A 71,822-nucleotide genomic window follows, 5' to 3' on the forward strand; every position below is an offset into this window, starting at 1 on the left:
TGTGCAGCTGCAGCTGCCAACTTTTCAGCTTAATATATCAGCTGCTTCAAAATTCATATACATTTGTTGCTGGTTGCAACTCAGGGTGTTGTAATTACTTATCATTGGCTCACTCTTTAGGATCTTGCATCATATCAAATTATCACTTCTAGTTTGGAAAGGGGTTTATAAGATAATATACAACTGAAGTGTGGTCTTGTTTTAAATACGACAAAAGAAAAGAAAATTCATTTTCATCTTTGGAAGTAAAAGTTGCTTCTGTATTTACGTTGTCCATCCAAGTGTATAACATTTTCGAAGGTTTATCTTGGGCCTGGAGTTACATTCCACATACATGGTCTGGAACACCATTACTTTTGCCTTACACATTGTTTTCTGGGTTCTATTTTAGTTGTAGATTCTTTTTTGAACTCAATATGAGTAAGGGATGGTGCTGCAAAGTGGCCCACCTGTTGCAGTGGGCCACGACCCACTGCAACAGGTGGGTCTTCTCCGTTCCCAATTGATTTTTGCCCGAATATTAGGTGGTCGTGGCCCTCTCTTAGGTAGCGGTACCACCTGTTGTTCTGTCAAATCTACTGTGTGGGATCACGACCAATTGTAGGCCCCAGACGACCTCACGGTTCTGTAGCCCATAACTGTTTCTGTTTTCAAACCCGTCATTGATCTGGTGGAGGAAACGGTAACCGGGACAACCTACCAAAAGATGTTGCAGTGGGCGAACTACCTACCTTGAACTGGAAGTATCCAACTTGTAACCTAGCCAGCATTGCAGTTTGATGTTGAGGTCGGATTTCAAAACACTGGGCTCCAGACTGTTGGCTACTTGGATTTGGATCTGAGATTATTGTCCGAGTTATGAGTCTATATCATCTATGAGCTATACTGTCGCAGGGCTTGTTGAATGATCACGTTTTAAATTTTAAGAATTACTTATGAGTTGGCTCCATGTAAGAGGTCAAACCATGTCAATGTTCAATTTGAAGGATGATTTAAAAAATGATCTATCGTTAAGCTTAACTGGATAGGAAAGGGAAGCAAGAGCTAAACCGGGTCAGTGGGTCACCGACTAAGGTTCGAGGGTAAAATGAAATTGGTTGCCTGATTAGTTTCTTGGTCAAATGATTCGATCGTGATTCGAAAAACTATGATTCATACATTGAAAACTAACTAGAGAAGAAAACATATATAAAATCTTTCAGATCTGTTTCAATGATTTTAATCTATGTTTGGTTTTGACACAAAGTAAAAGAGAATAGAAAGTTGAGGGAAGTTCTCAAGGAATTTTGAACCAAACACAGCTTAAGTGTTGTCCATCCGTATTTGGCATTCCTGAATGATCATGGGGTATGGGGTATGCCATCTCTCTAGATCTCACAGGTTATATAAGCTCAATAAAAGTCGTTGATCAACAAGAAAGGTTCAGTTTCACAAGGCTTGAAGATGAATACATCCCTCTTCAGTCAAATAAGTTCTGAATATTGTTCCTAAGATGTATACCTTCATGGATTTAGTGGCTTTGCAAGATGTCAAGAATAAATTCCAAACAGGGATGCCAATGGTCTGGGTCAACCCAATAGACATCACCTCAACCTTTCCAAATTCCAACCCCATTAAATAATATTATATATATAGGATCGGTTCTGGTTTTGTGTTTGGGTTACATTTGTAATTGGGTCAAGACTGGGTTTACCTGCTTCGAATCGGTCAGGACACCAGCCGATTATGTAATCCATATATGTACACGACATAGATACCCCCAAGCAAAGTTCTAAATATTGATATGCCAGATATGCTGGTAGAGGTGTATCGGTACTTTTTTTATTTTTTTTCAAAATTGGTTCAGAGGGTCGGTTTAAGGCTCCTCCACTTCCTGAACCGGTCAAAACCCCGATACATCCTCTGTAGGGACGTATTAGAGTGCTCCCAGTGCGATACGTGTCGATACTTTGAATCTTACTCCCAAGGTTTTATACATGTTTCTTGTGGCCTATTTGCACTAAATTCTTGGTTCTAATGGTGTAAAATTGGTTTGTCCATGTTGAAGCATTCAATTACATCAAGCTCAAGTTATTGCTCAGGTCCATTCAAATTTTAACAAATAAACAACCCAATCAAGCCAAGTTGCACCCGTAGTGGGTGGGATTTTAGATCCATTTGTTTTCTTGTTGGGTTTGGTTTATCTGAGCCAGTCCATTGACAGCTCTAATTTCATCTAGTCTCTTCTATTGTCCTCCCAAATTTTTTTTCGTGGGGCGTTTTTGTGCTCATGGATGTTAGTTCCTTGCTTCTAAGGGATCTTAGACATTGGCGTAACACTGCAAACAAAATTCTGTGGGGAACCATACCATAGAAATTTTCTTTTCCTAACTTAGAACCTTTGTGCAACATTGGCATTACAAGGTTGCCACTATCAAATGGACCCTAAGAAGATTATGTTTGGTTTGATATAAATAGAAGAGAAATAGAAAGTTGAGAGAAACTTCTCTATGGAATTTCAGTAAAAGTGTTTAGTACACCCATCCTCCCCAATCAATTGGCCCCATCTTTGTGAAAAGTAAAGCAAAAATGATAAGTAACTTGGAAGGGAACAATGGAATAAGGATATTATAGACAGGAATATTCATATGCCTTTCCCATATAGTATTACGAGTTTGGAAGTTGGCTTTTAAATCCAAACAGGATTTCCTGCCCACTATTCTACTCACATTCTACCCGCCTTGAATTGCAACCATACATCACCATCTTGTACTTTGAGATATGCAGCTTTAGTGCACTGTGGGCACAGGGTATAGGTAGAGAAAGTAAGTAGGAAATTTAGGATTCTTTAGGCTCTATTTGGTTTGTGGGATGGGGATGAGAAAAATGAAATATTTCAAAAATATTCTTTGTTCTCTCATTTGTTTTGAGGGAAACAGAGGGATGGGATGAGAAAAATGTGGGATGTCAGATCCAAAAATTGTGGATTTGGGGTTGCACCAAAACCATACAACCCCGGTGGAAAATTTTGAGAAACACTGTTACCATCAATGATGAATAGAGGAGGCAATCGGCGATGGCGAAAAGAGGGAGAGAGCCAGTGCCTTCCCCATTACCATTGGCAATCTCCTACAGTCCCTTCCCCATTCGAACCCAAAAGCAGGAGCTGGTTCAGTGAGATTTCACCAACGACTTTGGTGCTCTGGTGTACTTCTTCCCTCGCCGCTAATAGAGACGTTCGATAGAGGACTAACTAACAAAAAAGAGAATGGAGGGAGGAGAGGAATATGCGAGTAAGATTTAGAAGTGGAGAGAGATGGGGGTTCAGTCTACTGGTACCTGTTAGTCTGAAGGTAGGAGATGATGAATAGTCATTCCCCTTCCTCCTTTTCTTCTTCTTCCAAATAGGAAAATTAGGTTTTATTTTAGTCTAAATGGTCTGCTGCTACCTGTTAGTCTGAATTAATGTCTCTGGCGGTAAGAGATGATGAACAATGTTTTTCCCATTATTTTCCCATATATAAAAACAAACAATGGAAGTGTAAATTTGTACACTTTCCCATCCCATCCCACCCAAATCTTTTCACAAACCAAACGGAGCCTTAAATCATCTACTCCTGGCAACAAAATCAATGGCTTTATTTGCTTCCCCAAAGACATGGATTGTTTTGGCTGGTTTCTGTCAATCCATGTATGTTTTGTATAATATAGCTTGTGTTTTGGTACTATTGTCGTTTCTACCTTAATTTGAATTGATCAACACAAATTGGTGATAAATCTATATTGTCACATCACATATGAGAGTCATTTCAGCTTGAAGGATTAGACTTCACTTTTCTTGGCCAATTATATGAAAAAAAAAAGAATTATAAAAAAAGGAAATATCAAATAGTATGCATATATCGAAATGGGATTCAATCACTGCAAGGCCCATTCGAACAACCATCACAGCCTTGCATTGGAAATATCTCCCCATGAAATACGGTATAAAAGTACGGAGATGTTCCCGATGCAAAGCTGTAAAGGCTGTTTGAACGGGCCTTGCAGTGACTGAAGCCGATTTTGCATATATCAGCTATAAACAGCCTTAAACAAGGGTTATTTGTCAAGTTGTTTGATCAACCCAAAATATTTCATTTCAGCTAAAAACAGCAAATGGTACAAAAGCACAACCATAATGAGGAGGAAAGGTTGGCTGTTTGGAAAGAAAACGGTGTGGGCTGTTTGGAAGTTTCTGCACATGACATGTTACCCCACTCAGTTGCTTACTTGACTTTTTGGTTAAAAGAATTATAGATTGCAGATAAATCTTTTACCCCTCACCCATCAAAGCTCTCAAACAGTTCAGTCTGCTTTTTCCAAACAGCCAAGCTTTTCTCCACGGTGAGTAGGCCTATTCATGAGTCGGGCTCAGACATAACTTTTGCTAAAATTTTAGTGAATTCAACCCAAAGCTTTAATCCGACGCAATATAAAATCAGGCCCGAAACCTGGCCCGTGCCCAGGTCTAATGGTGAGTGGTTTGTTCACGATGGGATTCTCTATTTTATCGCTCAATTTTACTTGGTACTCTTCCTACATGCTACCATGGAATGTTACTTGTCCCCAAACATTTATTTTGAATGGAGACAGATGAGTAGAAGTGGACCCTTAATCAGCCATATTTTATCTCCTACCCATATACTACAGCCGTACATTGGAAATATATCTCAATGAATGATAATAAACAAATATGGGAGATACACAGCAGACGTGGGTAGATGTGGGTAGGAGACCCGAACTGCCATTGACAATGGACTACACAACAGAGTAACCCTCCTAAGGCTCCCAACTAGAGACTTTACCAATAGGATAGCTGGCACATTGGAGTTTGATGTAATTGAAACTTTGAAATTTAACTCGGGTAACCTGGCTTCAACTTGCAGTCTTCTCTTCCCCTTGTGGCTGCTAATGCAATCCAGCAATCCTCTCTCTGCTTCTTACCTAACCTTCAAATCATACGTAGACGCTGCCATCAGATTCCACAATTATCAGAACTAAAAAATAAAAATAAAATAGAGAAAATAGTGAGGCGAGTATGGACGGGCCTCTTAGACGTAATATTTTAAAAACCAACTTGGAACTGGAACGGCCACCGGGTTCGGGTTTTGTGTCAATGGTTTGATGGTTCGGTTTGAATAGATCGCCTATTCTAATACAGAATAAAAAATGGTCAAAACCATTGTTTTAAGTCAAGTGAGTCAATGTCCTATCGCTTAGGTCAGTGGGTCATTGATCAAGTCAATGGTTTTTGGCCAAGGAATAAGTTAAGGGTAAAATGGAACCGGTTGTTTAGACAATTTTCAAGTTGAACAGTCTAATCATCCAAGTCAATGACTGTTCGAAAACCATGTTTAGATGCAACTACCTATTTGAGGGGGGCAAATCCACTACTGAAGTTAAAATCTGAACCAGATGCAAGGTTTGCACTCTATGTAGGGATGCCAATTTTCCCATCCCTAATGGGTAACCTCCCCAACTTGATGGGGATTGCTTTGGCGGAGCAGGGATAGTGACGGGAATTAATAGGGATCATCGACTGGGGTTCAGGGGTCGGGGATGGGCAATGAGGGCCCCACCCCGCCCAACCTTGATTATATATATATTTTATATTATTTTTATATATCAAAATGTATTTTAAAATATTTGTTTATTTTAAATAAAATTATTTTTCAAAAAATACTATTAATTAAAAAATGTTGGAAATCTGGGCCCCAAAGAGGAACCTATCCCTATCAGGGATTGGAGATGGATGACAACTTTTATCCCCGAAGGGGATCAAGGTTGGGGACAGAGAATATGATCCCTGCCCCAAACCCACCCCATTGCCATTCCTAACACTATGTCACATATGCACTCATTAACGGTAAAAAAAAAGAAAAAGAAAAAGAATTGCATCCCAGGATTTTAATTTACTCTTCCCTAAAAGTCAAGGTCACATGCACTCTCTTTTACATGAATTGAGGACCACATCATTTTACTTCCTACTTTACTCACAATCTAACTCTGACATGCAATTTTCATGTTTTTCTTCAGATTCTCCTACAAAAACTGTTGTTTCTTTTCTAGCAGTTGAATCATGAAGGGAAGTTAGATTATTTAGATCAAAGTCGAAATGGTTTTCCTTTGTTTTGATCTTAATAGTCTTGAGAGGTGTTTGATTTTGTTTTTGAAAACAAAAACAATTGTCACAATAACAAAATTATATTGTCTTTGTTAATTTTACTGATGTGGTAGTTTTTGTCCAAAAAAAAAAAAACCAACCGTATTGCTGAGCAAACCCTTAGTTTAGAGATTCATTCAAAAACCTATCTCAAATTTCAACAACCAAATGAAATGGATGACAAAACAATATAGATTTCTGTTGGTGAGCCTAAAGTTGTCTTATTTTATGCCAAAATTCATTACGGGGGTGTTTGGTATTGTAGATATTTTATAGATAAATTAGTTTTAGAACACATGAAACTCATTAAACATTCTTTTAGGGGTGTGTGGTGTGCTTTAAAACCATTTGTAGACAGTTCAGATTCACAACATTTTTGTATAATTTTATGGTAAAATACTAAAATCTTGTGATTTTGTCCTCATCATAATATATTAAGATAGTGTTTGGTTCAGCTGCTATTTATTTGAAGAATGACACCGGTTCATTGTCACATAGACATTTATTTTAAAATACTGTTTGGTAAAACATTTATTAGATAAATGTTTGTCTCAATTTGTTTGTGAGCCAATTATGGGGGAAATTTACTTTTTAATGTTTTACTCCAAAACCTATGAATTTATTTACTATTCAGCTTATATGGTGTCTAGTGGCATTTAATGACGTCTAACTGTCAAACAACACCCAAAAAAGAGATGGCTCAGTCAGAGTAAGCTCATGCTCACACTGTGCAAAACAACCTCTTGCATCCTTGAATCAGAAATATTTTCCAATGAAATAAAACACATAAATTTCCAATGCAAGACTGTAAAAACTGTTCAAATGGGCATTGCGCTGACCGAAGCCGAACTCAAAAAAAAAAAAAAAAAAGCATTTCAAGTATCTAATCTTCTCTGTATCGCAGCCGGGGCTCAATAACTTTAAAGCACAACCAAACTACCAAACGCCCATTACATGCATACTTCCCGAATTAGTTAGTTAAAGTTGAACGTGAAAACAAAGTTCTTTTTGCGACTTCAAAGCCTAGAAAGTGTGTGGCACTAAAACTAAAAAGGCGTTTAGTGACTCTGTATGAGGTGGACATGAATGAATTTACAATCTAGACTATAATTAATTCAAAAAAGGCTACAAGGCGTTGGGCTGATCAATCTAATGGGTCTTAATAGACCCAGCCAGCCTGCCTGCGTCTGGGTTCGTCATTGTCGATTTACTTCCACTAAATGAGTTTGGATCAAACTTTGCCAACCATTTCTTGTGGTTGTGGGCCTTGTGGCCGGGTTCAACCGTGGGCCTTAATGGATTTATGCTATAATGGGCATGCCTGGACCAAAAAGCTTAGAAGAGATTTAGCCATTTACTTAATGATGAGTAATGATTCACCCAGAAATGCACAGGAATGAGGCAGCAATCCACTAAAAAAAGAGAGAGAGAGAGAAATAAAACAGGATAGGAGGAATCATGGGGTTATAACAAACATGTTGCTAGTTTTAGTTGGTTGACAAGCCTTAATCGTAGAAAGAAAGATGGAAGGAAAGAAGTGAAGTCAATTCACCTCACCATTCACAGGCTTACTTGTTGCCATTTACCCATCACCTTCACATTCATCCTCTTCTTTCTTTATATATAGAAATACCAAATACCAAAAATGTGGATTCCACACCAATCTCATTATGGGTGGGAATGGGTAGGTCCATTTCATTCAGTAATACAAGAACCCTAGCCCATTTACTGCAACCCATTTTTACTGGGCCACCCTGAATGCTTATAATTGATGAATTTGCAAATAAACCCAACAATCAAACAAACAAGTTGGATGTGGCCCACCAAATCATCAATCCAATGCTGGTTCCATTCCCGACTCCATGGGTTAAGAAGGTCCAGTGGAAAATGGTGGAGGGTTAGCCCATGTTGCAATTTCTTTCTACAAATAAGAAGAGTTAAATTTATAAATTATTATTCTCTATCTCTCCACTAGTAATGCTTGGAGGGAAGGGGGAGCAGTTAATTAAATTCCACTGGGTGGAAGCTTGACGATGAAGGTGTGCGCATATTAAGAGAATCTGCTTTTAGGGAGTGGCAGTGGAAGTGGGTGTAGGTTAAGACTTAAGAGAGAGAGAGAGAGTTGGCAATTGATTTGATGCGACGTGATCAATGTCCAGGATGAAGCATCTACTGCGCAAACTCCACATCGGAGGGAGCGTCAACGAGCATCACAGGTTAGGCGGAAGCCGTGCTAACAATAGTCCTTCTCCGCCATCGTTGCCTTCTTCTGCTTCTGCATCTCATTCGTCGTCGACGGGTTCGACATTTGCGAGGAATAGAGTTGGCGATGCAGCCGACAGGACGACCGGTGCTGTTTCTGCTGCTGCGTCTGCGGAGAGTTCTGTTGATTTCAATTTCTTCGAAGAGGAGTTTCAGGTGCAGCTCGCTTTGGCAATTAGTGCATCGGATCCCGATGCGCGCGAGGACCCAGAATCGGCTCAGATCAAGGCCGCCAAGAGGATTAGTCTGGGCTGTTCTTCTGTGGCTGCTGATGAAACCCTTGTTGAGCTTCTCTCGCTCCAGTATTGGGTACGTATCTCTCTCTCGGTTTGTGGTTTTAGTGATGTGAAGTGATTATGCAGAGGAATTAGGGGTCAATTAACTGGAGTTATGTCTTCTGGATCTCATTGATTCGCTTATTGGAGCTTCTGTCTTGCATATTTAGTTGGCTTTAGTGTGTCTATGTTCGAATTGAAATTGCAGCTTGAGCATTTCTTTCCCATTGTATAAGTGGTTGATTTGGGTACAAACCAGAAGAGTTGAAATTCGGAAACTGTGTAAAAAGAATGTTTATTTGGAGTGATTTTGGTTTGTTCTGGCGGATAATTTCTTTGTGTTTTCCGATCGTATGCATTGCCTATGTTTCATTATTGGGGAAAAACAGCCTGAATTTGAAGCTTGATTATTTAAGGTTCACCTTTTCTGTTATGAAATCATCTCTTCATTATGCACTTGGGCGATTTGGTCCTTTAGTCAAATATGGTAATGGGGCAAGTGTTGTATTATATATTCACCTTTCTATAACCAAGTAATGACCAAATGAACAGGAGCAATTTTGCAGAAGACTTACGTCACTCCCCCATTGTCTAGTATTAGCTTTTGTACAAAAATCATTTATTCCATCTTTCCATTCTATTCTATCTATTCCACATTCTTTGCTAATGCAATAAATACCAAATTCACATTGTTATAGGCATTTCTCTTTTCTCTTTAGGGTTTTCTGTTCTTTCAGACCAATACCCTCTATCTCTATGGCCTTTTGTTGCATATGAACAAGTTTGTCACTTCTTGGATCTCCTCTTCTTGTTCTAAAACGTTCCTCGCAAAACTTAAAAGGGAAAACACAATTTATTTACATAAGATTATAAAAAAAAATTGTTTTATATAAATGATGGATATGCACATGAAATAAGCTGACCTATCCATCTCATCCAAACCTAGAACCTTTTTTTCTCTCTCCATCTTCCTTACCTGTCTCCTACTGTATTTTCTCTCTTTCTTTATTGCCCACTTTCTCTTTTGAAGGGTGAAGATATTGTCAACTTCTATATGGGTAAACAATGTGGAAATTGCATTTTTGTTTTCTTTGCAGAACTACAATGTTGTAAATTATGATGATAAAGTGATGGATGGGTTTTATGATGTCTATGGCATCTCCGCAAATTCAAATTTACAAGGGAAAATGCCATTGCTGGTTGATCTTCAAGCAACAGCCGTTTCAGATAGCACTGATTATGAAGTGATTCTGGTAAACCGTTCTATTGATCCCATACTGCAACAGCTCGAGAGAAGAGCAGATTCTATAGCTTTGGAATGCCAAGCTGCAAAGCTTGGTCAAATTTTAAGCGGTCTGGTCCAGAAGATTGCTGATCTTGTTGCTAATACCATGGGTGGTCCAGTTGGTGATGCTGATGTAATGTTAAGAAGGTGGACAGCTAGAAGTAATGAGCTACGCAATTTGCTAAAAACAATCGTTCTTCCCCTTGGCTGCCTTGATGTTGGACTTTCACGTCACAGGGCTTTGCTTTTTAAGGTTAGACTCAACTTGCTTTTCTCACACACACATATGCACACCAAAATATTTTGGGTGTAATGCTGTAATCATGTTATTTACCTTCATTGAATTATTTTTTCTTGCATTGACTGCTTAGTAAATGGTAAGAGGCAATGAGTGTATTAAACCGATACCTTTTATCTCAAAGCTTGTACGGGCCATGTTCATCTATTCTAGCATTGTTGATGTAGTCATGCTGTAGATCATATCATACTTATGCTATTATCTTGGATGATTTTGGTAGAAACATTATAATGAGCTTTCTATACATTCTATAATTTGTGAAACAAATGGCCTTTTAAAGTTAATATTCAAAAGAAGCAAAATGTGAGCTGGACCGTTTTTCCGTTTCTCTTGATCGCATGAATGCCCAATCTGTTTCCTTGTGTATAGGCAAAGCTGTTTAGGATATTTCTGTTAAATGCGGTTCCTTTTGTGTCTGGTTGGTGAGTTGCCATTATGTGACAATGCAAATAAGCTGGCAGAAGAAGCTTGAGTTGAAAAAATGTTGTTCAGAAGTAGTCAATGTGTCCAAGGAATCCCCATATTTCACATTAAATACACAACCTGGTCCAGCCATTTATCCACCCAGTTGCTAGACCAAATTTTATCAGTGATTTAGTCTAATTTACCTAGTCCTAACCTAAATTGGGTTGGGCCAGTTTGACTGATGTGATGCTGCATCATGCCTTTTGGGGGTCAGATTTTTATTTTCTTTTTCAATCAAGGAAGCCAAGAAAAAGAAAAATACAGCAAAACTGATACATGCCACCCACCCCAGAACTCTATTATTCAATTTTTTATAAGTAAAAGTAAAAATTTTATTAAAGGGAAAAAGAAGTTACAGCAGGAGGTGACAAGTCATCACCCGAATACAAAGACCAAAATTCAGATTAGAGAACATACTCCACAATGCTAGAGGAAGCTTGCAGGACAACCAGAAGTTAAGATAGATATTGTAAGACTGAGACTTCCAGTTTCCACTCAATGCTATTTCTACCCACTTGGAAGTTAAAATAATGCCCACCTTTTCTTAGTTAGAAGGGAATTTTATTGAAAACGATAAAGTGTGATACCCAAAGAACACTCCATGACAGGTCATACTTTCCCAGAACTGGAAATTGGATTGTGACTGGTGGATTTCAAAGTTGAAGAGGCTCCGGAATGCTTAAGTTCAAAAGATATGAATATATGAATATGGGTATGTTTATGCAAATGAGAAATCATGCATGTAATATTATATATGTTACTTGTATATCTTTTGGTGAACCAACTTTAGTAGGAAGGAATTTATGGTTTCCAGATTTTATCAGTTGTAATTCATTCATTTGGTTCAAAGTTGTCTAAGGCAGTTTTGACCAGAATAAGCCCCCAACTTAGACAGTTTGGGCACCAAGGGCAGGATACTAGGCCAGAGAAACCAGCGGTTATGAAAAAGACAAAAAAGCAGCCACAACCAAACTAGTTACATAGAGAAAAGGATCAAAGCTTTTTAGATCTTATTTCTCTGCTCTTTGCATGGGAATCAAATGAGGAATGGGTTATCTTTGTCATCTGTTGCAAGTAGATGTTCAACCTAGATGCCAATACCTAGTTTCTTTGATGAACTAAAAGTACTTCCATATTTCCATAAACCACGCAACAAATTTTTGATACTAAAGTAAAACTTTGTATTAAAAAGAAAAAAAATAAGAACAAAAACTGTGCAAGCTTTGTGGCCCAAGCAGAATCTACCAGAAACTGCAAGATGTAACTACAAACGAACACCAAGAGACTACCTGCTTATTACAGTCAAAGCTAATCCCAAATTCCCACATACAATCCCACAACTGACCTGTAGACCCTGAACAAATCTATTTCTTACCTCTGCCTCTAGTGCTTCTATTAGATCCTCTTAGGGATTTAGGTGTAAATTCCATTTCCTTTCAACATATCAACCTCTCTCTCTCTCTGCTTCTCCCTCTACTGATGCCCAGTTCCTTCCAGGTTTTCTTGTCAATCTTGTGAATTGCATGACCAGTGCTGTCTACTTTTTTTTTTTTTTGATAAATAACAACCAGTGCTGTCTACTCCTTCACTTGCTAACCTTTTTAGCCATACAATGCCAATAGGAAAGTCAACCTCTGCTTAAATAGCCTATCCAAGTTTAGGGGGTTACAGAGACATGACCTTAAAGAAGGGCAAGGACCTGACAGAACACCAAAATATACTAGTAAGAAAGGTGGATTATTTTGTAGGTTCCATATGATTCATTGGTCCCACTTCATCAGATGCATGAAAAAGTTTCTATGTGATGCAGCTGTATTAGATCCATCCAGCCCCTTTAGCTGTCAACATTTGTAAAATATTCTCTTTTGGAAATTTGGGAGAAAAAAAAAACTCTGCCTTGAAGCTGTCCATAGAATAATCTTAATTGGTTGCCAAGTTTAACTATCCTCCCTAATTATCAAAAAAAAAAAGTTTAGCTGTCCTCCCTAATTATCAAAAAAAAAAAAGTTTAGCTATCCTCCTCCTTTGTACATTTTACAAATTTTCACCTTGGGGAATCAATCCCCAATACAATGATTTCTCTTTGCTCGCTGTTTGATTAAACTCTCAGCCACGGTGTTGGCCGATGTTGAAGTCTATCTGTAAGTTGTTTCCCGCTCCATAGTCAGCCCAAGTTTCACTTTCATTGAACAAGGAAAGAAAGAAGGTTTTAGTGTCACTCAAAGTGTAGATCTTTGTCAGGATGGACAGCAATTTGGAGAATATAATATTAGATCAGTGAAGTGGACAATTTCCATCTAGTGAACTCTTCATTCCTTTTTGTTCCAAGATCAGCCAGCTCCATAGCAGTTAGCATAGCAAAGTGGTTGTGACAAGAATTGAGCATTGTCAGGGAAATTCATCAGTTTAATAAGGATATTTATGTTTTCTAGAGGGGATCCAGTAGGTTTTAGAAGATGTTGTTATGATGGTTTCTCTAATTTTTCTTATTTACCTTGCATCAATGCAATATACTTATTATTTCTTATAAAACAATGCAATCAGGCAGAGCACAAATTTGCATGGTTGGAATGATGAACTTCTTTTAGTTTTCTTTATTGTCTTTTGGTTTAAATCCAGTCAAATAAACGGATTTATTCATTTATCCATCAGTAAAGAAGCATGTTGTTGTCATCTGAGAATAACTAAATTATGGAAAAAAAGAACAAATGATGACTTTAATTGAACTGCCTCTTCTTTTCTTAGTGCTCATACATGAGAGATCATTCAAATTAATAGATGATGAAATGAAAGAAAGCTCTTAAGAAGAAGTAGATAATTGTTTCCTCTGTGGAATTCCTTGTGGTTTTTGTTATGTTTTTGGTTGGTCACGTTTGGTGTTCTGTTTTATTTTTTTTAGTTGGTAAAAGGGTCTATTTATTATTTGGTCTTTTTTTTTTTTTATCTTGCATAAGTTGAAGTTTGTATGGGGAATTTATAGGTGTTTTTCTTCTCTCTCGGTTGACTTCTGGTAACCTTTCCTGTAGTCTTCTTTTTTAATAAGTTTTGTTTTAGTGCCAAAAAAATCACTCAAATTAATAAGATTGCTGATTATTTTACATATTTATGATCCTTTTGGTGACTTTTTCAACAAAAGCATTGAATGGCTCCATACTTCTCGTGATAGGTACTAGCTGATCGGATCAATCTTCCATGTAGGCTAGTGAAAGGGAGCTACTATACGGGTACTGATGAGGGAGCTGTGAACTTGATTAAAATTGATTATGAAAGGTGATGTCTCTTTCTGTCACTAACTGGCACTTCAAACCATTCATGATAATCATCTGCCTTATCTTACCAATGTGGGATTAGTGGTGATGTCTCATCATCAACTAATGGTACCAACTAGTCATAATTATTTCTACCTTACCTCACCAATGTTGGGCCAGAAGCATGAATCCTGTTCTTCATTGTTGCATCAATATAATGTTTCTTAGGACTAATTTTTAGGAACTATTTTTGTGGTGGTAGTATTAGTGGGTTAGAAGCTGTAATGTATTCTGTTTGCTGTTTCAACTTCCTCTACTAGGGGTTGACTTCTTTACTTTAAAAGTTCTTTAATGAAGTTAGCATTTCCAATAAAAAATGGTAGTATAAGTGGGGAGATAAAAAGTTCAACAACCGTTACAACCACCTGTTATGGTGATAAAAAGTTCCTCTAGCCTATTATCAATACAAGATTACAAACTTGCCCGAAAAGATTGCTGTCTCCCCACCCCTTGTTTTGCTAGTGTATTGGCCATACTATTTGCATCTCTTTGAACCCATTGGACTCTCACTTCCATATTTCTAGTTAACCATCTGAGCTTCTTCATTTCATTTCTATAAGCCCAAAGAGCTGCACCTACCTTTTTGCAACTATCTAATCACTGTCCTTGAATCACCTTCAGTAGTTGACCTGTTTCAGCACATCACCCTTGCCCTCTGTACTCCTTCCAAGACCACTATTACTTCAGTCCTTGAGAATCGCCTACACTAATCAGTGCTGAAAACAGAGGTAGAAATGTAGAATATTGCCTTCCTTATTTCTGAAAACCCCTCCAATGCCTAAAGGCCCTGAATTTCCCAAACTATTCCCATAAAAAATTGAGCTTTATAAACCCTCTCTTTGATCTTGTCCATTCTCTGCATGTCAAAGCCTTTCTCATTGAGTTCCCTGCCACTTCTTTCCATTTTCTTATGATATCATCTGTTGAGTAGGATGAAAAGCTCTCCAAAGTTATTTTGGTGAGGATGGTCAAGTAGAATATGCTTTGTGCTCTTAATTGCCATCCTATTACAGTGCCTTTATCCAACCTTTTCTAGTGCTTCACTAAATAGAAGACCTTTAATGTCAAAATTCATGAGTAAAATGAATTATAATGCTAATCCTTTGTATGAATAATGCAGTGAGTACATAATTGATCTAATGGGGGCTCCAGGCACTCTAATTCCTGCTGAGGCACCTAGTGGCCATATTCAAAACTCTGGGTTGAATGTAGTGAGCTCTGTAAGCACTTCAGACAGTATAAATGATTCATATTTCACGCGTGACAAGATCAACTGTCAGTCTGAAAATGGCAACCAGGTGTCAGGAGGAATTCCATTTGATCCTGGTTGTAGTTCACAAACTGGTATTTTAGGTTCTAATGAAGCATCTAGTGTCACTCAAGTGAAGGGGGACAATGACAGTTCTATTGAAGAAAGTCAAACTGAGAGATTTGAATATGAATTTGGGAAGCTCCTTCCTTCTTTATATGGATCACACGAAAGCCCATCAGGAACAGGTGAAAAAGCTTCATCTGCCCAAAAGATGAAAGTCAAATATGTTTCTAAATATGTAACCACTGCAGCACAAAACCCAGAGTTTGCACAGAAATTGCATGCTGTTTTGTTAGAGAGTGGTGCATCACCACCTCCAGATTTGTTTTCTGATATTTCAACCCAGGATCCAGAAGGATGTAGAGCACTTGTCAGAAGCCATTTTGTTAAGGGGGAAAAAATTCATGATGAAACTCAATGTTATCTTAATAAGCTTCCCTCAAGCACCGAGCATGCAATTGTACCCTTTGTTGAAGTGGAATCCTTAAATCATGTTGTTTATGAAAATAAGCAAAAAAGTTCTGTTTGGAATATGACAGAAGAACAAAAACAAGATGCAAATATTTCTTCAGATGTTCAACTTTGGATGCCAACTGCTAGTTCATCTACAAATAAACCAGGTTGTGATTGCTCAGATCATCAGTCTACAAGTGAGGGTTTTATTTTGATTGACAATGAAGTTAAAGAAATGATGCACACTGATTGTATGGCTGTTAAGTCATGTGCAGTTACAAGAACTCCGTATGGAGAACAAATTCAAGAATCTTCACTGTCACACCCAGATAATTCCCACGAAAAGAAACTTCAAAATATATTAACCAGTGCCGCTCCTGAAGGCAATAAGGGAAATGTGGGAAGAATGGCAAATAATGCGGAAACTACAGGCAGTATTTCTTTGCAAGAGCATCCACAAAATGCCCAAGGATCTCTTGTGAAATTAATGGAAACGGCCATTAATGACCAATATATTGTTGACCGTGAGAGAGTTAACCTACAGCTTGATGAGGTTGCTGAATGGGAGATTCCATGGGAGGATCTTCAGATTGGTGAACGGATCGGTCTTGGTAAGGATCTAGTAACTAATTCTGTGAAGTTGTTCTAATGTAGTTGAATCATGAAGTATCATGCATACACTTTCTTCCTTATCACTTCATTGGTTTTTGAAAATTAACTAGACTGCATTTCATTTCTCAGTTAATTGCTTAATCCTAAAGAGTTTGACTAGAAAAAAAAATCCTCAAAGAATTAAGCAAGTTAACTACCCAACTAAAATAAGATTATTCTCATGTTACTAAACAATGAGTAGTGTTTTACTAAACCCCACCCTCCATCTATGAAGTTGTTCTGATGAAGTTTAATCGTGTATATGCTTTCTTCCTTGCCAATTTATTGGTTTTTCAAAATTAACTAATCTGCATTTCGTTTACTGGTTAAATGCTTAATCCTAAAGAGTTGGGCAAGTTACCCTACTAAAACAAGATTCTTCTTGTGTTACTGAACAATGCATATATTTTACTTACCCCCCACCCCACCCAAACAGAAAAGTGAATGTTATCAATTTTTGATGGAGAAAATTACTTGATATTGAAAATGTATCATGATTTGGCAGTCATCAAGGTTTAATCAGCTGCTTGTTTAAATTATTTGGGTTCTGATCTCTCTGTTTCTCTCCCCCCCTCGCTCCCCTCCCCGGTGTGTACTATACAAACAATGAAGTAAAAGGGAAAAGATGGAAAAGGAAAAGCACAAAATTTAGGACAAAGTAAGAAATTCAAATGGCAAACTACAATGTCTGCATATTTGTCCATCTTATGTTTTTTTTTTTTGAAAACGGTAAAGTTAAGCACTCATCAGGTATTATGCATTGATGTATCATGTATTCCCTAAAAGTAATTTGATTTATGAAATTAGAACTTGTGTTGGTATGATTGTAGACCATATGGGTGCACACAACACATATTAGGCTAGCTTAGCTGTTCTTAATTTTCGTAGTAAGGTAAGAGACCTTGGGAGGTAGCCTCTACTTTTCCATTTGTTAGAGAGTTATTTTTATGTCATTTGGGTTAGAAGGAAAGGCAATCGCTCATTGGGTTATTTGGTTTTACCCTTGATTGTTAGAATTTCTGTCTTATATTTTGTAAGGTTGCAACAAAGTGTTGTCACTATGTTAACTCATGAACCAAATCAACCAGGCATGCGCATGCACTCATGGGGTGATTTGATTTTTCACTTGAACCAATTGCTTAACATGTCAGGCTAGCTCGATATTAGTAACTTGTCTTGGTAAGATAGTAGTCCATGTGAACACGCACAACACACATTAGTCCACCTTAGCGGATTTTGATTGTCATAGTAAGGTAGTAGACCTTGGAGGTAGCCTCTATTTTTCCATATGTTAGTGGGTTGTTTTATAGGGTTGCAATCACTCTATTTTTAAGCCAGCTTGCAGTTGTCCGTGAGTCTGTTCTATTGATGTCCCCAAGATCAAATGTTTTAGCTAATTTTAATCCTTGTGATGATGTTCTCTCAGTTATTTCTGAATACATTTTTTTTGAGAAAAGTTACTGAATTCATTAAGAAAAGAGGGGTAATACTTCTGAATACTCTACCTATATGGTCTAAGGCTACCCAAACAGCACTCGTCTAAGTTTAATTTAATGTGGTTAGGTGAGGGAACAATAAAAAACTCTTAGAGATGTAGTCCAGTGAGCCACCATATTTTCTATCAGCACCTCTTTAGATTGGTCTGTACTTTTGAAAAATCTTGTGTTCTTTACTTCCCAAATTATCTATAAGATGGTAGCCCTTGTACACCTCCACAGGATTTTTCCTCTTTTATTTGGTGGGGGCGGGGGGAGGATGATTCTTAAAAATGACTTACTACATTTCTTGGGGGTTTCGCCTGTACCCAAAAGTGAGAAGAAGAGCTTTCAAATGGCAACTAGAAATGGACAAGAGATTAGTAAGTGGAAGGTAGTCTTACAACATGATTTCCTCAAAAAAAAAAAAAAGAAAAAAATATATATATATATAAGTAGAGATCACAAATTGCAGACTTAGTCGAGTTTCTTCTGAAGGAAAGAGGGGGAAGATGAAGATTTCAGTAGTAGAGAAGAAAGGAGAAGAAGAAGATAGTAGTTAATCAACCAGGATTGTGAAATTAACCCTAGCCGCCCCCTCTATATTTATACTTAACTTAAAAAGACGAGATATTACAACGATGCCCTTAGTAGGGCGGCTACTAAAAGATGAACAATCACAACTTAAAAAAACATAAACTAATGGGCCTAAAGCCCAACAACTTCCTAACTAAATAAAAACAAACCAGACCAATTCAACACTCCCCCTCAAGTTGGGAGTAAATGTCACACATTCCCAACTTGCGTAGATCATGCTCCAGCTTGTTCTTTGCAACGCCTTTTGTGAGAACATCAGCGAGCTGCAGATCAAAAGTAATGTATGGAAGACAAACTTCTCTAGAAGTTACACTTTCTCTGATAAAATGTCTATCCACTTCAATGTGCTTAGTTCGGTCATGCTGGACTGAGTTATGGGCAATGTTAATTGCTGCTTGGTTATCACAGTATAACATCATAGGTTATTCTGCATGTATACCAATTTCTTCTAACAGGGAACAAATCTAGAGAAGTTCTGAAACTCCATGTGCCATGACCTTGTATTCGGCTTCAGCACTTGATCTTGCCACCACTGTTTGTTTCTTACTCTTCCATGAGACAAAGTTACCCCCAATTAGGGTGCACACTCCTGAAGTTGATCTCCTGTCATCAAGACATCCTGCCCCATCTGCATCTGTATAAGCCTCTAGTTTCAACTAGCCATGATTAGTAAACAATATGCCTCTGCCCGGGTGTCCTTTCAGATAAGCAAGAATCCTGTCAACTGCCTTCCAATGCTGGACTCGTGGAGCATGCATGTATTGATTTACTACACTTACTGCATAGGAGATGTTTGGTCTTGTCATACACAAGTATAGTAGTCGACCCATAAGTCTCTGATATTTCCCAATGTCCATTACTGGTTCACCTTCTAATGCATTGATTTTATGGTTCTGATCAATAGGGGTGTTGATTGCCTTTGCTCAAAGCTTCCCTGTCTCTTGAAGAAGATCCAAGACATACTTCCTTTGTGAGATAAAAATTCCATGTTTTGATCTTGCAACTTCAATGCCTAAGAAGAATCTCAGTTCTCCAAGATCCTTAATTTCAAATTCTTTATGTAGGTTCGTTTTCAGACCATCAATCTCACTTAGATCATTTCCGGTGACAACAATATCATCCACATAAACAATTAGGATTGACACCAAAGATTCCCTTTGCTTCACAAACAAGGTGTGATCGGATTGAGTTTGAGTATAGCCAAAAGCAATCAAGGCCTGTCTGAATTTGTCAAACCATGCTCTAGGAGATTATTTCAAGCCATAAAGTGACTTCTTAGGCCTACATACCTTTCCCTTTTCAGTGTCATTGTAAAAACCAACAGAAAGATCCATATACACTTCTTCTTGTAGATCCCCATTTAAGAAACCATTCTTCACATCAAGTTGAAACAAGGGCCAAGAGTATGAGGCAGCAAGAGAAAGAAGTATTCGAACAGAGGTCATCTTTGCAACTGGCGCAAAGGTCTCTAAGTAATCAATGCCATAGGTCTGTGTGTACCCTTTTGCAACAAGTCTTGTCTTGTACCTTTCTATACTTCCATCTGCCTTATATTTTACTATGTAAACCCATCTGCATCCAACTGTCTCATTGCCTTCTGGTAGATCCACAATTTCCCATGTCTGATTCTTAATCAAAGTTGCCATCTCTTCCTGCATGGTTGTCTTCCACTTAGGTTTGGAGAGAGCCTCACTAACACCCTTGGGTATAGACACTGAATCAAGAGAGGAGAGAAAAGCATGGTAGGAAGGAGAAAGTCCACTGTAGGATAAGTACTGTGAAATATAATGAGCAATGCACTTTCTTTTCCCTTTTCTTAGAGCAATAGGGAGATCAAGGTTATCTGTAACAGAGTTAGTATGATCAATGGGAATTGAAACAGTAGCGGGACCAAGAGGAATACCTAAATCCATGGCAGCCGAATCTGGAGTCTCTAAGGAATCGACAGGAAGTGATGTGAGTTCTGTTGTAGTGGAATCAACCTCCTTGTGAAGTCTCTGTCGTAAGTAATGCTGAGAAGCAGAACGCAAAGGAGGTGGCAAGGTAGGTGCCACAGGGTGGTGGTCAAGCACAGGAGTAGACACAGGGACTGGAACTAGGAGAGGAATAGATTGCTGACTCACTTCCCCAAAACACTCCCCTTGAAAATGATTCTTTGAGAAGAAGTACATGGATTCAAAAAATGTGACATCCATGGTAACATACCGGCTCCCAGAGATTGGATCATAGCAGCAGTACCCTTTCTGATTCTCTGCATATCCAAGGAAGGCACACTTCTTTTCCTTGGGATCAAGCTTCAAGCGGTGAGGACCAAGGATATGTGCAAAGCAAACACACCTAAACACCCTGAGAGGAATATGAAACATCTCCCCTTGAGGAAAAAGAAGACTGAATGGGGTGCTGAATCCAAGTATACGAGAGGGCACCCTGTTAATTAGATATACTGCTGTGAGAACTGCATCACCCCAAAACCGAACTGGAATTGTAGATGTGATCATCATGGTTCTTGCAGTCTCAACAATGTGTCTGTTCTTCCTTTCTACAACACCATTCTGCTGTGGACTGTAGGGGCAACTGCTCTGATGGACAACACCATATTCTAATAGATATGAGGCAAGATGTCTTTCAAAATACTCCCTGGCATTGTCAGATTTGAACACCTTTATTCTTGTTCCAAACTGTGTTAGTACCATCTGATGAAATTACCTCACCAAGGATGGTACCTCATCGTGGGATCTCATCAGGTAAATCCAAGAGTATCGTGAGAAATCATCCACAAATAAGAGAAAATAGCGATAGCCTCCTATAGAAGGAACATGGTAAGGGCCCCACACATTTGAATGAATAACATCAAAAGAAAAAGAACATCTTTTATTACTAAGTTTAAACGAATGTCTACAATGCTTTCCAAGTTGATAACCTTTACACTCCAGACTTGACAAACTAACAGACTCAAAAAGTTTTGGAAACACAAAACTCAAAGAAAAAAACAGTAAATGACCCAAACGATTATGCCAAAGCATAATTTGACTCACAGACCTTGATTCACTATCCCTGCTGACATGATGACTCTGATGAAAAGGAAGTACATCTAGGAGATAGATTCCATTCACTTCACGACCACTCCCAATCGTCCTCTTTGAATACAGATCCTGCAAAATACAACGACCAGGAGAAAAAATTACTGAGCAGTTTAGGTTTTTAGTAAAACTGCTAGCATATAACAAATTCGCGCTCAATCTAGGAACATGAAGGACAAAGGGTAGAGAAATAGAATCACTAATCTTGACAGATCCCTTCCCAACAATAGGAACATGGGATCCATCAGCTATGGAGACCCTATCTCTTCCAGAACAGAGCTGGTAAGTCGAAAAAATAGTAGAGCTCTGGGTCTTGTGCTCTGAGGCTCCATAATCTATAATCCAAGGAGGTTCCTCCTTACCTGAAGTGGAAACATAATTTGCAGTGACGTGTGAACTACCTGTGCGAGTAAAGGAAGTAGAGTGGACTCCACCAGTGCCACCTGTACCTTGCTGTCCGCTTGCGGCTGAACTGGAACTGATTGTATCCTGCTAGTTTAGAAGTAGCCCATACCTCTCAAGTTCGGCCCTTATTGCAACAACTGCAACAGACTCCAGAGTAGCTGTAGTAGGAGGGGTCGAAATGTCACCAGTAACTGCATGTGCGCATTTCCCTTCTTATTTTTCAATCTAGTCGGCACAAGATGTGGGTGAAGCTTCCAGCAAGTATCTCTTGTATGTTTAGGCTTCTTATAATAGTCACAGATTAGATCTCTTTTATCTTCCTTCTTGATGTCACTGCCACTTTATTTAGGTTTCACAGCACTTACCATGGCAGACTGATCAGAAATAAGGTTTTTCATCATCGCATCTCTCCTACACTCCTCTCCTAACACAAAGGCATATGCTTGGGAGAGAGTAACACTGTCCCTGGAAAGAAGGTGTTGTCGTGCAATATCATACTTGGGATTAAGGCCAGCAAGGAGTTCAAACACCTTATACTTCTCTAAGTGTTTTCGATAGGTAGTTGCATCCTTAGTGGTTTCCCAAGCAAATGTCTCTAAATGGTCAATCTCCTACCACAGGGTTTTAAGGATTGAAAAATAGGCTGCAACAGATCTATCTCCCTGCCTTGTAGCAATAATCTGATTTCTCAATTGATAAGCCCTAGCAACATTTTCCCTCTGTGAATAGGTTTCTACAAACCCATCCCATATTTCCTTAGCTGTATTTGCCCATAAAAAAATTTTACTTATATGTGGCAACATGGAATTACACAACCAAGTCATCACCATATAATTCTCCTATACCCACCGGGAGTTACTAGTTTCGGGTTCCACCTCTTCACCAATGGTATACCCTAATTTCCCACGAGCACCAATGGCCATCTTTGCAGATTGTGACCATTCTAAGTAATATGCACCAACCAACCTAACTGTAGTAATGGTCGCAGCTCGGAAAGGGTCTCCAACACCTCCTCTCACTGGTCCCATTTCACTCCCGGGCTTATTTTCTATTCCGTGGCCCTCCATGCTTATCAAAAAATGTAAAGAAAATAACTGAAATTTGCAGCAAGATCAAATAAAACACCTTTTGGAACCAACAACACCTTTTTGGTGCCCTAGACTTTCTTCCTACAAAAGATTCATTTTCTGTGGGATGGGAGAAGAGAGAGAAGAGGCAGCTGCCCTCTCTAGAAGCCTCCAAATCAGGCAGGACTTGAATCGCCCATTACAAAAAACTCCAAGGAACCCTAAAAAATTAGGGCGCCACTTCCTAGGTCAAAATTGAAGAGTCCAACAGAAACATGACTCTTCCCCTTTCTCTAGTTTTTCCTAATTTTGATGAGAAACCCTAGACCAGCTACAGGGCACACAGATCCACCAAAAAAAATCCAAAAATTGGGCTTACTTGAGAGCTTCGATCAGCCTCTTAAATCACCATGCAGTCGGCCGATCTAGGGGTGCATGAGAGAACAACTTCAAGGAACCTTCAACCTACTCCGATACCAAGTAGAGATCATTAATTGCAGATTTAGTCGAGTTTCTTGTGAAGGAAAGAGGGGGAAGATGAAGATTTCAGTAGTAGAGAAGAAAGGAGAAGAAGAAGAGAGTAGGAAATCAACCAGGATTGTGAAGTTACAACTTAAAAAGATGAGATATTACAAGGATGCCTTTAGTAGGGTGGCTACTAAAAGCTGAACAATATATATGAGGAGACAAATGCCATTAAGGTATTCTTTTGTGCAAAAATATCACAATTATTGATTTCCATATATGCCATTTTTTTATTTTTAATTTAGGGCTTGCAAATAGATGGTGTTTCTACCCCTCCCAGAGGCTTTCATTTGCCCCATGCGACAGAGTTAATGCACAACATTTGTGCTGAGGGCCCGGGAATAGGATCTCGTCACGGGTCGGTCCACGGGGAAAACCTCCTATTTTCCCTTGTTCTTTCTTGCTCTTGATGAACCTATCTTGGCGCCTTTGGTGATATGTTCAAGAGATCACCAACTCTTCTAACTCACTTCTTCAACTGAATATTCGATATCTCATTCAATAAAGGGGTCTCCTTAAATAGGAGATTACAAGAGTCCTAATCAAAGGGAGTCTCCTTGCTGAGTAGGGAGACTTCTAGTTCTATCTTGCTAAGGATAAGATAAGCTAATCCTAATCTGATAAGCTACTAACAAGATAAGATAAGAGATAAGAACAATAAGATAAGAACAAGCAAACTGAGCTAATCTAATCTAGATAAGGCTGCTGTTGCCGAACTGGGTAGGATGAGCATCACTGAATCACTGCTGCTGCTGGCAGTGGGTCAGGTGCCTGCTGCTGCCGGCGGCGATGGTACGTCTTCCCGAGGAAGGCGGCCATAACATTACTCCCCTCCTGGACTACGAGCTTGTCCTCAAGCTCGAACTCTGGATATGTGGCTTGGAACTCTGCCAATGGGATCCATGTGGCTTCTGTTGATGGTAAATTACACCATTCCACCAAGACTTCAAGGATTCCACGATTGAAACGAGAGCGGGTGACAACTTTAGGATGGGGGACCAGCTTGCCATCTTTCAAGGGTGGCAGGGAGGGAACTTGGTCCAGGGGAACACCCGTAAATGGCTTCAGCAAGATGTGGAAGACATCATGAATCCGGCTGGTCTTGGGCAATTCCAGCTGGTAGGCTACACTGCCAATCCGTCGTAGAACCTTGTAGGGCCCATAGAACTTAGGGGCCAGCTTCGGGGCAGCCTTGTGGCGCAAGAAGTGTTGCCGGTAGGGCTGGAATTTCAACCAAAGAAATTGTCTTGGATCGAATGACAGTTCTCGGTGGTGCTTGTCATAGTGGAGCTTCATGCGGAGTTGGGCCTGCTGTAAGCGAAGGCGGACGTCGGCTAGGAGGGCGTCGTGTTCTTGTAAGGAGTGATCAATTGCTTCCAAACGAGTAGAACCCGACTCGTAGGACAGCAAGCGGGAAGGATCCCTACCATAAACGACGTGAAAGGGAGTCATGCCGAGGGAAGAATGGTAGGCTGTGTTGTAGCAGTACTCGGCCCAAGGGAGCCAATCCACTCACCGTCGTGGTTGATCGCCTACGAAACAGCGGAGATACACCTCGATTGTGCGGTTAACCACTTTCGTCTGACCGTCGGTTTGTGGCTGGTAAGTTGATGAGTAGGCCAGGGTGGTGCCTTGTAGCTGGAATAACTCTTTCCAGAAGGCACTAGTGAAAACTGGGTCTCTATCGCTGACTATGGATTCTGGTAACCCATGTAAGCGAAAGACGTGTAAAGAAGGCGAGGGCAACCAAAATGGCATTGTACGGGTGTGATAGAGGAACGGAGTGGGCGTATTTAGAGAAGCGGTCGACTACCACGAAGAGAACTGATTTGCCACCTACCTTAGGTAGTCCCTCAATGAAGTCCATGGAGATGTCGGCCCAGATTTGTGTCGGGATGGAAAGGGGCTGAAGGAGGCCTACCGGGTGTAGGTTTTCCCATTTGTGTTGTTGGCATGTGGAGCAATTATGGACAAAATCTTGAATAGAAGTCTTCATACCTCGCCAATGGAAATCAGTCCGGACGCGGTGTAGTGTTTTTTGAATGCCCTCATGGGTGGAGTTATGGATGCCGGTGATGATGGTGGGGATCAACGGGCAGTCTAGTGGAAGATGGACTCGTCCCTTATACAGTACCAACCCATCTTGAAGTGACCAATTGGGGTCAGCGGTGCCAGACTGGATCTTCTGTAGCAAGAGCGACCATTCCGGGGACTATGGTGCTGCCTTCTTAATGTCGTCAAACAGAGAGATCCGAGGTTGGGAAATGCTACATAGAACCATTGCGTCTTCATCTTGCCTAGACAAGGCATCAACTGCGCGATTTGAGGATCCCACCTTATATTCCACCCGGAAGTCAAACCCAAGCAGTTTGCTAACCCAATGCTGCTGAGGGGAAGTGGTGAGACGCTGCTCTAACAGGTATTTGAGGCTGTAATGATCAGTTTTGACGACGAACGACCGCCCCCACAAATATGGCCTCTAGTGTTGAATGGCTCGGGCTAGGCCAATTAGTTCGCGCTCATAGGCTGGAAGCTTCAGGTGCCGGTCGTCCAGTCTGCGACTGAAGAAAGCAATCGGGTGCCCTTGCTGCTGTAGTATAGCCCCGATACCCACTCCAAAAGCATCGGACTCAACTATAAATTCAAGGGCGAAATTAGGTAATTGCAAGATAGGGGTGGAAGATAGGGCATTTCTCAGCGTCAGGAAAGCTTCATCTGCTGCGTTGTCCCACCGGAAGGAATTTTTCTTCAACAAGTTGGTTAATGGGGCTGCCAACACTCCATAGATCTGTACAAATTTGCTGTAGTAACCCGTTAAACCGAGGAACCCGCGTAAGGCCTTGGCTGATTGGGGTTTGGGCCATTCTTTTATAGCTTGAATCTTGGAACTATCAACTGTCACACCCTGCCCATGGATGACGTGGCCGAGATAAAGAACCTGTCGCTCCCCGAAGGAGCACTTGGACCGTTTCAGGAATAATTTGTGTTGGTGTAGGAGCTCGAAAACGGTCCTCAGATGGTGGACATGCTCTACCCATGAATTGCTGTAAACGAGGATATCATCAAAGAAAACAAAAACAAATTTGCGCAGATGGGGCTGGAATACCTCGTTCATTAATGACTGAAATGTAGATGGGGCGTTGGAGAGTCCGAATGGCATGACTAAAAATTTGAAGTGGCCATGGTGGGTGCGAAAGGCAGTCTTCTTCACGTCACTGGGAGCCATGCGAACTTGGAAGTATCTGGACCTGAGGTCCAACTTAGAGAAATACTGGGCACTATGCAACTCGTCCAGCAGTTCGTCCACAATGGGAATGGGGAACTTATCTTTGATCATCTGATCATTGAGTTCCCTATAGTCAACACAGAACCTCCACGTTCCATCCTGCTTCGCCACCAACAGAACCGGCAAAGACAAGGGGGAGTGACTTTTGTGTATGATTCCTTGGTTCAACATCTCTGTGCATTGTTTCTCTATCTCGTCCTTCTGTAAGTGAGGGTAGCGATAAGGTCGGACAACGACTGGTGCTGAACCCGCCACCAAAGGATTACGATGGTCGCAAGCTCGGGGAGGGGGGAGGCCCTTGGGTTCCTGGAACAGATCTGAAAACTCGGCGAGAAGTTTTTCCATGGCTGCCGGTTCTGTCTGAAGTGCATGGACCTATGGTGTCTTTTATTTAACCCTGCAACCGTGCCATGAAACTTGCTTTCCATTTAGGTGGAAGGTCATGGTGAGTGCGCTGAAGTCCCACAAAATCGGGCCTAGGGTAATTAACCACTTGACCCCTAGAACAATATCGAACCCATCCAATGAAAGTACAAATAAATCAGCAAGAAACAGTTCAGAATTGACCTGTACCGGTACGTCCTTACGAATTCCTGGGCTGTGAACTCTATCACCATTTGCGATGGCTACCTGTAATCGCAGTTGATGCTCCATTGGTAGCTTTAACTGAAGGGCGGCATGTTCACTTATGAAGTTGTGTGTACTCCTTGAATCGACGAGAATGTGCATCGGTTGACCCGCTATTTGTGCCTGTTGTTGCATGGTCTGAGAAGTTTTAATGCCGGTGATCGCATGGAGAGAGATCTCTGGCTCGAATATGACTGGTTCTTCTTCCTCCTCCTCTTGTTCATCGATGAGGAGGCAAAAAGCCTCTTGCATCTATGTCTTGCCGAGTAGAGGTCATCACAGTTGAAACATTGACCTCTTGCTCGGCATTCCGCCATTTCTGCCCTGGTCAGACGCTTAATGGGTGGAGCGGCCATGTTGCTACCTCTACTTGTCATTGGTCTAGAGGCGGTGGTGGTGGGAGATTTCAGTTCTCGGCTGGTAGCAGAAGAGGGGGTCGTTGCTGCTAATCTTGGGGGTACCCATGAGTTTGGTAGCCGACCCACATTAAAAATTCCGCGGCTGAGCTGCAATTTGCGCTCGAACGTATGAGCTAGGTTCATGGCTGTGACCAAATTTGGGGGATTCTGCATCTCGACATCCACCCGCAGGGGTTCTGATAGCTCTACCGTGAACATATCCACTTGCTGGTCGGGTCGCACGGAGGGTGCCCTCGCGAGGAGGGTTTGGAACTATCGCTGATATTCAGCCACTGTGCCGGTCAGTTTAAGGTTAATCAGCTCACCCAGTGGGTTGCTGCTCAGTGGGAGTCCGAACCTAAGAAGGCAATAGGACTTAAACTGGGGCCAACTGAGCCCGGGTTCTTCTTGCTCTAACCGATAAAACCAAAGTTGTGCTTCCTCTGTTAAGTGAAAGGCGGCTAGACTTACCTTATCCCGGTCATCTGTCCGTTGGTTCTGAAAAAATTGCTCGCAACGATACAGCCAGCCTAAGGGGTCTCTGTTTCCGTTGTACGACGGGAATTCCAGCCTGTTGTACTTGGGGACGACTACGGTTCTTTGGCTAACGGACTGCTGCTCGCCGAAAGACTCTGGCAGATTTGGTCGGCGGCCATTGGCGGCTGTCTCTCCTTTAGAGTTCCCTTCCCTGCTAGAAAGGTATAGCTCCATTAGGCGTCGCAGCTCCCTCACTTCGTCTTTGATCTCACGGACTTTGGAGCTGGTCTCCATGAGTTGGTGCTCGAGGTCGTGGACCCTGGATGGTAGCTGCTCCAGATCACCCATGACGCCTTGCTCTAATACCAAGTTGTTGAGGGCCCGGGAATAGGATCTCATCACGGGTTGGTCCACGGGGAAAACCTCCTGTTTTCCCTTGTTCCTTCCTGCTCTTGATGAACCTATCTTGGCGCCTCTGGTGATTTGTTCAAGAGATCACCAACTCTCCTAACTCACTTCTTCAACTGATTATTCGATGTCTCATTCAATAATGGGGTCTCCTTAAATAGGAGATTACAAGAGTCCTAATCAAAGGGAGTCTCCTTGCTGAGTAGGGAGACTTCCAGTTCTATCTTGCTAAGGATAAGATAAGCTAATCCTAATCTGATAAGCTACTAACGAGATAAGATAAGAGATAAGAACAATAAGATAAGAACAAGCAAAATGAGCTAATCTAATCTAGATAAGGCTGCTGTTGCCGAACTGGGTAGGATGAGCATCACTGAATCACTGCTGCTGCTGGCAGTGGGTCAGGTGCCTATTGCTGCCGGCGGCGATGGTACGTCTTCCCGAGGAAGGCGTCCATAACAATTTGTTTGATGCTAATGGAATTGTGATGTTTATATTTTTTTATTGGGAGTTTGCAAATAATTATAGCATCTTCCCCTTTATTGTAGGCAAGGGAATAGCTATGTGTTTTCTTGACTAATTTATGTAGCTCCTTTTGTGGACTTATTTGGTGCAATGCATGCACAAAGAACTCTTTAGTTTTTTAGCAAGTTGAAGCAGAAAAAGATAGCTGTCTTCTTGATGATGTTGCATGGTCAATCATTTATATTTGTTTGTGATTTCTTATATTCCAGGTTCATATGGAGAAGTTTACCGTGCTGATTGGAATGGAACTGTAAGTTGAAATTGTACTTTCTTATACACTCGGGAATTTTGATGGTGATATGCTATTTTCTACTTCATTTTGTTGGGCCATTAATTTTGGTCAGTAGGACTACTTTTGACAGAATGTAAAACAAACATATATTTTAATCAAATGGAAAGATACAAGAGGTGTACAAAAAAAGGACACTGCCCCCTATTCAGTGAGAGACTATAGTGAAAGCTACTAACTTGTGTGCAGAACCATTTAGGTATATCCAACTTTCATGCTTGATTTGCGATTCAAGCAATTCAGAAGTGGAGTCTCTTGGATTGCATTTCATTCCATATTCTGAATTATTGTTCTCAAGGAATTTCAGCAATCAAATAAATCACAAGGAATTTTGACAATCTAATAATAACCAGTCATAAACAATCTGATCTAGTCAGCTATGATGAGACCGTAAGCAAGATCATCATCATCATCATCCAGGCCTTATCCCAACTATATGGGGTTGGCTAAACAGGATTTATGTGGTACCCCCCCTCCCAAAACATATAATTGGGATAAGGCTTGGATGATGATGATGATCTTGCTTGGGGCATTATAGCCGACTAGCTCAAAAGAAAATTAAATCCAAGGCGTTGTTGAGGATTCACTGAGTGAACCAATTTGGTGGATTATTCATGAATTTTGCTTGGAAATAATCTGTACTTTTTAAGAGACTATGGATTAATACTTGTTATTGTATATGCTGCTTTCATAACTTTGGCAATTTGTTAACTATTAAAGCAGTTTCTGGATATACTGCATAATCTTGTGTTAATTTTTGCTTATTCAGCATTTGTCAAGTGTATGCTTGATTAGCTTCCCTAAATGGTTGGGTCATGGTACAAGGAACCTGGATCCGCTGCAAACAAAATGCATGCCAATATGCTGACAGCATGGCATCCAGCCAGACATTGGAAACATCCAGCCACATTAATGGGGAGATGTTCCCAATGTTTGGCTGGATACTGTGCTGTCATCATGTTAGAACTCCTTTTGCTTGAAGCAGACCCTTCTCTGGCTTTAGTGTGAATGCATCATTATTAGAATTGCAACTGCAATTCCCAAAAGTGATCTCTTCTCTGATCTAGTTATGCTGATGTAAGATTGTTTGGTTTCTGTTAATATGGGATGGCAGGAGGTTGCTGTAAAGAAGTTTTTAGACCAAGATTTCTCTGGTGATGCATTACAGCAGTTTAGATGTGAAGTAAGAATCATATTTATTTTTTTGGATTGAGCAACAAGCTTAAAAATTTAATTAATGAGATAAATAGTTGTGTACATAATGGCTGCATTCCTGAGATTGAGATGGCCATTTTCAAAGTCTGTATGCATCAGATGTTTGAGTTTCTCCCCACACCCCAAAACAGATTTTCCCTCTCCACCCCTTGTTTTTCCAAGACGTCAGCCATCTCTTTTGAGGTTCTTTATCTCTTTCATAATATTTCTATACTGCCAGGGGGTCCAATCCTCATTCTGAACCCACCCCACTGGTACTTAGAAGCGAAAATCATAAAATTTTCAAACCATGTATTGTCAAAGTATCATGAACCCTATTCTTAATTTTAAATTTTCCTTCAAAGAACACTTGAACCTGTTTATTTGTATTTTTCTGCAGGTTATGATCATGCTAAGGCTAAGACATCCAAATGTTGTTCTTTTTATGGGAGCAGTTACTCGGCCACCCAATCTCTCAATACTAACAGAATTTCTTCCAAGGTTGGTCATATTTGTCAGTTCTTTTCTGTGTATTCATGGTTTGTTATTTTTGACTTGCGTTTGTCGACAATCGTGAACATATTGAATATACAAAGGAAATAAGCTACTAAAGATGCCACCTGAAGCCAGGGGCAACCCAAATAGCTAAATGGTTACTTACAAGTTACATATAGAAAGAATATACAGAGGTTGGAATATAGTTACAAATTTAAACCTATAAAAATGTTGCAGAAGTACATAGTTGGTACTGAAGTCTGAATTTGAATACCAGTTTTTGATCAAATGTCGTTATTTTCATTTTCTATTCTCTTATAAATATTAGTTTTTTTTTGGAAGGCATTAGCCACAACAGCAACAATAAAATATAGAGATAAAAGATGGAAAATAGAAAGCTTTTTTTATTTTTTTCGCAACCGGTTCAGGGGGGTTGGTTTAGGGCTCCTCCACCCCCTGATCTCTGATACACCCACTGTAGGGGTGTATCGGAGGGGTCCCGGAACGATACATATCGGCCGATACGTGTCGATACTTTGAACCTTGTCTGTGACCAATGTCTAGTCTTTAGTTTCTCATGTTTTGTTCTTTAAGGCAAGTGAAGCTATATGAAGAGTTTATTCTATTTTTGACTCAGTTGTTTGATGAGGATGATCATAAAAGTCCAAGAAAAGGGATGATGATATGTCTGTAATGAATGTGGTGAATGTTGAATATAGCAGTCTATGTTGATAAATTTTGTGAGACAATTCCAAATAAATGAGTTGAAACTTTTATTTTTCCCCCTACTTACCGGTAAAAACCCTCTCTGTTAATTTGCTTAATGAAGAAGAAGAACAAACATGGAAAGAAGGAAACATCAAATTTCTATATTTTCCCAAGAAAGCAACAATGCCAACTTTCGGAGATGTATGGCCTTAGCCAGGGGTCCTGAGTTTTTTTTTTCTTTAGTTAACAGGATTTTAAATTGAAATTTTGTCAAGTTATTTTATTCATTCAATGTAAGAATTCTTTGCAAGGAAAACAGTTGGATGTTGTCGAACTAGAGCAATCCATTCTCATATTCTGTCTTCTTGTGAAGCTTATACTTGACTGCAGATAGGCAGATAATAATCACCAATTTTCTGAGCTATACTTACTTTTCCTGAAATCTTGAAGTAATTCCATTGTATAAATACATGTTATTGGTGAACCTATCTCAATCCTACTTATTTTCTTACAGGGGGAGTTTATATAGGCTAATGCATCGTCCCAATGTTCAACTTGATGAAAAGCGACGATTGCGAATGGCCCTGGATGTGGTATATATTAGCAAGCCTTTTTTATCAGTAACTGAAACTTTATGGCTTGAAATAAAAATGAGTGTTAAATGGCAATTCCTAAGCAATCCAGTTTGGCCTAGCTCCTAGCCACCCCTCTAGGGGTCATTACTCTGTGTAATTGTAAAATCTTGGGCTGGCAAGTGTGAGAGTACAGGTTTAAGCCTGAGAGCGGCCACTTTGTGTGAAAGCATTGCCAAAAGGTAGGACTGTACCTAGTCTACCCTTCCCATGACTCCAGATAGCTGGGACCAACATTTAGTAATGGCCTGACCTGCTAGCCACCCTTCTGCTTTTTCAAGTTACAACTTCTCACTTCAGGGAATCAATCCCCAAAAATAGTTTGAGTTCTGAGTGTTCCTTTGTTTTGCTAAGCTATTTGTTGAACTGCTGGCAGATTATATATTGGCAAGCAATTATTGTTTGGGGAACTGTTTGAGTTTACTTATTGAAGTAATATGATTGTTTGCAGGCCAAGGGAATGAATTACTTGCACACAAGTCATCCCACCATTGTACATCGAGATTTGAAGTCACCGAATCTCCTTGTTGATAAAAATTGGGTTGTGAAGGTTTGGTCTAAACCAAAATTTTCTTAGTTATTCAATTATCAAAAAAATTTCTTAGTTATTCAGACACTTCCCCGATTCTAGATGATGTTTAGAACTTAACTACCTAAGAGTAATTGATTTATTCTGCTTTGAATCTAATGTCTTTTAGTTAATGCACCTGTCGTGGCCTTCACTGATAACATTTGGCATATTTGAAAGCTGTTATTTCTGTGTTGAAATTGTAAGATGAATAAAAAATATATAATTTACTCTGCTAGGAAAAAATTTGACATGACTTCCTTACACTTAAAAAATGTTTCTTCTACCATTTCCTCACTCTAGTCTCTAGTTCTTGCATGTATGTTGATTAAGGTTCTATACTTTTTTTGACAAGTAAAAGTTCATTAAAATTTCATTCAAAACAATAAGGATATACAACTATTACAAGCATCCCATTGGGAGGCGCAAGATGTGGACTCACTATTTAAAGAAAAAACAGCACAAAAATTACAAACCGGCCCAATAAAACTGATCCCTAGTTACCCCTTGCTTAGCTAAAGAAACAGCAAATGCATTAGCCTCCCTCCCCACCCATTGTATAACTAAATTCATATGTTGTGTTAACCATTTGAACTTCTTCATTTCATCTCTATAACACCATATCAGTGAATCTAGATCTTTTAGCCAGCCCACCACCACCTTGGAGTTCCCTTCTTTCACCAGGTTCTCCAAGATTATCTCTTTTGCAATCCAAACACCTTGTAGGACAGCATACAATTCAGCCTTAATAGTTTCTGTTAGAGCTAGCCAAATAAGGGTAGATTAGTCAATTTATTTCTGTTAAGTTATGTGCTTATGTGGCAGTCTTAATAGAGACTTCCTGTCCCATACTTAAGTGGGGGCAGTTTAGTCTTTGTACCACTAATTAGAGACTAATCCATATTAAGGTCGACTAATAGGGTTTAACCTATCAAGTTCGACTGTTCTCTTCATCTTCTTCTTCTTCTCTTCTCCTGGTTCGAACTACTGTAGTTACAAAAATAACATGGTATCAAAGCTGGACGCACGCTCTATTAAGTGTGTCTTTTCTTGGCTACTCTCGGACTCAAAAAGGGTACAAGTGTTACAATCTCATTACTCGAAAGTGCTATGTCTGTCCTGATGTCACATTTTTTGAGTTTGTCCCTTCTTCTCGAGACCTGAAGTATCCGTATCATCACCTTTGCTTCCTCTTCCTCTTCTAGTCAGTGGTCCTGTTCCGGGTGCTCCAGTTGGGGTTGACCCTTCACCTCCTCCAGTGCAGATCCCTACTGAACGACCACCGATCCGGCTCATGTATACTCATCGAAAGACACCGGCTCCTTCTCCAGCTTCTACCTTGTCCGCGGATCTTGTTGTCCCTGAGCCTTCAGGACTTTATCTTCCCATTGTTTTATGAAAAGGTAAACGTAGTTGTACCCTTCATCCCATTTCCAATTTTGTTTCAGTATCTCGCATTTCCGCTTTACATCGCCAGTTTGTTTCACTATTGTCATCTATTTCGATACCTAAGAATTTTCGAGAAGCTCTTAGCTCACCTGGGTGGCAGCAGGCAATGGAGGAGGAACTCTCTGCCCTTCAGCATACTCACACGTGGGAGTTAACTACTCTTCCACCTAGTAAGCATGTTGTGGGTTGTAAATGGGTGTATACTGTTAAATACTTGCCAGATGGTAGTGTGGAGCGTCTGAAGGTTAGACTTGTTGCTAAAGGTTGTTCACAGTTGTATGGGGTGGATTATATGGAGACCTTCTCTCCAGTGGCTAAGATTGGCTCTGTCCGTGTCTTAATTTCCCTGGCAGTTATGTATGATTGGCCTTTGTTTCAACTTGACATTAAAAACACCTTCCTTCATGGTGACCTTATGGAGGAGGTATATATAGAGCAACCACCGGGGTTTGTTGCTCAGGGGGAGGATGGTAAGGTGTGCAGACTGAAAAAGGCAATTTATGGGTTGAAACTATCGCCTCATGCCTGGTTTGGAAAGTTTAGTGAAGTGGTGAAGAATTTCGGAATGAAACAATGCCAAGTTGACCACTCAGTGTTCAACTATGATTCAGAAGCCGGAAAAATTTTATTAGTGGCCTATGTGGATGATATTGTCATAACTGGTAGTGATAAATTGGGGATCGATAAACTAAAGGTCTTTTTGCAAAATCACTTTCGAACAAAAGACCTTGGAACATTGAAATATTTCTTGGGTATAGAAGTTGCTAGATCAAGACAAGGTGTAAACCTATGCCAAAGAAAATATATTCTTGATCTACTGGATGAAGCAGGACTGTTAGGTGCAAAACCGGATGAAACTCCCATGGAACCAAATGCTAAGTTGAGCAGTGATACATGGGAAATATCTGATGATCCTAGAAGGTATAGACGACTAGTGGGGAAGCTGAACTATTTGACTATCACGAGATCAGACATCTCCTTTGCAGTCAGTGTGGTGTGCCAATTTATGTAGAACCCTCGGATACCTCACTGGGATGCAGTTCTTAGAATTTTAGGTACCTGAAGGGAGCTCCAGGTTGTGGGATATTGTACAAACCAGGAGGAAAACTTGAAATAATTGGGTATACAGGTGCAGAATGGGCAGGTTTTGTGTCTGATAGAAGATCTACTACAGGTTAGTGCACATTTCTTGGAGGAAATCTTGTGACATGGAGGAGTAAGAAGCAAACGGTTGTGGCAAGGAGTAGTGCTGAAGCAGAATACAGGGCCATGGCACACACTACATGTGAATTAGTATGGCTGAGGAATCTTCTACAAGAAATCGGGTTCTCCATGGATAGACCTATGAAATTGTACTGTGACAATCAAGCTGCACTCCACATCTCATCCAACCTTGTTTTTCATGAGAGAACAAAGCACATAGAGATTGATTGCCACTTTGTGAGGGAGAATGTCCTTACTGGAGAGATAAGCATAGAACATGTGGGCTCAGGTGATCAGTGGGCAGATTTGTTTACAAAAGGCTTAAGCTTAGGGAGAGTGAACTATACATGTAACAAGCTGGGATTATGTGACATATATTCTACAGCTTGAGGGGGAGTGTTAGAATTAGCCGAATAAGGGTAGGTTAGTCAATTTATTTCTGTTAAGTTATGTGCTTATGTCGCAGTCTTAATAGAGGCTTCCTATCCCATACTTAAGTGGGGGCAGTTTAGTCTTTGTACCACTAATTAGAGACTAATCCATATTAAGGGTCGACTGATAGGGTTTAACCTATCAAGTTCGGACTACTGTAGCTACAGAAGTAACAGTTTCCATTCCCCACCGGTCCTGAATAGAGTGCTCTTATATTCTCGTCTTTTATGGCCCCTCTAATTCCAGAAGGACCTGAGTTGCCTTGACTACACTCATCAAAGTTTAATTTCAGCTTCAATGGGAGATTTTCCAAATCAACCTTGTTTTAGCCTTCTACACTGAACTAGAAGCTACTGAAAACCAATTCCTCCAAATATCACCAAAGGAGAATTGTCTAAACAAATCCAAAGTTTGTAGCCAGTGTATAACTTTGGTCATTATACAATCCATAATTTGTTGTTTGCTTCTCTCTTTCTCTTGGAAGATTCTAACATTTCTTTCTGTAAAAGGTCTCCAAACCAGGGTGTTTGGAGCCCATCTGAGTTCTAGAAGCCTTCTTGAGTTGTAATGTAATCTGGGCCTCGAGTTTAGCTTTGGCTCTTGGATGGGGTCTTTTTGTATCCTAATTTTATTATTTAATAAATTTGCCCTACCTTTCTCAAAAAAAAAAAAAAATCCAGCATTTCTTTCTTCCCATAAGGTCTAAATAACTGCTGCTCTAGTGTACCTCCACATTATTCTTCCCCTTCTCTTTGGCCAAGCAAAAGTAGATGGATCAAATAGCATCTTAATCTCTTTTACTGATAACAAAAAGCATCTTAATCTCCATTGGCATATTCTACCTGCACCCAAATAAAGAGAAAAACCAATACCAAATATCTACAGCAAATGAACAGGAAGTTAGTAAGTGGTAACAAGAATCACCATCAGATTTACAAAGAGTGCCTCTTCTTTCTTATGTAACAAAAACTATTTTTGCAGTTTTGCTGTTTTTAAGTACCATGGATTGGATATGTTAAGTATGGCAATTTACTACGTAGGTTTATTTTTTTATTTTTGCAAGTTGACACTATTAGTTTATTAGTATATAACAAAAGAAGACTGGCTTTGTAGACCTAATTGAGGCTATTCTTTTAACAGTTTCTGTTTTCTCTCTTCTTTTTTTCTTTCTGCCTCTTCCTTTTTTCTAACCTTGCATACATAACACAATCATTCAAGTGGACGCAATTGGCTAAAAAGGTAATTAGTTTGTAACATTGGAGACCAAGGTTCAAAATGACAATATATCGGTGTGTATCAAACCCATGAAAATGTCATATACAGGGATTTGGGGGATTCTTTATGTTTAACATTATAACCCCTCCCAACATGTTTAGCATTGAAACCTTGGACAGAAAATAATAAAAAAACGAGTATTGGCCGTTTGAGTCGTCTGATATGCAATTATTGCATATCGCACATGTCAATACTTTGAACCATGTTGGAGACTAAACAAGGGTTTTCTTTTGAATGGTGGAAATTTGCTGATATCTTGGTTGCATATTTTTGTAGGTTTGTGATTTTGGCTTGTCACGTTTGAAGCACCACACTTTCCTGTCTTCAAAATCTACAGCTGGGTTTGAATGGTGGAAATTTGCTGATATCTTGGTTGCATATTTTTGTAGGTTTGTGATTTTGGCTTGTCACGTTTGAAGCACCACACTTTCCTGTCTTCAAAATCTACAGCTGGGACGGTAATACCCCACACCAAAATGTAATCTGGTCATAGTTTTCAAGGCACCTAGGCAAGGCTAGGCGACCACAGGGCACCTAGGCGCTGGAGTTTTAAAATGTTTGTTTTATTGTTTTTTTACTTTATATATGCTTTTCTAAGTCATTTTATTGGTTTTGAGCGCTAACTAGCAATCATGTACACTAACTATTAACACTATAAATTATTAAAATGAGTATAAATTTCATATAAAAAGCTAAAAATATAAAATATTATCAATAAAAAGGAGTCTAAACCAACTATTATCAGACATGTAATTCAGCCATAAAAAAACATTTGAAGAAGCGAATCCAATTCAGCCGTACAATCACTGAATCAAGTTTCAGCCATGTAGTTCATCAATATAAAAAAATCAGCCATATAATCATATATATTAATAATATAAAAAAAATTGCATGAGAAGAAGAAGAATTAAAGAAGAGACTAGAAAAGAATTGAAGAAGAGAAGAAGAGTTGGTTTGGCAGCTTAGGCTGTTAAAAACTGAGATGATTCAAGTGTGAATTATGACTGAAATACTGATTGAGAGCGGAGCCCCTGTTTTTTTCAAAACAAAAAAATGGACTCATCGGGCGGACTGACGACTGAGAGTGAGAGTGACTGACTGAGAACAGTTGGACTCATGGGGTGGAAGAAGAAGTGGAGAAAGGGAGGACTGAGGAGTATAGGGGCTCTGCCCCTGTTTTTTCGAAAAAAAAGAAAAGGACTGGCGAGCCCCTGTTTTTTTGACTGAAATCTGAGAAGAAGAAGAAGAAGAAGAAAGGGAGGACTGGCGGAGCCTCTTTTTTTTTTCGGAAAAAAAAAGGAAAAAAAGTCTGAAACTCTGAAATCTGGAAAAGAAGAAGAAGAACTGAAGTTATCAACTTACCTGCTCGAACTAAGGTGAAATGGAGCTGGGCTACTCGAGCTTGCTGTGTTCACCTGTTCAGTTCTCCCTCTCCAGTCAAACCAAAACCCTTGTGATACAAGGGTTTAGAAAAGAAAATAGAGATACTAAAATGATACAACGTATAGTTCTCTTAATACTAAAATGATACAATGTAACAGGTTTATTTTAAAAGAATACAACAACTACTGAAATATCAAATTTAATAAATTTAAAACAAAATAATTTTTTTAGATGCATGTAGGCGCCCGCCCAGGCACCTAGGCACCCGCTTAATTCTCTGGGCGGGCGCCTAGTGCGCAAAACATGTGTTTGGGCGAGGCGCTCTTTGAAAAGTGCCTAGTCACCTTGACAACTATGCTCTGGTATAGCTCTTTTATTATCTGGGTTGCAAGAAAACTTTGGCTGTTCGGAAAAACAGCCTGGGTTGTTTTAAAGCTTCATTGTGCATGACATGTTAACACGAGTCTGGAGTAAAAATGATAATTGCAATCAATATTATCTTAATTAAGAAGACAAACAAGGGGCGGAGTGGGGTAATATGTCATGCTCAGGAAGCCCCCAGAGGCCTAAATATCCAAAGTTTTTCCCTGCAAGAGTGATGTGTCTGTTTGTGTTGCTTTCAACTAACACATATTCACATTCTCAATTATAGTTTCTCTACTTTTTTTTCCCTCACTCCATGATCTGTGTGCTGAAAAAGTGCCATATTTTCAAACTGACACTCTTCAAACATGCATGTAATATGTACTTGTATATGTAAGCTTGGTTGGGTAATCATCTTTATGAACACTCGAGAAGCAACTGTCCATATATCTTCTATCTTACATTCAACATTTTAGACTATATGAAGTGTGTTGATTTTTGGATATTGTGGCCGCCCTCGGAACCATATCCATGTCCAGGCCATTACCTAATGTTGGTTGCAGCTCTGGAGTCTCAGGAAGGGTATACTGTATATGCTTTTGACATTTAGCATTTTTCTGCACAAAGTGGCCACCCTCAGAACCATATCCATGTTGATTTTAGGAAATGGAGAGTTGTATCCTTCTTTTCTTTATCAGTGTCCGTATCTGTATCGGTATCTGGGCATTATAGGTTAATGGAAATTTCACATCTTGCTCTAGAAATGGATGTTTTCTTTGTACAATTAGATGCTACATACATTTCATAATGTGTTGGTTGGAAAAGTTTTCGGTGTCTCTTTATTGTATCAATTATTTTAACAGTTGATTATTGTGTTGCAGCCAGAATGGATGGCACCAGAAGTTCTAAGAAATGAAAGATCCAATGAGAAGTGAGTTGAATCTTTACTTTTTCTCCTTTTTATCCTTTGCAAACACCAGAGGTGTAAATCCCTACGTTTGTTTAATAAAAAAAACTCCTTTGATACTTTGGTAGCGGTGCTCTACATTAAAATATTTTTTGCATTTACCAACGGAATTAGCCGACCCCATATAGTTGGGGTAAGGCATAGATGATGATGATGGTGATGATGATGATTTTCTAACAGAATTGGATTGACCTGCTTGCAGATGTGATGTATATAGCTTTGGTGTTATATTGTGGGAATTGGCTACTTTGCGTATGCCATGGAGTGGGATGAACCCTATGCAGGTGGTTGGAGCTGTAGGGTTCCAAAATAGACGCCTTGATATACCAGAAGAAGTGGACCCAGCGGTCAGGCAGATAATATGTGATTGTTGGCAGAGGTATGTCGCCAACATTAGGAATGTTTTATTTCCAGATAGTTATGTTAGGTATTAAGTTTTTGAAGTACTCACTTGTCAAAAAAGTTTTAGAAGTACTCGTAGGCTTCATGCTCAAAATCGTATTCGTGGATATCCGTTTGCTAATTTTCATCGGTATTAAAATTCTGTTGTGCAGTGAAGCAGAATTGCGGCCTTCTTTCTCACAGCTTTTGACTCCTCTTAAGCGTCTACAGCGTTTAGTTGTTGAGAAACCATAAGATCTAAATCCAAATGGAAGAGGAAGCGGCTCGAGATTGGCATTATTTGTAGGACTTGTACCCAGGCTCAAAGAGCATGTGCAGCATAAACACTTGTTGCAGAATCCATTTGACAAACAGAAACACCAAAAAAAAAAGTAAAGGGAAATAAAAAGAAAAAGGAAAAAACAGAAGACTGAATATGGAGTTGTTGGTTCATTCGAAGTGGGGACCACAATACAGAAACAAGAATGGGCGGTCTGATGCTGTGGACTTCCTCCGTTCCAGCAACTGCGCGAAGTGCAGTGGGGGGGGGGGGGTTCAATGCCACAGGAATGTTGTCTGTATCCACTATTAGGTAGAAAACTAGGGAATAATAGATTAGTTGTTACAAAATTTAGGGAGGAAAAAAAGAAGGAACAGTATATAATTTATTATTTCTGTTCTGGGGTGGGGTGGGGTGGGGGGATATAATTCATGGAAGCTTGGCAGCTTTTGAAATTGTACACAGCTGACCTCTGTCGATAATTGTTGTGAATGAAGAAAAAGGAAATGGAGGAAGAATATGGGAATGCAAAAGACGTTTTCCCTTGCTCTCCAAGTGATATTTTTAAGTTTCCCTCATGTTTTGTTGTGTTAAAAACCTGCGTGCGTGCGTATGTGTAGTAAATCTGTTGATCTTCAAATAAAAATGCTTTCATCCTCATTATCATCTTGTAATATTAAAAAGCAAGGTACTTGAATTTCCACCATTCCATTAAATTGATAAGCTAGAAGCTAAATTTTATATTACTATTTTGCTTTGAATTTTCAACTGAGCAATTAATTACAAGAAAGAAAGAAAAAATAAAAAAGAAACTAAGAAGGTGACAGCAGCAGAGGGAATCTGGAGATGAAAAGAGAAGAGAAATCCAGCAACTAAAAAATATGAAAAGAAAACGAAAAGTTGACTGTTCCTGACCTTCTCCAGATGATACGAGACTGTTGAGGTGCTCCTCAGCTCTTGTCAAAAGAAGCAACTTATTCCCAAGTGACGTGATGAAATGGCCAAATTGGATAATACATCTCATTTGTAGGAAGAGTGATCGTACCTTTATTTGTGCTATTTTTGGGAATTCGGACTTGAACCAGTTGTTGCTCAGTGCTGAGGTTTGTCCTACTTGCTATTCCCAGAAGGAATGGGTTGCTTGCAATTAGGACCAATCTACGTTATTATTCTCATCATATCTCAGTCAGTTTGTTTGTCAAGACATCTCTTACATCACACTTCGTTGAGACTAGATGGACAGCCAGGTCAGAATCAAGAGCTTGTTTCTCCTACGGTCCTACTCCTACATCTACAAACAACCAAACCAACCCTTTCTTGAACATCGACGACACGTATCCTACCTTGATTTGCGTGTTTTATAAAGAGAGACGGCTTCTAAAGCGAGACCGGATCTGCTCTTGACACCTGGCGCCTCACAAGCGCTTTACACACATTCTATCATACATTTATTTATTTATTATTATTCACGAAGATGTTTCCAATGCACGGTGGATGTGCATGTAAAGCAGATCCCGTCACCTCTAAAGCTCTGCTGGTCTACTCATTACTCAATCAATCAAAGCATCTAAGGACCCACGCGACCCCACCCCATTATAAGAGGAGGAATTGACGACTTGGGAGTTTTGAGAAGAATATAATATTCGGCGTTTACTTTATTTGGTAGTGCAGAGTGCAGACGAACGGAGTTCAGTACAATAGCAGAATCCTGCCAGTGCCGGTCCATGGCTACTGTAGTGGTTCATCATCAACTGTCTGCAAAACCTCCAGCAAGGGTTCCCCTTTGTCCCCCATCGCCTATTCCAACCACCTCTTACTTTTCATCAAACACAAAACCCTCCACCAGGAACCCTAGAAGACCAAGTCGGCACCGGAATTCCAGTTCCTTAACAATAGTAGCCTTTTCTTCCTCCTCCAGGAACGGGGGGAGCACACCTCCGGAAACGGAGTGCCCCGTGCCACTCGATCAACAGCCTATTAACGAGTACCAGAGCCTCGCCACCTCCTTCCCTTTCTCTTGGGCTGCCGGCGACCTACCTGGCTATTGCACTCGTCTCATCCTCACCGGCGGCTCCTTCTCTCTCTTCGTCGGCCTCCCCGTTTCCTGGTTCGGTGTGGTCAACCCAGAATTAGAGCCCCTCAAGTGTGTCTTTGGAGCAGTGTCCAGTGGGCTCTTCGTTGTTACCTTGGCCGTCCTCCGTATGTACCTCGGTTGGGCCTACGTTGGAAACCGTCTTCTTAGCGCCACCGTCGAATGTAAGCCAATACTTCTCTCCCCTTTGATCTTCAATTGCCTTACAACTTGTCTTCTCTTCTTTTTAATTTGAATTTGCAAAATTATGAGTTGGATGCTATCGGTGTTGCTTCAGATGAGGAAACTGGGTGGTACGATGGCCAGGTAGCTTCGACTCTGTTTCTTTCATCCTTTCTTTACTGTGTGTGAAATGGACTAGCTTTCTGGTTTCTGCTAAAAAAGGATTTCTGAATAGAGTGTAACGAAGAATTAAGCTGCAATTGAAGGACTAATGAGTAAACATATTGGTCTGCTGATTGCCCATCAACTGAACCTGGTATATGAATTGTGATGCTTCTTGCATCAACCTGTATCAAAGCTGTTTGATCCTGAAATTGCTTGCCTTTCTCTTTCCTTGTTGATATATTTAGTTACAGTTGGAACAAATGGAGAGAGAAGGAGCTAACCCACGTTTAACTTCCTTGGCAGATATGGGTAAAGACTGCCGAAGTTCTTGCTCGTGATCGTCTTCTGGGTTCATATTCGGTAAGTCAATTCTTATTACGTTAATTGAATTATTGGACCCATAATTCAACAGATGTATATCGTAAAGAATCATTGGCTTTTTTTCTCATGTAGTCTCCTTTGAAGTATGAATGAAGCCATTGTATCACCAACCTCATGGTCATGGGTTATGATGCTTTAATGTTTCTTCAATTCAGGTCAAGCCTGTGCTGAGCAGATTGAAATTCACACTGATAGGGCTGGCGGCATCCTTGGTGCTATGTTTTTTAGTGTTCAATGTAGAGAGTGGTCAGAGGAATCCTTACAACCCATCAGAGGAAGCTGGGGGCAGGGCCATAGCTGGGTTTTACAATGATGAATCTGCCAGATCATTTGAGCCAGACGCATTCTGTGGTGAACCCGCTTTGCCAGATTCTTGAATGCTCATCTGTGTTTACATTATTGTCTGATTTTGAAGTTTGTAACACTCCCTACCTACCTGCGCAAATCGTATATACCAATTCTGTAAATCTGTACAGGTATTTCCTTGTCCTGGCCGTGCCCACATTGGTCACCTACTCGTATTGTAAATTGAACACTGATTGATCAAAGTAAAGAAAGAAAAAGATAGGACGATTTTAGTTTTAGTTGTTCAAGTTAAAGATTTTGGGCAGTGTTTGGCAGTTTGGGGTACTTTACCTTCCTAAATGGGCTTATAAGTAAGCTTTGTTTGTTTGTTTTTTGAATAAATGCTTATTTAGATAAGCACTTTTTTTAGCGTTTGGTGTGAAACTTCCTAAATGCGTCTTTTCTTTATAAAAAGGGCTTCTCCCAAATGCAAATGCAAGAAGATAACCCTGTTTGGGAGTGCTTATTTTTAAGCACTTTTATTTGTGTTTGGGAAATAAACCTTTATAAGTGCTTTTTCATGTAATAAGCCCGTTTAGAATAAACTAAAAAACTAGGCTTTTTTTCTTCAAGCACTTTATTGAAAAAGTGCTTATTATATCCGGTCTGTCGTAATTTTCAAAATACTTGTATCACCCCTTTTCACTGAACACTTATTGCTTATCCAATAAACAGTTAAACACTCCAAATGGGATGTAGAAGTCTTTTTTTTTTCTTTTTCTTCTAAAGGTGGGCTTTTTGAAGGTGAAAAGCACTTTTCTCCTATTTTTCTGGCTTTTGAGGGCACTTTTAGCTAAAACGTAAAACCGTAGAAGCATTTAGAAGCCCTCCCAAACTTATCATTAATGTTCAAAAGCAAATTCACCCAAACTGAATAGAAGTGATTAGTATGTTGTATGATTTTAGAAGCTTGTTGATTGTTGTGATTTGTGAAAGGTATGAGACAACTTTTGAAATGAAGCGAACCCCCAAGTCCAAACTTGAATTGTCACGGTATCACACGAGTTAGGCAAAAAAAAGGGATGATGATGATGATCGGTGGCGTACCAACAAAACAGAGACACCGTTGCGTGTCACGTCTGCTAAGTGCTAAAAGTAATCCGTGAACTCGTACCACCACAAGACGGGTGGCCACGAGCATAGCTTCTCACGTAAGCGGGATCTGCTTCTCACAAGTTATACTAGGTCCGTTTTTTAAATTTAACTTCCTGATATATGGGCTTATTTGTTAATCGAGCCGACGTCAAGTCCAATAAAGTTCGGTTTATAACGTTCGTGAGTCTAATCGAATTTATCATAATAAGTAAATAACTTTTTAATATATACATAGAATATCTATATATATAATAAATAATTGTTGTTATATATAATATTTTATTTTTTATGTATAATAATAAATAATTTTTATAATTCTTATTTTTTTTATATAAAATAAACAATATTTATATATATATAATTTTTATTTAAAAAAATTTTGGATTGCAGTTGAGCTTGAACTTGCGAGTTCTGAACCGAGTCGAATTTGAGCTCAAGTCTCTAGCTCGAGCCTAACACAGTTTCAATAAGACGAGCTCGAATAGCCAAGTATTCAGCTCAGCTTGGCTCGAATCCATTTACCACCCAAGGGGAATTTTGTTCCCCCCAATGTAGATTCACGGAGTCATCTGGTTTTAAGTTTAAACCAAAATTTGACCACAAACAAGAACGTTGATAGCCCATATAAGTCGATCGGTGGAGTTAATGGTGGATTTTAAGTGCACCCATGTCATCCAGGTTGTTGCCCCTTTGATCATGTGAGACTAAATTTGTTCCTCATGCCCACTGAACTGTTGACCCGGATAACTGTTCATGATTTAATGAGGTAAATGAGATTGACGATCTGAGATCATTCCAAAGAGAGAGAGAGAGACATATCACATCATAGATCTCAGTTCTCATATCTCATATACGAGATCTAAAAGAGATTCAATGCTCGAAGCCTCGGATGCTACATTGTTGTTGTCACTATCGTTAGGGGTGGATTCAAGCGGAGCCGAGCCAAATACTTGGCTAATTGAGCTCAGCTCGCTGAAACTGTATTAGGCTCAAGCTCGATTTGAGCTAGAAACTTGAGTTCGAGCTCAGCTCGGTTCAAAGCTCACAAGTTCGAGCTCAGCTTGGCTCAAGCTTGATTACAAGCCATTTTTTTTAAGTAAAAATATATAACATAAAAATTATTTATTATACATACAAAAAATTAAGAATTATAAAAATTATTTACTATTATACATAAAATATAAAAATATTATATATAAAATAAAATTATTTATTATATATATTTATATGTATATGTAATAAAAAAATTATTTATTGTACTAGGCTTCCGAGCCTCACAAGCCGAGCTTCATTGGGCTCGAGCTCAGCTCGATTAGCGAACGAGCCTATATATCAGGCTTGAGCTTGGATCGAAGCTCAGTTTAAATTAAGTCAAGCCGAGCATTTCATGAGCCGAGCTTGAATAGCTCATGAGAAGTACGGCTTGTGGCCACCCCTAGCTGTCGTCGTCACCGCCGCCACCAGTGGACATTGGGTGATCCTCCTCCTTCCCTCCTCCTTTCTCCCTCCTCCTTCCTTCTTTCCTTTCTTTTTTTTCTCCCATTCATTTCCTTTTTCCCTCTTTCTCTCTTCCCTTCTTTTTCTCTTTCCTTTATTTGTTTTTCTCAACTAAATGCCAACAGCCAGGTTCTTTCTCTTAATAAATGACTAAGCTGCCTAAACCATTCAACCCAAATGATGGAACCACTAACTCAAAAACCTTGGTGAATATCTTTTATACATGTACTTTATCATTCATCGAGATATTCCCATTATACAGTTGGGATGTGGTGTGAGGAATGTTCTCTGAGTAGAATATCTGAATTCTGGTCATGATCAAGGTTCAAAGTATTGATACATCTCAATATGGTGAAAGGGGTTTATAAGTACTTCGAATCACATGTTTTTGTTTTCTTTATTTAAAAAATAGGTATTATGAATAGATTCAAACATGATTTTGACCACTGGTTCCGGGGCCAAATGGTATGTCCATCTTGTCCAAATCTCGATTAGATGTTTTTGGGTCTAAAAGCAAACCCATAGTCATGATGAATGATTGGATGAAATGGTGTGACCATCCAATCTAGTATGGTTTTCAAAACCATGGATTTAAACATATATTAACATATAAAATAATAAGGCCTCGTTTTCTTTTTTATAAATTATTTATCGGAGTAAATGCACTTACGCATGAGGAATGACATATCGGAGTAAATGTATTTATCTATATTCTTTTATTTCCTAAGTAAATATGTAATGATCATTTTAGTCATAAAAATTTATTATTAAAAGTGATATTTTTATCCCATTCAAGTGTTAGCAAATTTCCTCTTAGATGAAAAAATTATTTAGCCACCTAGAAGATGATATCACTTATTTGAGAAAATTAAATTTTTATTATCCATCAACTAACTCTCTCCTTGCTATTTATATATTATCTTAAAATACCTCAAATTTTCTGACAATTGTTTATAACCTCCCCTTCTGTTAACTTTCCATTCAGCCATTTACATGTGATATCATTTTTATTTTTAATTTTAAAAATACCCTTTTATGGTATTGGGCTCATTCTTGAATAGACGGGCAGGTTATGGTGGAATGGACGTGGATTCTAGCATTGAATTTCGGTTCCGCAATAGCATCTCTATTCCGTAGCTCCACATGTCTTTGAATGCGCCTTACTTAATCGCTGCCTGAACTTGCAAGGAAGATTGTATCCGCGGCAGTAAAGTTGCAAGTTTTGATCTCGTTGAAACCCGTTATTGCAGACAACGAAAGGGTTCATTGAGTTGCAGACTGAAGTATCGAAGATCAGCTATTGTGAATTCGACGAATAGGCACCCAACATTTAGGGTATCCAAAAAGTTTTGGTTCGGAGGGGTGAGGAGCTCAGAGAGCGTTCCCCAAGATTAGCTCATGTAAATATCGGAGATGACAAAAACAATGAAAGGCCATGGAGAGGTTAATGAACAGCAAATAGAAAAATAAAAAAGTTCAAACGAGAAACAATAGAAAAATCATCGCGCTGAACCGATGATTCCTCGATCTAGGCATTCAAGATTTCGGCTCAAAAGGGGGTAAGGAGTCGAGAGAGCGTTTCCCTTGTAAATATCGAGGATGACAGAAACAATGAAAGACCATGGGCAGATTTCGGTCCCGTCCACGGGATTTGGTTTTGGCTGGGTGTGGACGGGACCGGTCAACGCCATATTCCAATACAGCGTGGATAGGTTTTGTTTCGTCCATGGTTTATTTTTAATGCCATGCTTTAAAAGATAAGGATCAAAGGCTGTATTATTTAAGATAAACCGTAGATACACAGATATAATTTTAGTTTTATCTCTGAAATTCATGTAGTTGTATTTGGGTTGTATGATCTAAAATATTAATTATTTGATTAAATTTTTTAATTGTTATAAAATTTTAATGTTTTTATTAATAAAATAATATTTTTAAAATATTATATTTTATATTTTTTAATTATTTTACTATTGTTTTATAAAAAATTAATATTTATTGTAAGGTTTTTAAAACCAACCTAGAGAACGAACTGATAAGAGGTCTAGTTCCCGAATCGAACGGTTCGACCATTCAAATTGAACGGTTGGCTTGTTCTGAAAAAAAATAAAAAAAATTAAAAGAAATTAAAAAAATAAAAAACAATCAAACGGTTCAACTACTCGGGTCAATGGTTTACTGACCAAATCAACGTTTTTTTCTTTTTTTTTTTTGCAAATTTTTGATTTTGAAGAAAAACAAAACTAGTCACCTAACTGGTTCCCAGTTTTTTCGGTCCAGTTCGTTTTGAAAACCATGATTTATTGGTTAATATTAATTCATTGATACATTTTTTCAAAAAAATATTTATCATATAAAATGAAAAAATTAGATATTTATGATTAATTGTGTATATCATTCATAAAATGTATGAGATACATGCAATAAAAAAGTGTGGTGTGTACCACGCTACGGAATGCCACTATGAGTGTGGATTAGTCTAGTCTACACAATTTGTCCACAGTTCATAACAGTTATGGATTGTGGTGTGGTGTGGATTAATCCCTATCATAGGTGTAGTGTGGACCAATCCATACCCATCGGTTTTTCATCCACACTATAGAACATCCCATAAAAACAACAAAAAATTTGAGAAAACTCCACTTCTAGATATGCAACCCAAATAAAAAATAGAATGGAGGAAGAATGAAACACTAATTTGATGTTTATCCTTAATCTTACTTGGGGTTCCACGAAGATTTCACATTCACGGCGGAGCTGCTTTTTTATGAGACAAAAACGCATTCGCTTATGCTGTTGAAACAATATTGGTGGATTTATTCTCCAACTCCATAGACCATAGGCATGTTTCCCAAAATTTTAATCCTTAGGAAGATAATTTGGATCTCGGGTGTCACCGAAGGTGTAAATCAGCGGTGTTGGGCCGAAACAGCATAGCCCATGGGTCATGCTTCCCTCCCCTAGGATATTTTGGGATTGATTCGGTATAGCCCACGGTTTGAATCTATTTTTAACCCGTGCCATGCTGTAGGTTGGGCTAATTCGCATGCCAAGCCTTGGGCCAAGTCAAGTCAAGGATCGGGCCTAGTCATGTTTTTTAAAAATTAAAAAAAAAAACAATGAAATGTTTAACATAAATTAAAAAATAGATAAAAATTTTAAAAAATCTTAAAATTTTATTTTATATAAATTTTTATATACAATAATAAAATGAAATAATATAATAAAATTGAAAATAAAATTATGTATATTTATATATATGGATCTTATTGAATTGGAGCAGGTAGGTTGTGCCATGATGTAGTGGCCCATAGACCTACAACCCCAGGTTTGACATGGTTCACATGATCATATCATGCCTAGCACGACCTGCAATTCCGATAGCACCAAACAGCATTCAGGCGTAGTTGAACTTCGTGTCGGACAAGAGGATTATTGGGAATTTCAGGATGTCTGAATCGGCTGTTTTGGATGTGGCGAATAAATAAGTTAAAAAAAAAAAAGAGAAAATTCTACTTTAATACCGGATACTCTGTTAATCTATCGTTAGTTACAAAATATCAAAATTACCATTTAAAAGAAAGATATTTTTCATTGTCTTCTATCTTAAGTATTTGAGATTCTAGACCAATCAACATATTTGATGTTTTTGTAAAGGTATAAGATAGTGAACATTGTTTTCTTTCGAACGATAGCTTTGATATTTTCAATAAAGCAGCAACCAACTTCGTCACTTCTTAAAAGTTTAGATGCTGAGTAAGTCTAACACAGGAGACAATAGTTGCAACGGTAACAGTAGCAGGTAACGGAACTTCTCCTCTCTGCAGACCGGCGGATCCATATCCTTTTGAGATAGGATTTAACGGAAGAAAAAAGTGTAAAACTGATATTTCATCATTTCCGTCAGGAATACTTTAAAAAAATTGCTCTTTAAAATTTGAAAATTAACGTTAAAAAAGGTTAAAAAAAAGGCGTACGATAAGATGCGTCTGTGGATGGGTTGCCTCATAATCAGATGGGCTGGCTGTTGGTTTTCAGCACATGGTTTCTAAAGTCTGTGCATTCGGAAATTCACATGAGCTAAGATCCGTGGGGTTCCAAATTCTAATCTGACGGTTTTCTGAGAGTAGAGTACGGGTGGCTGTGATTATGATTTATGAATGAGCCTATGACTAATGAATCAACCCAGCCGGCTTATGCTTATCCAAACAGAGATGGGCCAATAGCATTACTAGAACTAGCAGAAGGGTGATAGTTTGATAGATCGTTAAGTCTAAGCTCGCTGGTTTTGGGAAACGGCCAGACCACACGGTCCGGTCCGGATTGAGCGAAAATGGTTTGGAGGACAAAGCACGGAGCCGGAGGTCTGTTCTGTAGCGGCATGGCGCTGTGACGTGTCTGTGACTCTGTGTGTGTGTAGACGGTCTCCTCCGGTATGAATAAAACAGTAAAAACCGGGTTGGTGGATGATCGGTGGCGGTGAAAACTGAGAACTGAAGCGGCTTATCATATCAGCTCACCTATGCCTACGGCTACGAGAGTCTATCCAGATTCCAGAAACCTTTTTTAGTTGGTCGTTAACTCGTTACTCGTTACTCGTTAGTCTTCAATATGGTGTGTACGGAGGGTGAAGAGAAGAGGAGTCTCAGCAGCCGCCCATCAAATCCGGCGTCCGCCCCTTGTCAAAACAAAGTCATACAATTAAATATCAAACCAGAAATAAAGTAACCCGGCGGTAACATACAGTACGGATTCATGCACATCGCGCGCTCTGTTCCCTCTCCCTCTATCTTCCCCCTCCGCTCCATCGGTGAAAGTGAACTAAAAAGTAAAATCAAGTACAAATCTAAGCAGATTCATGCAATCAGGTGGTGCAGGTCTTTCTTCTATTTAATTGCTGTCGAATCCTATTTCTTCTCTATCAAATGAATCACCTTGGGATCTTTTCCTTCTACATAGAGACTCCAACTTCATACCTTCTCCAGACCCAAATATCTTCGTCTTAAGGTCAGTGTCTTCACATCATCCTCTTCTTCAGCTTTCAGCTTTGCATTTCAAATTGGCCTGCCTGATCATGTTAACATACAGCTACGCCTTGCACCGATTTTGACTTTTCTTCATTCCTCAATTACCAGATTCTGCACTTCACTTTCGTTGTCGCCTGTATTTTCTGAAAATCTGATTCATTATCTATAATTAAATTGCATGGTTTTGTTGCTGATTGGGGCCTTTCTACGATGATTTCATTTCTTGTTCACGACAATTCGTTCCTTTTTTTTAGCTTTCGTTTTTCCGGAGGAGATCTGAAACGGGCATTCTATCATGAGGAAAGTTCTGATTGTTTCGCTTTGGTAAAACGGCAAGTAATTTAGTTTATCTTTCAAATAAATAAGTAGTTTTAGTTTATTCTACAGTACCATGTTCTGATCGTCGATACATTATCCATGCCCTACATTTCATAATGATATTAGAGCTCCACAACTATGGCGTTTAGCTAACATTCGTAATTTAATGAAATTTCGAACTGGAGATTTCCTTTTTGTCATTTTCCCCCTAAATACAAACAAGTTCCAAACTTCTGTGTGTAATTGAATGTAATTAGGATAGCAGAGAATTGTTGAACTTTGGATTCAATTCGATCTATTTAAGAATAACAGTGAGACAAACACGGGTTTTGGAGACCGTTGTGGTTGTTGTTGGTTAGTTGAGTATGAACACAGTGGTACTTTAAGTCTCAATTTAGTCAATTACTGAAGACTACATTATTTAGGTAACCAAAAGAGGCCATACAAAAGAATTATGCTTCCTTAGTAGACAGAATGAAAAAGCAAATTATTTGGAGAAATCATACTCCGCTATCTCTCTCCCTTCCTATCAAGGGATGTTAAAGAAACCTTGCTGGTCAAGCGAGACACAGGTGTATATGTCTGTATACATATAACCATTACTAGAATGAGAAAGAAGTTTGTCTAAGATACAGGGAAGTGTTACAAAATAGCGAAGCAGGCATATGGTGCAAGGTGCAGCCTTTGAATAGAATAGTTCACTTGCCTACACAGAAACCACAACATTGGTGGAACTTTCCTGCTTTGCAAACATGTATTTTAATTGGTTATGAGCCCTAGAAGTGAGCAACTTTTATGTCCTAGAGCTAGAAGGACAAAGCTCAATAGTCATTCCTTGTGCTTTTCTTTTCTTATTGTTCTTTGTAGCTTTCTTTTGGAGTTGTTCATGTCTACAGCAGAGAGTAGTTTATTATCATCATTTTTCAATACATCCATGCTACTGAATCTTCACATCAATATCATCCAGTTGGCTTATGGGAGTAATGTACACTATGTAATGGAAATAACGAAATATCATTGGGTCCTTTGTTGCTAGAAAAAGCTGTTTTTTTTTAAGGAAAAAAAAAAATCTATGGGCCATAGCAGACTCTGTATATTTCTATTGCAGTCACTGAGGCTATTGTTTCCTGGAAAATGCAGTTTTGTTAGTGTAGTTGTTATTGACTTGGGAAAAGTCCTCCCACCACATTGAATCCAAATATTGTTGTGTTCCTTCTAAAGAATGGACCCCTTACTAAATGAAAAACAGGGTTATTGTTTTGCCTCCTTATGTATTTTTTTATAGTGATAAATTGTAGATACATTCTTTATGTGTCCATCGCAGTGGACGAAACTATCACTCTAGAATCAATAGAGTTTTCTTAACCTAGATGGTGAACTGTGAAAAGTTCTTTTACATTACTATTAAAAAAAGTTCACCTTTCAAAAAAATAAAAGAAAACATAACTGTTAAAAAAAAGTTCTTTAAAATTGGATAGCATATTACATAACGCATCCTCTGGAGAATTGATTTATCATCAAATGGTGGAACCAATGGGCCACGTATGTAAATAATTAATATGTCCATGTAGTTATTAGCTACAATTTAGGGCCTGATCAAAGTTCTTGGACAGGATTCACCATAGTCCATGACTCCATGTTAAAAAATGATCAACTTTCCTAGTCTTACTAGGGTTCCTAAAATGAAAATTCAATTAAGGCAAATTATGGTTCGGTTTACTTGTGTGTTCTATGGAGTCTCAACTATTGAAGATAAGGTGACTGCAGGCCTTACCATGTTGTGTTATAAAAGAATGAGAGGAACTGCATATTACGTCCAGCTTGAAGGAATTGGTTATATGCTCTGCTATGATGTATTGCAATAAAGGATAACGTCTAAGTTTTATACTCCATTCCGTTAGGTATTCAGAGGATTTTTACTTTCCAAAATAGGGAAAATGATACATCTCTTTCCCTTCCTCATAATGTGCTGACCTGTATGCACTTTATTTTGGGGTGTCTAATAATAAATATAAGTTTTACAATGGTTATGCCTACTTGCATTCAGAAGATAGATTTGTATCATTTTTTTATTAGTAGTATAGTAAAGTGATTCAATGTCCTTAACGATGATTGGAACCTCAAGGTCGTCATTCAACATGACTGAGTAAATTATTGTTTTAGTTCTAGGTACAGCGAGTTCTAGCATCATGCCCTGCATCACATATGTTGTATCAAGGTATGATTTAACCTGTATAATATATGCTCTGACTAGTGTACAGTGGTGTTAGCTGGTTGAGCCTGTGAATCCTACTGTTACCTGATTGACATGGAATTACAGAAGCCACACTACACAAATAGGCCTATAAGATATATGCAGGATGTCTTCATTTGTTATTGGATATCTGATGTGTTTCAAAATATCAGCGAGTGGGAAGAATTGGAATTAAATATTTTGTAATGTATTTAATTGCATTACTACATTGGAAATCCAATGTATTCTTTGTTAGCAGTATTTCTTTACCCTGAAACTTACACTTTGTGTATGCCTTGGTTCCTCTACTAAATATAAAAATCTATGCCTGTTGCTTAAAGACAAGCAAATGCCACATATCCAGTGGGTATTGATTCTTTCTGTTCAAATTTTATTTTGTTTTTGCTATAACTTTTCCCTCTTGTTATCCCTTTTTTTGTATTGGCAATGCCAATTGAGTAGTTTCTTCTTGTGTGCAGGGCAGCTCTTCTTCCAACTCGGATAAAGAAAGACCAATCTTTTGATTTATCTTGGAACAACCCCATTATTCATTACTTATGGGGATGTAGTAGCTTGACATGATCGTGTTTAACCGCTAAATATTGTATAAATCTGAATGTACACAAGAATATTTTCTTTAATGGAGCTGAAAGAAACCAATATTGAAGATGGAGCTTCTGACAAATTAAGGCTTCACCAATTCTGGCCACTTAATGAAGTTGATCCCAAGAATTCAAAATTCCCATGCTGTATAGTTTGGACCCCACTCCCTGTAGTTTCATGGCTGGCACCTTTTATTGGTCATGTTGGTATATGCCGGGAGGATGGAGCTATCATTGATTTTGCAGGGTCTAATTCTGTCAACATAGACAGTTTTGCTTATGGTGGTCCAGCCAGATATCTTCAACTTGACAGGGAACAGGTACACCATGAATACACCAGAACCATATCTGTTTTCTCATGAAGCCACTTTTTTCCTTGCTCTTCTTTTGCCATTTTCAAAGTAATTTGGTTTAATAAAACCCAACTTAATCATGTTGGATTTGAAGGATGAGACTATATTTTATAGTTACAACCATGCATTTGCTCTATGGACTTTGATTTTGATTTTGGTTTTGGTTTTGGTTTTGGTTTGAAAATGTGGGACAGTGCTGCTTTCCTCCAAACTTAGCTGGTCACACGTGCAAGCATGGCTACTGGCATGTGGAGCATGGAACTGCAATCACATGGAATGATGCACTGCACTCGAGCATGCATCACTTTGAGAACAAATCTTTTAATCTGTTCCTTTGCAACAGCCACTCATTTGCTGCCAATTGTTTAAACAGGCTCTGTTATGGTGGCTCCTTGGGGTGGAATATGGTTAATGTTGGTGTTTTGATTCTGTTAAAGGGGCGGTGGGTTGATTGGAAGTCAGTCATAAGGTCCTTCTTTCCTTTTGCTTTGGTGCTCTGCCTGGGAATTTTGATGGCTGGGTGGTCATTCTTGATCGGGTTTGCATCCTTCTCTCTCCTCCTCATTGGGTGGTTTTTATTAAGAACTTATTGCCTCAAGAGTTTGATAGAATGTTAGATCTTTAGTCATCAACCCAGATTGTCCTGATGGAAAAAACGGAATGGATACCTTTCATTTCATGTCTCTTTTATTGGCATGGTTAGGACCGAAAAAGGGGAAAAAGTAGTTACCTTCTCATCTATGTATGCTATAAGATGCTTGTAGAGGGGGCTAAAGTGAATTAAGAACTCAACTTTGCTCCCAGGAACGCCTATCAGTCTGGGCTCTTAGACCCATCAAAGCTGTACATGCAATAAATTAAAGTAACCAACTTCTTATGTTCTGAGTGAATGGTAGTAGTATGATACTGGATGGGTGAATTGGATTAATCACTAGTGAGGAACAGGTTTCAAATGTCAGTCCTCGAGTCACTTGCTTAACAATTCAATCTATATTGGATTATGACATTTGTTGGATTGTACAAGGAAGAGGTAGTGGTTGGAAATCTTGACATACAATCTGGGTGTTGAGTGTTCTAGCAATTGTTTCATAACCACAATCCACATTAGCTAACTTACGTTGACTATTAATTCTAACCATTGCTTGTATGAGTTATATCAAATTATTTTCCCACGGCAATGATCTGAAACAGTAGGAATCAAGTTTTGAGTCACTTGGCATGCATGCCTATGGCTCAGTTTGTTTGCAATACAAATCTGAATTGGATACAAGTTTTGTACTTGGTTCAAATTTGCATTCGCTTCTGTATAATTTTGATTTGCCCTCCTACCCGATACCAAATTCGTACTTCATCTCATTTGCAATCATTGGCAGTGCAAATTTCGTGTCCCAAAAACTAATGTAAAATTTGCAGCACTTCCCAGATACCTTAACTTTCTTTCATTTAAGGTGGAGACCACATCATCTTGCTTCCTACCACTGTACCCAAACAAATAACTCTTCTACTTTCTCCATTCTCTTTGAAATAAAGTGAGGGCCATTGCATTTTGTTTCTCATAAACAAATAAGATGAAGCAAAATGCATAGCAAGAGTAATCAGAATTTATACTCGGCCTATTTGTAGTCATGCATTTATACCAGTGCAAACTAAATTCACACTGCAAACAAATCGAGCCTAAGCATTCATGGTGGACCTTCAAGTTTTAGATCAAAGAGATTTGATTTCTCTTGTTCATGGAGCTTCACAATTGAAATAGTAATGATTCATGAGACATACAAAATCTTTCAGGTTTCCTTGAGGTCTCAAAAAATGGTACATTTGTTATTCTTTTACTCGTAGGATGTGAACCAGAGTACACTTAGTGTTAGTTACAATCATGAACCCCCAAAAAAGAGTTCTAGTTACAATCTATTAGTCCTAATTTCAAATGCATGCTTATGGTACAACCTTCAAAAGAAACCTCATGCTTTAGGTCTAGAAGCTTTCTAGGGCAAGAATGCCAATCATGCAAGAACCAATCTTATTGGTTATTTAGGTCATCATTGCTATTTGTGTCTTTATTTAGTGTTTAGTGGCTAAGTTGTAACTAGGAAATAACTGAAGCATGAAATGTCCAAAGCAAAGAGAGCATTTTACTTTACATTCATACAGGCTTTCTTTATTGAAACTAACAAAGATAACTAGCATCAATCCTATGCCTCTCACTTTGGATTCCAGGTTGCTTCTAAGTTCTAATAGAGAAAACTCAACTTGCATTGTCATAATTGTCACCCCAAGATTTTACCATTGCAGTGAGCAATGTTGCCTTTTATGACATCATGCATGTACATTTTTTCCTTGAATTTACTGCACTAACCAGTCATCTGAGACCAAGTCCTGGACTTACTTGAGTCTTAGATTAACTAAGTTTTACTACATTTATCAATCACTGTGTGATAACATGTGAGAGTAGCTGAGTTTCACACCAAGTACTAGACACATGTTAAGTAGTGGTTTTTAATGCAGGAAAAAGTATAGAAAATTTAGACTCCCTTTAGGCTGTGTTTGATTTGAAAGAAAAGGTAGAGAAATGAAGGAAAACTTGTACAAGGCTTGTATAGGTTTTCCTACTTTTCCCTACCTTTTTCTTTCAAATGAAACGCAACCTTAAAACTATAACTTGCAAAGAGAATAAAAAGAAGTAATTACTAAACACTTCTGATGAATGTTTCTGTAGCATCTTACACTTGATGTGTCTCATAATTATGTTGTCTAAGAAAAAATTCCTTCAAATCCAAAGTTCCAAATTTAAACTATCCAAAGTAAAACCCGCACCACCAATTGGAACGTACGATGAATGCTATCAACTCATAACAGCAATAAAGGCAAACCGAAAGGGAGAGGCTAAAGGAAAGAATCCAGGAGTCTTTTGGGTTGCAGCTATTAGAAGCAAGGATAGACCAAGGTTCAAAATATCGATACAGAGGTGTATTGGCCTGTATTGAGGATGGCTTCATTTTTTTTTTAGTTTTTTTTTTTTTTTTTAATTTGATTCAGGGAGATCAGTTCAAGGCCCATTTACCCCTGAACCATGGTTTGACCCAAAACACCCATTGTAGGAATGTATCAGAAACCCTCCAATATGATATGTATCTAAAACTTTGAACCTTGGTATAGACTATAGAAGCAGCTATTAGAAGCAAGTCTTTTGGGTTGCAGCCATTAGAAGCAAGTATAGACTATAGAAACAGCTATTAGAAGCAAGTATTTTAGATGTCACTGTAATACATAAAATTAACCATACTCCTATAGAAGGAAATTACATCGCTTATTGGCTAGCGGGGGTCAAGTTCGTGAAGATAGCTTTTCTCACCTCCATGGCTCATGGGTCTTCAATTATGGATGCGGCTGGTAGTCATCTTCCCTGTGGTTTGTAGTAGTGTCTCTGGACGGGACAATGAATTACACAACTTAGGATAGAATCCTTTCACCCAAGGGTCCAACCATGAAATGAAGCATTTCCTAATACCAAAAAAAGATTATTAAAGATACCAATTAGAATAGGTTCATATTTAAGGGAAAAGAAAATAGTGCTCTAGTTGGAACTTGGAAGAATTGAAAAAAAAAAAAAAAAGAATTAGAATGGTGGTTTTAAATGACCCCATGATTCTCTCACTTATTTTCATTGTTGGTAGTTGAAAAAGTAGGAGTGGCAATTTGGGTAACAATAATTCATAGTATAAAATGGGTGAGATTCCAACAAATGTGTGTGTGGGTGGGCATGAGAGAGAGAGAGGATCCATTTAAATAGGCCCATTCCAATGGGGTGCAGCTGGGTTAACCTAAACCCAACCTGAAAAAACAAGGCTTCATGGATTATCTTTCCATAAAAAATCAGAATGATAATATGGGATCATCAATCACTTAGGCTATGTTTTATTTAATAGAAAGTAAGAGAGCAAAAAAGAAATTTGAGGGAAAATTCTTTACCAAATTTGTGAAATTCCCTAAGAACTTTTTCATCATTTTCTGTTCTTTTGCTTATTTTTTATTAAACCAAAAACAGCTTCATTCCCTAAGAATATTTACTTATAACAAATAAACTCTTTCTCATTACTCTAGAATGAAATAATTGAATATTTCACTCCTCCATGTGGAAGAATGGGAAGAAGAGTAAAGCTACTTTTTCCTTCCTCAAAGTTATCTTATAATATATAGGCTATGGACTAATATGAATGTGAAATTAGGTTTTATCAAAATAAGAGCCACGAAATCCATTTGCAAATAGTTCATAAATCAAAATTATCAATTTTCTAATGTTATTATAAAATTAATTAATTTTTTCTGTACCAAATTCTCATTCTTTGCATATTAGGCCAATGAATAAAAGGAGCTAACCTCTTATATTATGATTATTGGCCCTGTATTACATTAGAACCGTAGAGGAGTCGAACTTGTGTAACTACAAAACAGTGAGTGGATCCAGATTCCAGATTATTCAACATTGATTCACGTAATGATTGTTGACCTGTTTAGGAAATATATGAGAGTTGGGGGCTGTAAAAGTAATATATATATATATATATATTAAAGTAATGAAATCAGGCAAAAGTCTCCCTCAATCAAACATGTGGTCCACTTATATTGAGTTGTCATTTTAAAGATTTAAACAAAATGGATACATGTCAAAATCTGAACAGTAAGTTTAAAAATAGAGTTATGGGTTAAATTCTGATTAGTGGTAATTCAAGAAAATAGCCCATTAACATGCAAAGTGAGCCCACCACCATGAAGTGAGAAGTCGGAAGCTCCCACTTTCAATCATTTCCTAAAAAAAGGAAGTTATGCTATTAAATCAGTGTTAACTACTAAACTAATTAATTAATTACAACTACTAACTACTAATAATAAATATCGTTAACTACTTTTAATGACTTAATTACAACTATTAATTATTGTTAACTACTTCTAATTAATTAATCCCAACTATTAATTACTAATAATAATTACTCACTGATAATAATTAATTATTGAAAACAATTTCTTATAATAATTACTACTATTACTTAATTGCTGATAATAATTAATTAGTGATAATATTGCTCATTATTAATTCAGAAAAATAATTTCTTATAATAATTAATCTAATACTTAATTATTGATAATTTATTAATGACAGTATTGCTCATCATTAATTCGAAATGATAATTAATAAATATTTTCATAATGGTAATTAATAATTTGGACATAATCATTTTATATTTATATTAACTCATATTAATTATTTTGAAAATAAATAATTAATGGTAATTATTTATATTATAATTATTATCAGAAATTATAATTCATGCATTTATATGAAATAATTAATTACATTATTATAAGTAATTATAATTAATAATATTATATTAATGAATATAATTATATTATTATTATCAATAACTATAATTAATTATTACTAATACTAATGATGATAATTAGTACTTTGAAATGTTAATTAATTCATGATAATTAATAAGTATTTTAATAATTTTAATTAATAATTGGTATATAATAATTTTATATTAACATTAATTCATATTAATAATTTTATAAATATATAGTTAGGATTACTTATTTACATTATTATTACAAGTAATTGTAATTAATACTATTATTATTCTCCAATAAATATTTCATTTAGTGAGTTAAATTATAAAACTTTCAATTATTCAATATTGTTAAATTTAAAGAATTATAAAAGCAAATATTATTTGCTTTGAAAATCGTAATTATAACAAATTAATTACTTAATAAAAATAAAAATAAAATAATAATAATACTTTAATATTATTGATTTCAAAATCAATACACACATAATAAAAATATATTATTAGTTAATAATAATAATAATAATAATAATAATGATATACTTATTATTATTATTGATTTCACAATTATTAATATATTATTAATCTATTAATAATACTAATTATTATTAAAAATGTTAATAGATTTAAATTACCCATTTTAATTTGGACAATTATTAATTATTAATTTCTTAAAATTGTTATTAACAGAATAATTTTAATTACTCTTTTCATTAACGACCTTATTTTCAGTAATTGGTTTTTTATGTTCAATATTTTTTTTTGCAAAAATCCAAATAACTTTTCATTTGCAATGCTATCTGGTGAAGGAAGATTTGGCCCGACCTCACAGTTATGCGACACGTGGAAAAAACAACAGCTCAGCAAAAAAGCAAGCCTAAGGTGTGAACACCAACGGGACACCAGCGGATCGAACTCTCTACTAGGGGCCCGAACTCACCCTTGGCCCAAAACCAGAGTAATCCAAACTGGCCTTCCTTCAGTTCGGGATATACCTCGCCGAACTGGCCAACCTTGTAACAGTTTGGGATATACCTTGCCGAACTGGCCAACCTTGTAACAACTCGGGATATACCTCGCCGAACTGGCCTGCCTTGTAACAGTTCGGGATGCACCTCGCCGAACTGACCTGCCCTATAGATACCTCCGAACTCAAGACTTCGCCTCGCTCACCACTCCGCATCGCCTTCTGGGCACCAAAACCAAACAAGTCGTACCATGCCTGACACTGAGGAAGTCCGTGCCCGAGGGCGCCGCACCTGACTTAATTGGGATATGACGCTTGGCAGCCGCACTCTAAAGAGACGATTAGGCAGTGACGGTTCTGTCCCAACAGAAAGGACGATGGCCGAATTGACAAACGCAAGGGTAATCGTACCCGACCTGACAAGGGCCTCGGAGCGAGTGTGCAAAGTGTTTATAAGAGCCCCCTGCCCCCAACAAATGAGGTATGCAAACTTTGCGCTATCTGGTTTTATCTTGCTTTTGAAGAATTCTAACTTAAGCTTCAGTTCAGAAGCAAGGTCGTTGACAGCTAAGACCGGCCGGATCGCGCTTCATCACTACCCATTTTATTTTTCTCTTATTCAGTTTTCCAATAGATAAAAAAAATTAATGATATTTACCTATTTTTAACAAATTATGTATTTATCAAGTTGTTGTCATTGATGATGACAATGATGATGAGTCAATTTTTTGAAAGAGAGGGGTACTAATAATAATTAATGACTTCTAATTAATTAATTTCAGCTATTAATTACTAATAATAATAACTCATTGATAATAATTATTGCTAATACTTAATTATTGATATTTACTAATTACTGATAATATTTCTCATTATTAATTCGGATTGATAATTAATAATGATTTTTATAATGGTAATAATAATTTTATATTTATATTAACTCATATTAATTATTTTGAAAATAAATATTGAATGTTAATTATTTATATTAGAATTATTATCATAAATTATAATTCATACATTTATATGAAATAATTAATTACATTATTATTATTAGTAGTAATTATAATTAATGCATATTTTAAGTAATATAATTATATTATTATTATCATCAATAATTTTAATTAATTAATAATAATAATAATGATTTCTGATAAAATTTGATTACTGATAATTAATTCCTTAATTAATAATAATTATTACTTTGGATTGTTAATTAATTAATGATAAGTAATAAGTATTTTAATAATGTTAATTATTAATTGGGATATAATCATTTTATATTTATATTAATTTATTTATAAATATATAATTAGTGCTAATTATTTACATTATTATTATTATAAGTAATTATAATTAATACTATTACTACTCTCCAATAAATATTTCATTTAGTGAAAGTTAAATTATAAACTTTCAATTATTCATTATTGTTAAACTAAATGAATTATAAAAGCAATTATTATTTTAGGAATTTACTAAAAATCGTACTTATAACAAATTAATTACTTCATAATAATAATAATAATAATAATAATAATAATAATAATAATAATAATAATAATAATAATAAAATAAGAAGAAGAAGAAGAAGAAGAAGAAGAAGAAGAAGAAGAAGAAGAAGAAGAAGAAGAAGAAGAAGAATTTAATATTACTGATTTCAAAATCAATACACACATAATAAGAATATATTATTAGTAAATAATAGTAATAATAATATACTTATTATTATTACTGATCTCGTAATTATTAATGCATTATTAATCTATATTACTCAATAAATACATGGAATACAAAATAATCAAATTACCACTAAATGAATGAACTAAAAATCTATGGGTATTCTAATTGACTTGAATTTGACACATCAACATGCCCAAAATTATAATTTCAACCTACATTTTCTATTTCTATCTCCAAATCCCATAATTCAAACATATCATTAGGTTATGTACGGGTTTCCCTATCTTTTCCTAAAGATAAATTCTAGCTAGCCTATGTGCATTGTGGGGAGGTTAGACTTAAAATCCATAACCATGATCGACCAAAACAAGCGTTGCCATCTAACTTGGAGGTGACTTCCGTATTTAGTCTGGTCCCATTATTCTCCTTTCTTTCATATTTCTTTTGTTGGATGGGCTTTGGAGTCCTAATTATATTATCAGTTGATTGTAATCATACATGATGATGATTTGATTGTAGTCATATATTTTTCATCTCTTATTTTAGAGGATGGATGCATTTGCAAATGTTGTTTGGTATGGATTGTTTTTCTTAGCAACTCTTTGAATGATTTTCTTATTTCTTTGCCTCTTTGAATGTATATCATAAATGCTTGTATTCATTCATATATCCCTAAATATTAAGCATTATTGGTGATATTGTCGTAAACATCCATATAAGTTTACTATTTTATAAATAGATTAATGATTTCAAAATTATTGATACATTTTGGGGGGTGGGTTGCTCAATAAGACATTGATTTTTTATTGTTAAATAGTAAATTTCAAATTAAATGATATTGTAGTTGCCCCTTAGTATGGGGTCATTGTCTAGATAAAAAGATGGTAAGTCTCTTAAATTAAATAAAGAGTCTATCCTAAATGTCTATTGTAAATAATTAAAAAATGAAATAATTCAAATTAAATCAAATAGTTACTGAATTAAGTAAATAATAATAACAACAATCATCAAGTACTTATTTAAGTAATAACAAAAAACGAAATAACAATCATCAATTATCATTAATGTTTATTCAAAACATGCCCCATAATAATTATCAAATACAGTAATTAAACCTTAAATAAGAATTAATATTTATTAATATTCATTAAAATTGTTAAGCCAAATCATTAATGTTTATTCTTAAAAGAAAAATATAAATTAACAAACTTATTATATAATAATTATACTCGATTGGAAAATTAGTTTAAGTAAATATTTAAATAATTACAAATTTAGTTAATTTTACTACTAAATAACAAAAAATTTTAAATTAAATACTAAAATAAAAAAATAATAATGATTAAATTAAAGTAATAAACGTTTTAAGTTGAATTTAATGACCCGTATAATTTTACGGATTGTTCATAAACAATAATAAAAATCATTAATGTTTATTCTATAGATTAACTTCACCGTACGGGGTCATTCACTGGTTACCAAATAAAAGGAAAAGAGCCCTGTTGCGTATCCCATTACCATGAATTAAAGAAAGAAGAAAAGCCCATTAACGACCTTACGTTAATGGGCTTACCCGAGGTTGCACTTTTAGCAAATTACCAGTTATTTTTCTGTTTTTGGCAGAGTAATATTGTAATAGTATTATTGGATATTATTGAAGACTGAATGACTGATCGGGTCGGGTAAAGATGGCATTCGCCAAACACAAACCGCCCAAGCGTATTTTGGGAAACCAGAAATTAATTTTGTCCACAACTCAATTAATTATTAAGAGAAAACCAAAAAATTGGACGCCATGCACAAGCATTTAATTCCGAAAACACCACAAACACAGTGTGACAGTCTGTCACTGGCAATTTAACTAGGGAGACCATTTCCATTTTCTGCTTCAATTTTTTTATTAGAAACAGAAACTATACAAAAGAGACACCAGAGAGGCAGAGAGACAGGCCAAGAGGGGTCTAATCTGAATTCTGATGTGGTGGTGCAAAGGGAAATTGCGTCAATGACCGGCAACAGAAACACCACCACCACCAACAGCAACACATGGGTATGGCTATCTCAATACTCATCTATATTTTTCATTATAATCTTTCTTCTTCTTCTTCTTCTTCTTCGTTTCTTAGATTGCAGTCCTCTTGATTTATTTTCCTGCATTTTATTTTCTAGGAAAATTTTATGGCTTTGGGACAGAGGTCGAGCTCTTTGTCGATAGGCGAGCGGCTATGCGCTGCATTCATCTCATCACACTAGCGGAAGCGCTCGTGTTAGCCGCAGCTAGTTGCTTCAATCACCACTCCAAAAAGTCTCGATGCAGATATTATGATCTTGTTCGCCTTTCTAAGGATACTCTATGTTCGTTCATTCTCTCTCTGCCTCTCTCCGATCATTTGCCGTGTCCTTGCTTCTTCTTAGTTTTACTTTTCGTGTTTGTTTTTGTTTTCGTTTTGAATTGACAGAATTGTATTTTGGTCTTGTCTATGAAGTTACTGTAAATGAAGTAGAAGGCTTGTACGAGCTTTTCAAGAAGCTGAGTAGCTCCATTATTGACGATGGATTAATACACAAGGTAGAGATTCGCATCTCAATTCCCCACATGTTTGAGAGTAACCATCCAAAATTTCCCCCCTTTTTCTTTTATGGATTTGGTGTGATTTCTTTGACTTTTAAGCTACAGGGACAAACAACCGAGGGACTTAGAATCTAAGATTTAACGTATGCAGGTTATGAATTTATTTTTGTTTGGATATTTCAACTTTTTTTTTTTTTTTGCCTTTTCATCTTTTTGAGCATTTATTACATTTTGAAAATGCTTTGGTACTTGGGGACCCTTTTCTTTAGTAAGAGTTACTTGGGGGAATTTCCAGTTTATTTTTTCCTTGGCGAATTCCGGGTCTTCTATAAATGTTGTAAATTCCTTTTAGTGGTTGATGGGATGCAGTCTTTAATTTGCCAGTGCTTGTACACCCCCCTCTACATATGTCAATCCGCAATTACAAAATACAAATATATGTACAAGCGCATACAAGCATAATATATAACAGAGAGGAACTATTTGATTTTTCAAGTAATTGTATGACCTAGTCTAGATGCTCAAGTGAGTACCGTAATGTCAGAAAATTGGATATATAAGTTGCCTCGATGAAAATACTGCAGTTCTTTCTGAGGGAGAGATAAAGAACGCTCCAAAATATGAGCTACAAGGATGGTCTCAGGCAGGGTACAAAAGTCCTGCTACCATAGGCCTAAAGGGCCATTACCCAATGTTGGTCTCAGCCATCTAGATTCTCAGGAGGGGCGGACTGCATGAGGATCTAGAATTTGGCCTTTTTTTCCTTTTTGCATAAAGTGACCTCTCCTAGATTTGACCCATGTTCCTGCTACTGTGGGCATATTTTCTTATTTCATATCTGAACTGAATTCTTTTAGTGGTGTGGATGCCTCTATGTTAACCTTTGGCCAGCATCATTAATGAAGTAAGCACTTAGATAACCAAAAAAAAAAAGAAGCTAGGTTACCAATTTATGATATTTTACACTGAACAATCCTGTTTCTGGAGACACACGTGCACATATTTTAGGTTTAGGTAGCGAATAACTCTCAGGCTTATGCAGCATAATTGAAATGAGAACCTGGAAAAACGTTTGGTTGACAATACCATGTGAGCATTATAAAATTCATTTAAACCTGTTCAAATCATTTTCTGATTCATTAGTATGTAAGAACTTGTATACAAGGGCTGGTATCTGCCTTGGACCAGAACTGCCAGTTTTTGTTCTGATAGCATACTTTTATCCTTCTGTAATGTTAAGGGAATATGTCATTATTACTTATTATATGTATGCAATGTTTACGTGACTCATATTATGCTTTTAAATGTTTTATCTGTTTGGTAGGAAGAGTTGCAGTTGGCAATGTTCAAGACTCCATCTGGTGAAAATCTTTTTTTGGATAGGGTAAATCTATAACAACCCATCTTTTTGTTAAATTATTACCTCTAAAATTGCATACTTAGTGACATCAGGAATAATATGTCACAGTGAACTATATATATTACACATTGAACTATGATTAGTGTATACTGTGTGCCCATGAATTTGCATGCTTTTCTTTCTTGATAACTTGAATTTGCTTTCTGGAAATGTGATTTGTTTAATGGGAAAACTGTGACGCGATCCTATTCGCGGGGCCCATAACAACTTAAAATGTTATGGGCCCGTGAATAGGATCTTGTCACGGGTCGGTCCACGGGGAAAACCCTCTGTTTTCCCTTGTTCCTCCCTGCTCTTGATGAACCTATCTAGGCACCCTAATGGTGATTTGTTCAAGAGATCACCTAACTCTCCTTTACTCTCTTTCTTGACTGAATATTCGATATCCTCATTCAATAATGGTGTCTCCTTAAATAGGAGATTACAAGAGTCCTAATCTTAGGGAGTCTCCTTGCTGAATAGGGAGACTTCCAATTCTATCTTGCTAAGGATAAGATAAGTTAATCCTAATCTGATAATAAGATAAACTAATCCTAATCTGATAACAAGATAAACTAATCCTAATCTGATAATAAGATAAACTAATCCTAATCTGATAACTTACTAACAAGATAAGATAAGAGCAATAGAATAAGTTAAGAACAAGCAAGATGATCTAATCTAATCTGGCGGTGGGTCAGGTTCCTGTTGCTGCTGGCGGCGATGGTACGTCTTTCCGAGGAATGCGTCCATAGCAAAGTTTTTCTGGATCACCTTTGAACTCCAAAGTTTTTCTTTATCCTTTATCCTTTTACTTTATATTTTGTATTTTCTGTTGTAGGCATTATTATAAGTTTTTCTAATATAGATCTAGAGGGAAAACGATCTTTTTTGCAGTTGAAGGAAACAAAATTGAATATACAAGCCTCAAAGCCATTCTAGATCATTTTGTCTACTCACTCTTATCTTCATCATATTTTGATAAAGATAACATGTATTAGTCTGAGTTTTACATGGATATGACACCTCAAAAGTAATTGGTAAATCCATGTCAAGACTTGGATACTTTTCCAAAATGTGGAACTTTGCCCCACATTTCTTTAACATGCTGGTTGGTGATACTATAAGTTGAAGCTAGAGGGAAATAGGCACTCTTACTCAAACTAGGCAACAACGCTTTGGTTTCTAGAGGTTGACATGACATAGTTTTTTGGACATTTTCAATACTTGGCACCCTTTCCATATGCCAAGTTAACAGTGACATGAATCCATTGCCAATGCTTATTTTGAGCTTGATAAGGTATATGAACAACACATGTGACATGCTGACACAGTGACACCCTTTGCATGGAGTTTTGACAGTTGCAGTTTAGTGTTCCTTCCCCTCTGTAAATGATGATCCGCAGATTTCTGTTTCATCTTTTAATTGTTCTTCCCCTTTCTTTTAGGACCTAGATCAGCTTGCTATTTCAGATCCATAAAAGGGCCATTAGCACATTATACAATGTTGGCCCCTCGTTTCTCGAGTCTTTGGAGGGATGGTCTGGATAGGAACCTAACCATTGGAATTTTTTTGCACACAGTGGCTGCTCTTAGGTTCCAACCTTCATTCTCACAGTTTGTCTTCCAATATCTGTATATTTCTATAAATTGGGAATTTCTTCTTACTGAAATATGTGACTTTTCTTTGTAACATAGATCAGATTTATACTTAAGATTGTGTTTCTTTAAATTGGAAATTTGGAATTTATTTCTTACTGATCTATGTATGTGGATTCCTTGTCATACATTATTGTATTTCTTAGAAATACAAGATCTCCGCACTAAATTGTATCCTTACAAACCTAAAACTGTTTCTTCTTTTGTGGAGTATGGTTTGAACTGCAGTGTTGCATGGACTCTCCTTAATGGATGAAGTATCTATGCCAGACATGTCTTGGATTCTGACACTCCATGGATTCTTGAATGACACTTCTATGTAAAAAATTTCCTTTGTATCCTTATTTGACATAAATGAACAGATAATGTACACGATAAATGTATTCTTTCCTATAAAACACTATCAAGTAACAAAGATCAACTTCAGACCTTTTCCCTATAGGTATATGATGTAATAATTAAAAAAATAAATCTTTTAATAGTTTATACGTGTCCACACACTCCCAGATACATGCCAAATTCTGATTCATGTTTCTATGTCCACGTAACACTATTGATTTTCCATGAAGAACACTTGCAAATGTCCTTTGTTAATTTTATAATGTGATGCGTTTATCTAACCGTTGTCTCTTCTTATCTAGGTATTTCATCTTTTTGATGAAAAGAGAAATGGTGTAATTGAATTTGAAGAATTTGTCCATTCACTCAGTGTCTTCCATCCTTGTGCTTCTTTGGAGGACAAAATTGATTGTAATGATTCCTGAATCCTTTGCTTACTTGTTTAGATATGATCGAGATGCACATCTAATGGTAATAACATCTTTTTTTCCTTTTGAATCCTTGCAGTTTCATTTTGGTTGTATGATCTGAGACAAACTGGATTTATCAAGAGGGAAGAAGTGAGTATCTTGACATGTGTGCTGCAGCCTTTTTTTTATGGGTAGCATAATGAGATACGTAGTTGATATAATTCAAATGCAAAAGTTTGAATAATGTTAGTAGTAACATTATATATGGATCTATTGTAGCAACGATAATGTTAGTAGTAACCACAACTTCACCTTTCAACACCCCTGCCTTCCCAAATAAAACCACACCTTTCAGCACCCTTTTAACTAAACTATTTCATTCATCTCCCCAGCATGTCAAGATATGCTCCACATTAACTGAAAACATTAAGTGGAAAATAAAAATTCCATAACCTTTTAACTTACCAAATATGTCAAGAAGTGCTCCAAATTTTAATGGGCATGTTCTATATAGTGTTTTAAAAGCGCAAGGGCCAATTTGCGCCTGAGGTGCAAGGTGCAAGGCGAGGCACATGCCTTTTTTGAAGCAAGACGCAAAATTACAAAAAAAAACTAAAAAATAAAAAATGTCAAAAATTCAAAAAATGCCAAAATAAAAAAAAATAACGCAAAAAATATTAAACATAATGTTAATAAAATATATAAACTTAAATTTTAAAATAAATGTTTTAAAAACCTATTATTTAAAATTAAAATACATAAAGTGTATTCAAATGAAAATTTAAAAATAAAAGCAAACACATAAAGCATTTCCAAGCATGTAAAACCCACAATCTCTTTTTTTCCTCAATTGCATTACTTCAAGTAGCTAATGTGATGTAAAACATATTGCATTCTTGATTTTATAAGTCACTTTTGTACCACGCCCCTCGAGGCAAGCCTGAACAAGTCCATGTTAGGGTCTTAAATTCATATTTCTCACATAGAAAATAAAGATTTTATAACTTTAGTTGTCTTTATATATTGGAATGAATGAATGAATGAACAACATTAGTAAATAGGGGGTTCTCGAAAGCTGCTATGAACTTGAATTTTCACTGAAGGGGTTTCTTTCCTTCTTGGAAGCTGCTATTATTTTGATCAGTAGCCCAATGTTTATAATCTAATAAAGAAATGAGATATATACAAGCATCCGCCAAGCACCCCATATAGTCTAACATCTATTACTTACCAAAATGCATCTGTTTTTCAATTTTTAAATTACAAAAAAAACAAAAAAATACAAACTTCCCTTGGAGAGTTGTTTCTGAGTACAATCTGTTTCTATTTGTTCCTTGCTTTTCCAAAGCATGAGCCATACTTTTGGATGATCTAGGTATCCATTCAAAAGTTACACGCAGTTTCACTTCCAGTTATTTATCTCCCTTATTAGTTATTTCATGCCTACAAATCCTTCCAGTTATTTATCTCCCTTATTAGTTATTTCATGCCTACAAATCCAAGGGCCTGGAAATTACTATTGAGTTTTATATGTGTTGACATTTATTGTTTCAACCTGACAAGATGAAGGCTGTGTTACAGCACCCTAATTCTTTACCTTTATGGAACCTTTTTAAAATTGTTTTATTAAGAGAAAAAGTATTTCCATTTAGATAATTAATTGCTAAGGTTTGCTCAAAGGATTCTAAGTTTAGCAACGATGCAATAATTTTGGTTTTATCATGCAATCTTTCTGTCACTCGTTATGTGTTACAGAATCTTGATTCTTTACCTTTATGGAACCTTTTTTTAATTAATTTATTAAGAGAAAAAGTCTTTTCATTTAGGTAATTAATTGATAAGGTCAATTAAAGGATTCTAAGTTTATCAAAGATGTGTTGATTTCAGTTTTACCATGCAATCTTTCTGTCCCTCGTATATTACTGCATCAGTTACTCTTCCATACTGCCATTCATAGTTTTACCCTTAGGCTATGTTTGGTTTGAAGGAAAAGGTAGGGAAAGGAAGGGAAAGACAGGGAAACCAATACAAGGGTTGTAAATGTTTCCCTACCTTTCCCTACATTTTCCTTCAAACCAAACATAGCCTTAGTGTTGAAACTTTATCATTGTTAAACAGTTAAGCTCTGATTTTTTCAGGTTAAGCAAATGGTAATTGCAATTTTAGTGGAGTCAGAAATGAATCTATCAGATGAAC

At 37.5% G+C, this 71,822-nt stretch overlaps 5 protein-coding genes across 8 annotated transcripts in view; all 5 read left to right on the forward strand.

Annotated features, from left to right (window-relative positions):
• Positions 1–160, forward strand: part of LOC148842363 (glycine dehydrogenase (decarboxylating), mitochondrial) — an 8,893-nt gene extending 8,733 nt beyond the window's left edge. The window contains exon 15 of the mRNA XM_088956884.1: positions 1–160. This exon is cut by the window's left edge and continues 200 nt beyond it. The gene's annotated coding sequence lies outside the window, so the exon portion shown is untranslated.
• Positions 161–8,136: 7,976 nt separating this feature from the next.
• LOC148842364 (Protein kinase superfamily protein) lies at positions 8,137–41,639 on the forward strand. Its single transcript, XM_088956885.1, has 13 exons — positions 8,137–8,752; positions 9,816–10,256; positions 13,933–14,036; positions 15,195–16,450; positions 29,570–29,610; positions 30,764–30,832; positions 31,244–31,344; positions 32,561–32,639; positions 33,130–33,228; positions 37,995–38,063; positions 40,233–40,282; positions 40,521–40,697; positions 40,873–41,639. Exons 1-13 carry the CDS (start codon positions 8,333–8,335, stop codon positions 40,952–40,954), a joined length of 2,988 nt encoding a protein of 995 aa, XP_088813011.1. The 5' UTR covers positions 8,137–8,332; the 3' UTR covers positions 40,955–41,639.
• Positions 41,640–42,455: 816 nt separating this feature from the next.
• Positions 42,456–44,363, forward strand: LOC148842365 (YCF36, putative (DUF1230)). Its single transcript, XM_088956886.1, has 4 exons — positions 42,456–43,235; positions 43,349–43,377; positions 43,702–43,758; positions 43,935–44,363. Exons 1-4 carry the CDS (start codon positions 42,704–42,706, stop codon positions 44,154–44,156), a joined length of 840 nt encoding a protein of 279 aa, XP_088813012.1. The 5' UTR covers positions 42,456–42,703; the 3' UTR covers positions 44,157–44,363.
• A 6,760-nt stretch (positions 44,364–51,123) lies between these two features.
• On the forward strand, positions 51,124–56,139 carry LOC148842366 (protein REVERSION-TO-ETHYLENE SENSITIVITY1-like). Of its 3 annotated transcripts, none has more exons than XM_088957745.1 (4): positions 51,124–51,723; positions 51,998–52,067; positions 54,774–55,216; positions 55,444–56,139. In XM_088957745.1, exons 3-4 carry the CDS (start codon positions 54,911–54,913, stop codon positions 55,864–55,866), a joined length of 729 nt encoding a protein of 242 aa, XP_088813871.1. In that variant the 5' UTR covers positions 51,124–51,723; positions 51,998–52,067; positions 54,774–54,910; the 3' UTR covers positions 55,867–56,139. The 3 variants fall into 3 exon arrangements, with proteins under 3 accessions (XP_088813871.1, XP_088813869.1, XP_088813870.1); XM_088957743.1 differs by having other exon boundaries at positions 51,125–51,723; positions 51,998–52,075; XM_088957744.1 differs by lacking the exon at positions 51,998–52,067 and having other exon boundaries at positions 51,125–51,723.
• Positions 56,140–65,035: 8,896 nt separating this feature from the next.
• LOC148842367 (calcineurin B-like protein 10) overlaps positions 65,036–71,822 on the forward strand; it is an 8,808-nt gene continuing 2,021 nt past the window's right edge. Inside the window, exons 1-7 of one of the 2 annotated variants that reach the window (XM_088957741.1) lie at positions 65,036–65,297; positions 65,417–65,602; positions 65,734–65,816; positions 67,144–67,203; positions 69,519–69,627; positions 69,724–69,776; positions 71,765–71,822. The exon at positions 71,765–71,822 is cut by the window's right edge and continues 23 nt beyond it. In XM_088957741.1, coding sequence (XP_088813867.1) covers positions 65,294–65,297; positions 65,417–65,602; positions 65,734–65,816; positions 67,144–67,203; positions 69,519–69,627; positions 69,724–69,776; positions 71,765–71,822 — 553 coding nt within the window. In that variant the 5' untranslated portion in view covers positions 65,036–65,293. The remainder of the gene's footprint in view (positions 65,298–65,416; positions 65,603–65,733; positions 65,817–67,143; positions 67,204–69,518; positions 69,628–69,723; positions 69,777–71,764) is intronic. The other variant, XM_088957742.1, reaches the window with a different exon arrangement.

The sequence above is a fragment of the Nelumbo lutea genome, chromosome 8, assembly GCF_056320005.1.
Source record: "Nelumbo lutea isolate HS-2025 chromosome 8, American lotus-T2T, whole genome shotgun sequence".
Classification (NCBI taxonomy): Eukaryota; Viridiplantae; Streptophyta; class Magnoliopsida; order Proteales; family Nelumbonaceae; genus Nelumbo; species Nelumbo lutea.

Excerpts from the sequence above, each read along its gene's own strand:
- LOC148842364 (XM_088956885.1), top strand. The coding sequence starts at position 8,333 with ATGTCCAGGATGAAGCATCTACTGCGCAAACTCCACATCGGAGGGAGC. Across the intron at positions 14,037-15,194 it reads ATTAAAATTGATTATGAAAG|TGAGTACATAATTGATCTAA; the intron begins GTGATGTCTCTT and ends TGAATAATGCAG. Across the intron at positions 40,283-40,520 it reads AATGAAAGATCCAATGAGAA|ATGTGATGTATATAGCTTTG; the intron begins GTGAGTTGAATC and ends ACCTGCTTGCAG.
- LOC148842365 (XM_088956886.1), top strand. The coding sequence starts at position 42,704 with ATGGCTACTGTAGTGGTTCATCATCAACTGTCTGCAAAACCTCCAGCA. Across the intron at positions 43,236-43,348 it reads TCTTAGCGCCACCGTCGAAT|ATGAGGAAACTGGGTGGTAC; the intron begins GTAAGCCAATAC and ends GTGTTGCTTCAG. Across the intron at positions 43,378-43,701 it reads CTGGGTGGTACGATGGCCAG|ATATGGGTAAAGACTGCCGA; the intron begins GTAGCTTCGACT and ends CTTCCTTGGCAG.
- LOC148842366 (XM_088957745.1), top strand. The coding sequence starts at position 54,911 with ATGTACACAAGAATATTTTCTTTAATGGAGCTGAAAGAAACCAATATT. Across the intron at positions 55,217-55,443 it reads TTCAACTTGACAGGGAACAG|TGCTGCTTTCCTCCAAACTT; the intron begins GTACACCATGAA and ends AATGTGGGACAG.